Below are 72,089 nucleotides of genomic sequence, written 5' to 3'. Positions count from 1 at the left end.
CGCATTCAGTTTAATTCAATCTGAACACTACATGCAATGTAATGGCAGCCGTTTTTTAGTCGGCTTTATTAGTGTGTTTTGTTAAATAAATGGTTCGCCGGACCGACTGCACATACGTGGCCGCACCTGGCATGCACCTTACGTTATGTATGTATGTAAGTGTGTGTGTTGTACATTGTCGGATGTGACGAGTCTAGTAAAGACCAGACTTTACATACGTACACAGTATCGAATGGTATATTGAGGGCAATAGTCAGTTTACGTATCAATCCATACAACTAGTCTTTACATACGCACTCAGTATTACATGGTATATTGAGGGCAGTAGTCAGTTTACGTATCAATCCATACTACTATACATACATTCTCAGTATTTCATAGTATATTGAGGGCAGTAGTCAGTTTACGTATCAATCCATACTAATAGACTTTACATACGGACTCGGTATGGCATGGTATATTGAGGGCAGTAGTCAGTTTACGTTTCAATCCATACTACTAGACTTTACATACATTCTCAGTATCACATGGTATGTTGAGGGCAGTAGTCAGTTTACGTATCAATCCATACAACTAGTCTTTACATACGCACTCAGTATGGCATGGTATATTGAGGACAGTAGTCAGGTTACGTATCAATCCATACTAATAGACTTTACATACGTACTCAGTATCGTATGGTATATTGAGGGCAGTAGTCAGTTTACGTATCAATCCATACTAATAGACTTTACATACGTACTCAGTATTACATAGTATATTGAGGGCAGTAGTCAGTTTACGTATCAATTCATACTACTAGACGTTACATACGTACTCATTATCGAATGGTATATTGAGGGCAGTAGTCAGTTTACGTATCAATCCATACTACTAGACCCTACATACGTACTCAGTATCGAATGGTATATTGAGGGCAGTAGTCAGTTTACGTATCAATCCATACTACTAGACTTTACATACGTACTCAGTATCGAATGGTATATTGAGGGCAGTAGTCAGCTTACTTATCAGTCCATACTACTAGACTTTACATCCGTAATCAGTATCACATGGTATATTGAGGGCAGTAGTCAGTTTACGTATCAATCCATACTACTAGACTTTACATACGTACTCAGTATCGAATGGTATATTGAGGGCAGTAGTCAGTTTACATATCAATCCATACTACTAGACTTTACATACGCAATCAGTATCGCATGGTATATTGAGGGCAGTAGTCAGTTTACGTATCAATCCATACTACTAGTCTTTACATACGTACTCAGTATCGCATGGTATATTGAGGACAGTAGTCAGCTTACGTATCAATCCATACTACTAGACTTTACATACGTACTCAGTATCGCATAGTGTTTTGAGGGCAGTAGTCAGATTACGTATCAATCCATACTACTAAATTTTACATACATTCTCACTATTACATGGTATATTGAGGACAGTAGTCAGTTTACATATCAATCCATACTACTAGACTTTACATACGTACTCAGTATCGCATAGTGTTTTGAGGGCAGTAGTCAGTTTACGTATCAATCCATACTAATAGACTTTACATACGTACTCAGTATCGCATGGTATATTGAGAGCAGTAGTCAGTTTACGTATCAATCCATACTAATAGACTTTACATACGTACTCAGTATTACATGGTATATTGAGGGCAGTAGTCAGTTTACGTATCAATCCATACTAATAGTCTTTACATACGCACTCAGTATGGCATGGTATATTGAGGGCAGTAGTCAGTTTACGTATCAATCCATACTACTAGACTTTACATACGTACTCAGTATCGAATGGTATATTGAGGGCAGTAGTCAGTTTACGTATCAATCCATACTACAAGACTTTACATACGTACTCAGTATCGCATAGTGTTTTGAGGGCAGTAGTCAGTTTACGTATCAATCCATACTAATAGACTTTACATACGTACTCAGTATCGCATGGTATATTGAGAGCAGTAGTCAGTTTACGTATCAATCCATACTAATAGACTTTACATACGTACTCAGTATTACATGGTATATTGAGGGCAGTAGTCAGTTTACGTATCAATCCATACTAATAGTCTTTACATACGCACTCAGTATGGCATGGTATATTGAGGGCAGTAGTCAGTTTACGTATCAATCCATACTACTAGACTTTACATACGTACTCAGTATCGAATGGTATATTGAGGGCAGTAGTCAGTTTACGTATCAATCCATACTACAAGACTTTACATACGTACTCAGTATCACATGGTGTTTTGAGGGCAGTAGTTAGTTCACGTATCAATTCATACTACTAGACTTTACATACGTACTCAGTATCGCATGGTATATTGAGGGCAGTAGTCAGTTTACGTATCAATCCATACTAATAGACTTTACATACGTACTCACTATTACATGGTATATTGATGGCAGTAGTCAGTTTACGTATCAATCCATACTACTAGACTTTACATACGTACTCAGTATTACATGGTATATTGAGGGCAGTAGTCAGTTTACGTATCAATCCATACTAATAGACTTTACATGCGTACTCAGTATCGCATGGTATATTAAGGGCAGTAGTCAGTTTACGTATCAATCCATACTACTATACTTTACATACATTCTCAGTATTTCATAGTATATTGAGGGCAGTAGTCAGTTTACGTATCAATCCATACTAATAGACTTTACATACGTACTCAGTATCGTATGGTATATTGAGGGCAGTCGTCAGTTTACGTATCAATCCATACTAATAGACTTTACATACGTACTCAGTATTACATAGTATATTGAGGGCAGTAGTCAGTTTACGTATCAATCCATACTAATAGACTTTACATACGAACTCAGTATCGCATGGTATATTGAGGGCAGTAGTCAGTTTACGTATCAATCCATACTAATAGACTTTACATACGTACTCAGTATCGCATGGTATATTGAGGGAGTAGTCAGTTTACGTATCAATCCATACTACTAGACTTTACATACGGACTCCGTATGGCATGGTATATTGAGGGCAGTAGTCAGTTTACGTATCAATCCATACTACTAGGCTTTACATACGTACTCAGTATTACATGGTATATTGAGGGCAGTAGTCAGTTTACGTATCAATCCATACTACTAGACGTTACATACGTACTCATTATCGAATGGTATAATGAGGGCAGTAGTCAGTTTACGTATCAATCCATACTACTAGACTTTACATACGTACTCAGTATCGAATGGTATATTGAGGGAGTAGTCAGTTTACGTATCAATCCATACTACTAGACTTTACATACGTACTCAGTAGTACATGGTATATTGAGGGCAGTAGTCAGTTTACGTATCAATCCATAATAATAGTCTTTACATACGCACTCAGTATGGCATGGTATATTGAGGGCAGTAGTCAGTTTACGTATCAATCCATACTACAAGACTTTACATACGTACTCAGTATCACATGGTGTTTTGAGGGCAGTAGTTAGTTCACTTATCAATTCATACTACTAGACTTTACATACGTACTCAGTATCGCATGGTATATTGAGAGCAGTAGTCAGTTTACGTATCAATCCATACTAATAGACTTTACATACGTACTCACTATTACATGGTATATTGATGGCAGTAGTCAGTTTACGTATCAATCCATACTACTAGACTTTACATACGTACTCAGTATTACATGGTATATTGAGGGCAGTAGTCAGTTTACGTATCAATCCATACTAATAGACTTTACATGCGTACTCAGTATCGCATGGTATATTAAGGGCAGTAGTCAGTTTACGTATCAATCCATACTACTATACTTTACATACATTCTCAGTATTTCATAGTATATTGAGGGCAGTAGTCAGTTTACGTATCAATCCATACTACTAGTCTTTACATGCGTACTCAGTATCGCATGGTATGTTGAGGGCAGTAGTCAGTTTACGTATCAATCCATACTACTAGTCTTTACATACGTACTCAGTATCGCATGGTATATTGAGGACAGTAGTCAGTTTACGTATCAATTCTTACTACTAGACTTTACATACATTCTCAGTATCGCATGGTATATTGAGGACAGTAGTCAGTTTACGTATCAATCCATACTAATAGACTTTACATACGTACTCAGTATCGTATGGTATATTGAGGGCAGTAGTCAGTTTACGTATCAATCCATACTAATAGACTTTACATACGTACTCAGTATTACATAGTATATTGAGGGCAGTAGTCAGTTTACGTATCAATCCATACTAATAGACTTTACATACGTACTCAGTATCGCATGGTATATTGAGGGAGTAGTCAGTTTACGTATCAATCCATACTACTAGACTTTACATACATTCTCAGTATCACATGGTATGTTGAGGGCAGTAGTCAGTTTACGTATCAATCCATACTACTAGACTTTACATTCGGACACGGTATCGCATGGTATATTGAGGGCAGAAGTCAGTTTACGTATCAATCAATACTACTAGACTTTACATACATTCTCAGTATCACATGGTATATTGAGGGCAGTAGTCAGTTTACGTATCAATCCATACTACTATACGTTACATACGTACTCATTATCGAATGGTATAATGAGGGCAGTAGTCAGTTTACGTATCAATCCATACTACTAGACATTACATACATACTCAGTATCGAATGGTATATTGAGGGCAGTAGTTAGTTCACGTATCAATTCATACTACTAGACTTTACATACGTACTCAGTATCACATGGTATATTGAGGGCAGTAGTCAGTTTACGTATCAATCCATACTAATAGACTTTACATGCGTACTCATTATCGCATGGTATATTAAGGGCAGTAGTCAGTTTACGTATCAATCCATACTACTATACTTTACATACATTCTCAGTATTTCATAGTATATTGAGGGCAGTAGTCAGTTTACGTATCAATCCATACTACTAGTCTTTACATACGTACTCAGTATCGCATGGTATATTGAGGACAGTAGTCAGTTTACGTATCAATCCATACTAATAGACTTTACATATGTACTCAGTATGGCATGGTATATTGAGGGAGTAGTCAGTTTACGTATCAATCCATACTACTAGACTTTACATACGGACTCGGTATGGCATGGTATATTGAGGGCAGTAGTCAGTTTACGTTTCAATCCATACTACTAGACTTTACATACATTCTCAGTATCACATGGTATGTTGAGGGCAGTAGTCAGTTTACGTATCAATTCATACTACGAGACTTTACATACATACCCAGTATCGAATGGTATATTGAGGGCAGTAGTCAGGTTACGTATCAGTCCATACTAATAGACTTTACATACGTACTCAGTATCGCATGGTATATTGAGGACAGTAGTCAGTTTACGTATCAATCCATACTAATAGACTTTACATACGTACTCAGTATCGCATGGTATATTGAGGGAGTAGTCAGTTTACGCATCAATCCATACTACTAGACTTTACATACGTACTCAGTATCGCATGGTATATTGAGGGAGTAGTCAGTTTACGTATCAATCCATACTAATAGACTTTACATACGTACTCAGTATCGCATGGTATATTGAGGGCAGTAGTCAGTTTACATATCAATCCATACTACTATACTTTACATACATTCTCAGTATTTCATGGTATATTGAGGGCAGTAGTCAGTTTACGTATCAATCCATACTACTAGACGTTACATACGTACTCATTATCGAATGGTATAATGAGGGCAGTAGTCAGTTTACGTATCAATCCATACTACTAGACTTTACATACGTACTCAGTATCGAATGGTATATTGAGGGCAGTAGTCAGTTTACGTATCAATCCATACTACGAGACTTTACATACGTACTCACTATTACATGGTATATTGATGGCAGTAGTCAGTTTACGTATTAATCCATGCTACTAGACTTTACATACGTACTGAGTATCGCATGGTATATTGAGGACAGTAGTCAGTTTACGTATCAATCCATACTACTAGACTTTACATACATACTCAGTATCGCATGGTATATTGAAGACAGTAGTCAGTTTACGTATCAATCCATACTAATAGACTTTACATACGTACTCAGTATTACATAGTATATTGAGGGCAGTAGTCAGTTTACGTATCAATCCCATACTAATAGACTTTACATACGTACTCAGTATCGCATGGTATATTGAGGGAGTAGTCAGTTTACGTATCAATCCATACTACTAGACTTTACATACATTCTCAGTATCACATGGTATGTTGAGGGCAGTAGTCAGTTTACGTATCAATCCATACTACTAGACTTTACATTCGGACACGGTATCGCATGGTATATTGAGGGCAGAAGTCAGTTTACGTATCAATCAATACTACTAGACTTTACATACATTCTCAGTATCACATGGTATATTGAGGGCAGTAGTCAGTTTACGTATCAATCCATACTACTATACGTTACATACGTACTCATTATCGAATGGTATAATGAGGGCAGTAGTCAGTTTACGTATCAATCCATACTACTAGACATTACATACGTACTCAGTATCGAATGGTATATTGAGGGCAGTAGTCAGTTTACGTATCAATCCATACTACAAGACTTTACATACGTACTCAGTATCACATGGTGTTTTGAGGGCAGTAGTCAGTTTACGTATCAATCCATACTAATAGACTTTACATACGTACTCAGTATCGCATGGTATATTGAGGGCAGTAGTCAGTTCACGTATCAATTCATACTACTAGACTTTACATACGTACTCAGTATCGCATGGTATATTGAGGGCAGTAGTCAGTTTACGTATCAATCCATACTAATAGACTTTACATACGTAATCACTATTACATGGTATATTGATGGCAGTAGTCAGTTTACGTATCAATCCATACTAATAGACTTTACATACATTCTCAGTATTACATGGTATATTGAGGGCAGTAGTCAGTTTACGTATCAATCCATACTAATAGACTTTACATGCGTACTCATTATCGCATGGTATATTAAGGGCAGTAGTCAGTTTACGTATCAATCCATACTACTATACTTTACATACATTCTCAGTATTTCATAGTATATTGAGGGCAGTAGTCAGTTTACGTATCAATCCATACTACTAGTCTTTACATACGTACTCAGTATCGCATGGTATATTGAGGACAGTAGTCAGTTTACGTATCAATCCATACTAATAGACTTTACATATGTACTCAGTATGGCATGGTATATTGAGGGAGTAGTCAGTTTACGTTTCAATCCATACTACTAGACTTTACATACATTCTCAGTATCACATGGTATGTTGAGGGCAGTAGTCAGTTTACGTATCAATTCATACTACGAGACTTTACATACATACCCAGTATCGAATGGTATATTGAGGGCAGTAGTCAGGTTACGTATCAATCCATACTAATTGACTTTACATACGTACTCAGTATCGCATGGTATATTGAGGACAGTAGTCAGTTTACGTATCAATCCATACTAATAGACTTTACATACGTACTCAGTATCGCATGGTATATTGAGGGAGTAGTCAGTTTACGCATCAATCCATACTACTAGACTTTACATACGTACTCAGTATCGCATGGTATATTGAGGGCAGTAGTCAGTTTACGTATCAATCCATACTACTAGACGTTACATACGTACTCATTATCGAATGGTATAATGAGGGCAGTAGTCAGTTTACGTATCAATCCATACTACTAGCCTTTACATACGTACTCAGTATCGAATGGTATATTGAGGGCAGTAGTCAGTTTACGTATCAATCCATACTACTAGACTTTACATACGTACTCAGTATCACATGGTGTTTTGAGGGCAGTAGTCAGTTCACGTATCAATTCATACTACTAGACTTTACATACGTACTCAGTATCGCATGGTACATTGAGGACAGTAGTCAGTTTACGTATCAATCCATACTAATAGACTTTACATACGTACTCACTATTACATGGTATATTGATGGCAGTAGTCAGTTTACGTATTAATCCATGCTACTAGACTTTACATACGTACTCAGTATCGCATGGTATATTGAGGACAGTAGTCAGTTTACGTATCAATCCATACTACTAGACTTTACATACATACTCAGTATCGCATGGTATATTGAAGACAGTAGTCAGTTTACGTATCAATCCATACTAATAGACTTTACATACGTACTCAGTATCGCATGGTATATTGAGGGCAGTAGTCAGTTTACGTATTAATCCATACTACTAGACTTTACATACGTACTCAGTATCGCATGGTAAATTGAGGACAGTAGTCAATTTACGTATCAATCCATACTAATAGACTTTACATACATACTCAGTATCACATGGTATATTGAGGGCAGTAGTCAGTTTACGTATTAATCCATACTAATAGACTTTACATACATACTCAGTATTCCATGGTATATTGAGGGCAGTAGTCAGTTTACGTATTTATCCATACTACTAGACTTTACATACATTCTCAGTATCACATGGTATATTGAGGGCAGTAGTCAGTTTATGTATCAATCCATACTAATAGACTTTACATACGTACTCAGTATCGTATGGTATATTGAGGGCAGTAGTCAGTTTACGTATCAATCCATACTAATAGACTTTACATACGTACTCAGTATTACATAGTATATTGAGGGCAGTAGTCAGTTTACGTATCAATCCATACTAATAGACTTTACATACGTACTCAGTATCGCATGGTATATTGAGGGAGTAGTCAGTTTACGTATCAATCCATACTACTAGACTTTACATACATTCTCAGTATCACATGGTATGTTGAGGGCAGTAGTCAGTTTACGTATCAATCCATACTACTAGACTTTACATTCGGACACGGTATCGCATGGTATATTGAGGGCAGAAGTCAGTTTACGTATCAATCAATACTACTAGACTTTACATACATTCTCAGTATCACATGGTATATTGAGGGCAGTAGTCAGTTTACGTATCAATCCATACTACTATACGTTACATACGTACTCATTATCGAATGGTATAATGAGGGCAGTAGTCAGTTTACGTATCAATCCATACTACTAGACATTACATACATACTCAGTATCGAATGGTATATTGAGGGCAGTAGTTAGTTCACGTATCAATTCATACTACTAGACTTTACATACGTACTCAGTATCACATGGTATATTGAGGGCAGTAGTCAGTTTACGTATCAATCCATACTAATAGACTTTACATGCGTACTCATTATCGCATGGTATATTAAGGGCAGTAGTCAGTTTACGTATCAATCCATACTACTATACTTTACATACATTCTCAGTATTTCATAGTATATTGAGGGCAGTAGTCAGTTTACGTATCAATCCATACTACTAGTCTTTACATACGTACTCAGTATCGCATGGTATATTGAGGACAGTAGTCAGTTTACGTATCAATCCATACTAATAGACTTTACATATGTACTCAGTATGGCATGGTATATTGAGGGAGTAGTCAGTTTACGTATCAATCCATACTACTAGACTTTACATACGGACTCGGTATGGCATGGTATATTGAGGGCAGTAGTCAGTTTACGTTTCAATCCATACTACTAGACTTTACATACATTCTCAGTATCACATGGTATGTTGAGGGCAGTAGTCAGTTTACGTATCAATTCATACTACGAGACTTTACATACATACCCAGTATCGAATGGTATATTGAGGGCAGTAGTCAGGTTACGTATCAGTCCATACTAATAGACTTTACATACGTACTCAGTATTGCATGGTATATTGAGGACAGTAGTCAGTTTACGTATCAATCCATACTAATAGACTTTACATACGTACTCAGTATCGCATGGTATATTGAGGGAGTAGTCAGTTTACGCATCAATCCATACTACTAGACTTTACATACGTACTCAGTATCGCATGGTATATTGAGGGAGTAGTCAGTTTACGTATCAATCCATACTAATAGACTTTACATACGTACTCAGTATCGCATGGTATATTGAGGGCAGTAGTCAGTTTACATATCAATCCATACTACTATACTTTACATACATTCTCAGTATTTCATGGTATATTGAGGGCAGTAGTCAGTTTACGTATCAATCCATACTACTAGACGTTACATACGTACTCATTATCGAATGGTATAATGAGGGCAGTAGTCAGTTTACGTATCAATCCATACTACTAGACTTTACATACGTACTCAGTATCGAATGGTATATTGAGGGCAGTAGTCAGTTTACGTATCAATCCATACTACGAGACTTTACATACGTACTCACTATTACATGGTATATTGATGGCAGTAGTCAGTTTACGTATTAATCCATGCTACTAGACTTTACATACGTACTGAGTATCGCATGGTATATTGAGGACAGTAGTCAGTTTACGTATCAATCCATACTACTAGACTTTACATACATACTCAGTATCGCATGGTATATTGAAGACAGTAGTCAGTTTACGTATCAATCCATACTAATAGACTTTACATACGTACTCAGTATTACATAGTATATTGAGGGCAGTAGTCAGTTTACGTATCAATCCATACTAATAGACTTTACATACGTACTCAGTATCGCATGGTATATTGAGGGAGTAGTCAGTTTACGTATCAATCCATACTACTAGACTTTACATACATTCTCAGTATCACATGGTATGTTGAGGGCAGTAGTCAGTTTACGTATCAATCCATACTACTAGACTTTACATTCGGACACGGTATCGCATGGTATATTGAGGGCAGAAGTCAGTTTACGTATCAATCAATACTACTAGACTTTACATACATTCTCAGTATCACATGGTATATTGAGGGCAGTAGTCAGTTTACGTATCAATCCATACTACTATACGTTACATACGTACTCATTATCGAATGGTATAATGAGGGCAGTAGTCAGTTTACGTATCAATCCATACTACTAGACATTACATACGTACTCAGTATCGAATGGTATATTGAGGGCAGTAGTCAGTTTACGTATCAATCCATACTACAAGACTTTACATACGTACTCAGTATCACATGGTGTTTTGAGGGCAGTAGTCAGTTTACGTATCAATCCATACTAATAGACTTTACATACGTACTCAGTATCGCATGGTATATTGAGGGCAGTAGTCAGTTCACGTATCAATTCATACTACTAGACTTTACATACGTACTCAGTATCGCATGGTATATTGAGGGCAGTAGTCAGTTTACGTATCAATCCATACTAATAGACTTTACATACGTAATCACTATTACATGGTATATTGATGGCAGTAGTCAGTTTACGTATCAATCCATACTAATAGACTTTACATACATTCTCAGTATTACATGGTATATTGAGGGCAGTAGTCAGTTTACGTATCAATCCATACTAATAGACTTTACATGCGTACTCATTATCGCATGGTATATTAAGGGCAGTAGTCAGTTTACGTATCAATCCATACTACTATACTTTACATACATTCTCAGTATTTCATAGTATATTGATGGCAGTAGTCAGTTTACGTATCAATCCATACTACTAGTCTTTACATACGTACTCAGTATCGCATGGTATATTGAGGACAGTAGTCAGTTTACGTATCAATCCATACTAATAGACTTTACATATGTACTCAGTATGGCATGGTATATTGAGGGAGTAGTCAGTTTACGTTTCAATCCATACTACTAGACTTTACATACATTCTCAGTATCACATGGTATGTTGAGGGCAGTAGTCAGTTTACGTATCAATTCATACTACGAGACTTTACATACATACCCAGTATCGAATGGTATATTGAGGGCAGTAGTCAGGTTACGTATCAATCCATACTAATAGACTTTACATACGTACTCAGTATCGCATGGTATATTGAGGACAGTAGTCAGTTTACGTATCAATCCATACTAATAGACTTTACATACGTACTCAGTATCGCATGGTATATTGAGGGAGTAGTCAGTTTACGTATCAATCCATACTACTAGACTTTACATTCGGACACGGTATCGCATGGTATATTGAGGGCAGAAGTCAGTTTACGTATCAATCCATACTACAAGACTTTACATACGTACTCAGTATCACATGGTGTTTTGAGGGCAGTAGTCAGTTTACGTATCAATCCATACTAATAGACTTTACATACGTACTCAGTATCGCATGGTATATTGAGGGCAGTAGTCAGTTCACGTATCAATTCATACTACTAGACTTTACATACGTACTCAGTATCGCATGGTATATTGAGGGCAGTAGTCAGTTTACGTATCAATCCATACTAATAGACTTTACATACGTAATCACTATTACATGGTATATTGATGGCAGTAGTCAGTTTACGTATCAATCCATACTAATAGACTTTACATACATTCTCAGTATTACATGGTATATTGAGGGCAGTAGTCAGTTTACGTATCAATCCATACTAATAGACTTTACATGCGTACTCATTATCGCATGGTATATTAAGGGCAGTAGTCAGTTTACGTATCAATCCATACTACTATACTTTACATACATTCTCAGTATTTCATAGTATATTGATGGCAGTAGTCAGTTTACGTATCAATCCATACTACTAGTCTTTACATACGTACTCAGTATCGCATGGTATATTGAGGACAGTAGTCAGTTTACGTATCAATCCATACTAATAGACTTTACATATGTACTCAGTATGGCATGGTATATTGAGGGAGTAGTCAGTTTACGTTTCAATCCATACTACTAGACTTTACATACATTCTCAGTATCACATGGTATGTTGAGGGCAGTAGTCAGTTTACGTATCAATTCATACTACGAGACTTTACATACATACCCAGTATCGAATGGTATATTGAGGGCAGTAGTCAGGTTACGTATCAATCCATACTAATAGACTTTACATACGTACTCAGTATCGCATGGTATATTGAGGACAGTAGTCAGTTTACGTATCAATCCATACTAATAGACTTTACATACGTACTCAGTATCGCATGGTATATTGAGGGAGTAGTCAGTTTACGCATCAATCCATACTACTAGACTTTACATACGTACTCAGTATCGCATGGTATATTGAGGGCAGTAGTCAGTTTACGTATCAATCCATACTACTAGACGTTACATACGTACTCATTATCGAATGGTATAATGAGGGCAGTAGTCAGTTTACGTATCAATCCATACTACTAGCCTTTACATACGTACTCAGTATCGAATGGTATATTGAGGGCAGTAGTCAGTTTACGTATCAATCCATACTACTAGACTTTACATACGTACTCAGTATCACATGGTGTTTTGAGGGCAGTAGTCAGTTCACGTATCAATTCATACTACTAGACTTTACATACGTACTCAGTATCGCATGGTACATTGAGGACAGTAGTCAGTTTACGTATCAATCCATACTAATAGACTTTACATACGTACTCACTATTACATGGTATATTGATGGCAGTAGTCAGTTTACGTATTAATCCATGCTACTAGACTTTACATACGTACTCAGTATCGCATGGTATATTGAGGACAGTAGTCAGTTTACGTATCAATCCATACTACTAGACTTTACATACATACTCAGTATCGCATGGTATATTGAAGACAGTAGTCAGTTTACGTATCAATCCATACTAATAGACTTTACATACGTACTCAGTATCGCATGGTATATTGAGGGCAGTAGTCAGTTTACGTATCAATTCATACTACTAGACGTTACATACGTACTCATTATCGAATGGTATATTGAGGGCAGTAGTCAGTTTACGTATCAATCCATACTACTAGACCCTACATACGTACTCAGTATCGAATGGTATATTGAGGGCAGTAGTCAGTTTACGTATCAATCCATACTACTAGACTTTACATACGTACTCAGTATCGAATGGTATATTGAGGGCAGTAGTCAGCTTACTTATCAGTCCATACTACTAGACTTTACATCCGTAATCAGTATCACATGGTATATTGAGGGCAGTAGTCAGTTTACGTATCAATCCATACTACTAGACTTTACATACGTACTCAGTATCGAATGGTATATTGAGGGCAGTAGTCAGTTTACATATCAATCCATACTACTAGACTTTACATACGCAATCAGTATCGCATGGTATATTGAGGGCAGTAGTCAGTTTACGTATCAATCCATACTACTAGTCTTTACATACGTACTCAGTATCGCATGGTATATTGAGGACAGTAGTCAGCTTACGTATCAATCCATACTACTAGACTTTACATACGTACTCAGTATCGCATAGTGTTTTGAGGGCAGTAGTCAGATTACGTATCAATCCATACTACTAAATTTTACATACATTCTCACTATTACATGGTATATTGAGGACAGTAGTCAGTTTACATATCAATCCATACTACTAGACTTTACATACGTACTCAGTATCGCATAGTGTTTTGAGGGCAGTAGTCAGTTTACGTATCAATCCATACTAATAGACTTTACATACGTACTCAGTATCGCATGGTATATTGAGAGCAGTAGTCAGTTTACGTATCAATCCATACTAATAGACTTTACATACGTACTCAGTATTACATGGTATATTGAGGGCAGTAGTCAGTTTACGTATCAATCCATACTAATAGTCTTTACATACGCACTCAGTATGGCATGGTATATTGAGGGCAGTAGTCAGTTTACGTATCAATCCATACTACTAGACTTTACATACGTACTCAGTATCGAATGGTATATTGAGGGCAGTAGTCAGTTTACGTATCAATCCATACTACAAGACTTTACATACGTACTCAGTATCGCATAGTGTTTTGAGGGCAGTAGTCAGTTTACGTATCAATCCATACTAATAGACTTTACATACGTACTCAGTATCGCATGGTATATTGAGAGCAGTAGTCAGTTTACGTATCAATCCATACTAATAGACTTTACATACGTACTCAGTATTACATGGTATATTGAGGGCAGTAGTCAGTTTACGTATCAATCCATACTAATAGTCTTTACATACGCACTGAGTATGGCATGGTATATTGAGGGCAGTAGTCAGTTTACGTATCAATCCATACTACTAGACTTTACATACGTACTCAGTATCGAATGGTATATTGAGGGCAGTAGTCAGTTTACGTATCAATCCATACTACAAGACTTTACATACGTACTCAGTATCACATGGTGTTTTGAGGGCAGTAGTTAGTTCACGTATCAATTCATACTACTAGACTTTACATACGTACTCAGTATCGCATGGTATATTGAGGGCAGTAGTCAGTTTACGTATCAATCCATACTAATAGACTTTACATACGTACTCACTATTACATGGTATATTGATGGCAGTAGTCAGTTTACGTATCAATCCATACTACTAGACTTTACATACGTACTCAGTATTACATGGTATATTGAGGGCAGTAGTCAGTTTACGTATCAATCCATACTAATAGACTTTACATGCGTACTCAGTATCGCATGGTATATTAAGGGCAGTAGTCAGTTTACGTATCAATCCATACTACTATACTTTACATACATTCTCAGTATTTCATAGTATATTGAGGGCAGTAGTCAGTTTACGTATCAATCCATACTAATAGACTTTACATACGTACTCAGTATCGTATGGTATATTGAGGGCAGTCGTCAGTTTACGTATCAATCCATACTAATAGACTTTACATACGTACTCAGTATTACATAGTATATTGAGGGCAGTAGTCAGTTTACGTATCAATCCATACTAATAGACTTTACATACGAACTCAGTATCGCATGGTATATTGAGGGCAGTAGTCAGTTTACGTATCAATCCATACTAATAGACTTTACATACGTACTCAGTATCGCATGGTATATTGAGGGAGTAGTCAGTTTACGTATCAATCCATACTACTAGACTTTACATACGGACTCCGTATGGCATGGTATATTGAGGGCAGTAGTCAGTTTACGTATCAATCCATACTACTAGGCTTTACATACGTACTCAGTATTACATGGTATATTGAGGGCAGTAGTCAGTTTACGTATCAATCCATACTACTAGACGTTACATACGTACTCATTATCGAATGGTATAATGAGGGCAGTAGTCAGTTTACGTATCAATCCATACTACTAGACTTTACATACGTACTCAGTATCGAATGGTATATTGAGGGAGTAGTCAGTTTACGTATCAATCCATACTACTAGACTTTACATACGTACTCAGTAGTACATGGTATATTGAGGGCAGTAGTCAGTTTACGTATCAATCCATAATAATAGTCTTTACATACGCACTCAGTATGGCATGGTATATTGAGGGCAGTAGTCAGTTTACGTATCAATCCATACTACAAGACTTTACATACGTACTCAGTATCACATGGTGTTTTGAGGGCAGTAGTTAGTTCACTTATCAATTCATACTACTAGACTTTACATACGTACTCAGTATCGCATGGTATATTGAGAGCAGTAGTCAGTTTACGTATCAATCCATACTAATAGACTTTACATACGTACTCACTATAACATGGTATATTGATGGCAGTAGTCAGTTTACGTATCAATCCATACTACTAGACTTTACATACGTACTCAGTATTACATGGTATATTGAGGGCAGTAGTCAGTTTACGTATCAATCCATACTAATAGACTTTACATGCGTACTCAGTATCGCATGGTATATTAAGGGCAGTAGTCAGTTTACGTATCAATCCATACTACTATACTTTACATACATTCTCAGTATTTCATAGTATATTGAGGGCAGTAGTCAGTTTACGTATCAATCCATACTACTAGTCTTTACATGCGTACTCAGTATCGCATGGTATGTTGAGGGCAGTAGTCAGTTTACGTATCAATCCATACTACTAGTCTTTACATACGTACTCAGTATCGCATGGTATATTGAGGACAGTAGTCAGTTTACGTATCAATTCTTACTACTAGACTTTACATACATTCTCAGTATCGCATGGTATATTGAGGACAGTAGTCAGTTTACGTATCAATCCATACTAATAGACTTTACATACGTACTCAGTATCGTATGGTATATTGAGGGCAGTAGTCAGTTTACGTATCAATCCATACTAATAGACTTTACATACGTACTCAGTATTACATAGTATATTGAGGGCAGTAGTCAGTTTACGTATCAATCCATACTAATAGACTTTACATACGTACTCAGTATCGCATGGTATATTGAGGGAGTAGTCAGTTTACGTATCAATCCATACTACTAGACTTTACATACATTCTCAGTATCACATGGTATGTTGAGGGCAGTAGTCAGTTTACGTATCAATCCATACTACTAGACTTTACATTCGGACACGGTATCGCATGGTATATTGAGGGCAGAAGTCAGTTTACGTATCAATCAATACTACTAGACTTTACATACATTCTCAGTATCACATGGTATATTGAGGGCAGTAGTCAGTTTACGTATCAATCCATACTACTATACGTTACATACGTACTCATTATCGAATGGTATAATGAGGGCAGTAGTCAGTTTACGTATCAATCCATACTACTAGACATTACATACATACTCAGTATCGAATGGTATATTGAGGGCAGTAGTTAGTTCACGTATCAATTCATACTACTAGACTTTACATACGTACTCAGTATCACATGGTATATTGAGGGCAGTAGTCAGTTTACGTATCAATCCATACTAATAGACTTTACATGCGTACTCATTATCGCATGGTATATTAAGGGCAGTAGTCAGTTTACGTATCAATCCATACTACTATACTTTACATACATTCTCAGTATTTCATAGTATATTGAGGGCAGTAGTCAGTTTACGTATCAATCCATACTACTAGTCTTTACATACGTACTCAGTATCGCATGGTATATTGAGGACAGTAGTCAGTTTACGTATCAATCCATACTAATAGACTTTACATATGTACTCAGTATGGCATGGTATATTGAGGGAGTAGTCAGTTTACGTATCAATCCATACTACTAGACTTTACATACGGACTCGGTATGGCATGGTATATTGAGGGCAGTAGTCAGTTTACGTTTCAATCCATACTACTAGACTTTACATACATTCTCAGTATCACATGGTATGTTGAGGGCAGTAGTCAGTTTACGTATCAATTCATACTACGAGACTTTACATACATACCCAGTATCGAATGGTATATTGAGGGCAGTAGTCAGGTTACGTATCAGTCCATACTAATAGACTTTACATACGTACTCAGTATCGCATGGTATATTGAGGACAGTAGTCAGTTTACGTATCAATCCATACTAATAGACTTTACATACGTACTCAGTATCGCATGGTATATTGAGGGAGTAGTCAGTTTACGCATCAATCCATACTACTAGACTTTACATACGTACTCAGTATCGCATGGTATATTGAGGGAGTAGTCAGTTTACGTATCAATCCATACTAATAGACTTTACATACGTACTCAGTATCGCATGGTATATTGAGGGCAGTAGTCAGTTTACATATCAATCCATACTACTATACTTTACATACATTCTCAGTATTTCATGGTATATTGAGGGCAGTAGTCAGTTTACGTATCAATCCATACTACTAGACGTTACATACGTACTCATTATCGAATGGTATAATGAGGGCAGTAGTCAGTTTACGTATCAATCCATACTACTAGACTTTACATACGTACTCAGTATCGAATGGTATATTGAGGGCAGTAGTCAGTTTACGTATCAATCCATACTACGAGACTTTACATACGTACTCACTATTACATGGTATATTGATGGCAGTAGTCAGTTTACGTATTAATCCATGCTACTAGACTTTACATACGTACTGAGTATCGCATGGTATATTGAGGACAGTAGTCAGTTTACGTATCAATCCATACTACTAGACTTTACATACATACTCAGTATCGCATGGTATATTGAAGACAGTAGTCAGTTTACGTATCAATCCATACTAATAGACTTTACATACGTACTCAGTATTACATAGTATATTGAGGGCAGTAGTCAGTTTACGTATCAATCCATACTAATAGACTTTACATACGTACTCAGTATCGCATGGTATATTGAGGGAGTAGTCAGTTTACGTATCAATCCATACTACTAGACTTTACATACATTCTCAGTATCACATGGTATGTTGAGGGCAGTAGTCAGTTTACGTATCAATCCATACTACTAGACTTTACATTCGGACACGGTATCGCATGGTATATTGAGGGCAGAAGTCAGTTTACGTATCAATCAATACTACTAGACTTTACATACATTCTCAGTATCACATGGTATATTGAGGGCAGTAGTCAGTTTACGTATCAATCCATACTACTATACGTTACATACGTACTCATTATCGAATGGTATAATGAGGGCAGTAGTCAGTTTACGTATCAATCCATACTACTAGACATTACATACGTACTCAGTATCGAATGGTATATTGAGGGCAGTAGTCAGTTTACGTATCAATCCATACTACAAGACTTTACATACGTACTCAGTATCACATGGTGTTTTGAGGGCAGTAGTCAGTTTACGTATCAATCCATACTAATAGACTTTACATACGTACTCAGTATCGCATGGTATATTGAGGGCAGTAGTCAGTTCACGTATCAATTCATACTACTAGACTTTACATACGTACTCAGTATCGCATGGTATATTGAGGGCAGTAGTCAGTTTACGTATCAATCCATACTAATAGACTTTACATACGTAATCACTATTACATGGTATATTGATGGCAGTAGTCAGTTTACGTATCAATCCATACTAATAGACTTTACATACATTCTCAGTATTACATGGTATATTGAGGGCAGTAGTCAGTTTACGTATCAATCCATACTAATAGACTTTACATGCGTACTCATTATCGCATGGTATATTAAGGGCAGTAGTCAGTTTACGTATCAATCCATACTACTATACTTTACATACATTCTCAGTATTTCATAGTATATTGAGGGCAGTAGTCAGTTTACGTATCAATCCATACTACTAGTCTTTACATACGTACTCAGTATCGCATGGTATATTGAGGACAGTAGTCAGTTTACGTATCAATCCATACTAATAGACTTTACATATGTACTCAGTATGGCATGGTATATTGAGGGAGTAGTCAGTTTACGTTTCAATCCATACTACTAGACTTTACATACATTCTCAGTATCACATGGTATGTTGAGGGCAGTAGTCAGTTTACGTATCAATTCATACTACGAGACTTTACATACATACCCAGTATCGAATGGTATATTGAGGGCAGTAGTCAGGTTACGTATCAATCCATACTAATAGACTTTACATACGTACTCAGTATCGCATGGTATATTGAGGACAGTAGTCAGTTTACGTATCAATCCATACTAATAGACTTTACATACGTACTCAGTATCGCATGGTATATTGAGGGAGTAGTCAGTTTACGCATCAATCCATACTACTAGACTTTACATACGTACTCAGTATCGCATGGTATATTGAGGGCAGTAGTCAGTTTACGTATCAATCCATACTACTAGACGTTACATACGTACTCATTATCGAATGGTATAATGAGGGCAGTAGTCAGTTTACGTATCAATCCATACTACTAGCCTTTACATACGTACTCAGTATCGAATGGTATATTGAGGGCAGTAGTCAGTTTACGTATCAATCCATACTACTAGACTTTACATACGTACTCAGTATCACATGGTGTTTTGAGGGCAGTAGTCAGTTCACGTATCAATTCATACTACTAGACTTTACATACGTACTCAGTATCGCATGGTACATTGAGGACAGTAGTCAGTTTACGTATCAATCCATACTAATAGACTTTACATACGTACTCACTATTACATGGTATATTGATGGCAGTAGTCAGTTTACGTATTAATCCATGCTACTAGACTTTACATACGTACTCAGTATCGCATGGTATATTGAGGACAGTAGTCAGTTTACGTATCAATCCATACTACTAGACTTTACATACATACTCAGTATCGCATGGTATATTGAAGACAGTAGTCAGTTTACGTATCAATCCATACTAATAGACTTTACATACGTACTCAGTATCGCATGGTATATTGAGGGCAGTAGTCAGTTTACGTATTAATCCATACTACTAGACTTTACATACGTACTCAGTATCGCATGGTAAATTGAGGACAGTAGTCAATTTACGTATCAATCCATACTAATAGACTTTACATACATACTCAGTATCACATGGTATATTGAGGGCAGTAGTCAGTTTACGTATTAATCCATACTAATAGACTTTACATACATACTCAGTATCACATGGTATATTGAGGGCAGTAGTCAGTTTACGTATTTATCCATACTACTAGACTTTACATACATTCTCAGTATCACATGGTATATTGAGGGCAGTAGTCAGTTTATGTATCAATCCATACTAATAGACTTTACATACGTACTCAGTATCGTATGGTATATTGAGGGCAGTAGTCAGTTTACGTATCAATCCATACTAATAGACTTTACATACGTACTCAGTATTACATAGTATATTGAGGGCAGTAGTCAGTTTACGTATCAATCCATACTAATAGACTTTACATACGTACTCAGTATCGCATGGTATATTGAGGGAGTAGTCAGTTTACGTATCAATCCATACTACTAGACTTTACATACATTCTCAGTATCACATGGTATGTTGAGGGCAGTAGTCAGTTTACGTATCAATCCATACTACTAGACTTTACATTCGGACACGGTATCGCATGGTATATTGAGGGCAGAAGTCAGTTTACGTATCAATCAATACTACTAGACTTTACATACATTCTCAGTATCACATGGTATATTGAGGGCAGTAGTCAGTTTACGTATCAATCCATACTACTATACGTTACATACGTACTCATTATCGAATGGTATAATGAGGGCAGTAGTCAGTTTACGTATCAATCCATACTACTAGACATTACATACATACTCAGTATCGAATGGTATATTGAGGGCAGTAGTTAGTTCACGTATCAATTCATACTACTAGACTTTACATACGTACTCAGTATCACATGGTATATTGAGGGCAGTAGTCAGTTTACGTATCAATCCATACTAATAGACTTTACATGCGTACTCATTATCGCATGGTATATTAAGGGCAGTAGTCAGTTTACGTATCAATCCATACTACTATACTTTACATACATTCTCAGTATTTCATAGTATATTGAGGGCAGTAGTCAGTTTACGTATCAATCCATACTACTAGTCTTTACATACGTACTCAGTATCGCATGGTATATTGAGGACAGTAGTCAGTTTACGTATCAATCCATACTAATAGACTTTACATATGTACTCAGTATGGCATGGTATATTGAGGGAGTAGTCAGTTTACGTATCAATCCATACTACTAGACTTTACATACGGACTCGGTATGGCATGGTATATTGAGGGCAGTAGTCAGTTTACGTTTCAATCCATACTACTAGACTTTACATACATTCTCAGTATCACATGGTATGTTGAGGGCAGTAGTCAGTTTACGTATCAATTCATACTACGAGACTTTACATACATACCCAGTATCGAATGGTATATTGAGGGCAGTAGTCAGGTTACGTATCAGTCCATACTAATAGACTTTACATACGTACTCAGTATTGCATGGTATATTGAGGACAGTAGTCAGTTTACGTATCAATCCATACTAATAGACTTTACATACGTACTCAGTATCGCATGGTATATTGAGGGAGTAGTCAGTTTACGCATCAATCCATACTACTAGACTTTACATACGTACTCAGTATCGCATGGTATATTGAGGGAGTAGTCAGTTTACGTATCAATCCATACTAATAGACTTTACATACGTACTCAGTATCGCATGGTATATTGAGGGCAGTAGTCAGTTTACATATCAATCCATACTACTATACTTTACATACATTCTCAGTATTTCATGGTATATTGAGGGCAGTAGTCAGTTTACGTATCAATCCATACTACTAGACGTTACATACGTACTCATTATCGAATGGTATAATGAGGGCAGTAGTCAGTTTACGTATCAATCCATACTACTAGACTTTACATACGTACTCAGTATCGAATGGTATATTGAGGGCAGTAGTCAGTTTACGTATCAATCCATACTACGAGACTTTACATACGTACTCACTATTACATGGTATATTGATGGCAGTAGTCAGTTTACGTATTAATCCATGCTACTAGACTTTACATACGTACTGAGTATCGCATGGTATATTGAGGACAGTAGTCAGTTTACGTATCAATCCATACTACTAGACTTTACATACATACTCAGTATCGCATGGTATATTGAAGACAGTAGTCAGTTTACGTATCAATCCATACTAATAGACTTTACATACGTACTCAGTATTACATAGTATATTGAGGGCAGTAGTCAGTTTACGTATCAATCCATACTAATAGACTTTACATACGTACTCAGTATCGCATGGTATATTGAGGGAGTAGTCAGTTTACGTATCAATCCATACTACTAGACTTTACATACATTCTCAGTATCACATGGTATGTTGAGGGCAGTAGTCAGTTTACGTATCAATCCATACTACTAGACTTTACATTCGGACACGGTATCGCATGGTATATTGAGGGCAGAAGTCAGTTTACGTATCAATCAATACTACTAGACTTTACATACATTCTCAGTATCACATGGTATATTGAGGGCAGTAGTCAGTTTACGTATCAATCCATACTACTATACGTTACATACGTACTCATTATCGAATGGTATAATGAGGGCAGTAGTCAGTTTACGTATCAATCCATACTACTAGACATTACATACGTACTCAGTATCGAATGGTATATTGAGGGCAGTAGTCAGTTTACGTATCAATCCATACTACAAGACTTTACATACGTACTCAGTATCACATGGTGTTTTGAGGGCAGTAGTCAGTTTACGTATCAATCCATACTAATAGACTTTACATACGTACTCAGTATCGCATGGTATATTGAGGGCAGTAGTCAGTTCACGTATCAATTCATACTACTAGACTTTACATACGTACTCAGTATCGCATGGTATATTGAGGGCAGTAGTCAGTTTACGTATCAATCCATACTAATAGACTTTACATACGTAATCACTATTACATGGTATATTGATGGCAGTAGTCAGTTTACGTATCAATCCATACTAATAGACTTTACATACATTCTCAGTATTACATGGTATATTGAGGGCAGTAGTCAGTTTACGTATCAATCCATACTAATAGACTTTACATGCGTACTCATTATCGCATGGTATATTAAGGGCAGTAGTCAGTTTACGTATCAATCCATACTACTATACTTTACATACATTCTCAGTATTTCATAGTATATTGATGGCAGTAGTCAGTTTACGTATCAATCCATACTACTAGTCTTTACATACGTACTCAGTATCGCATGGTATATTGAGGACAGTAGTCAGTTTACGTATCAATCCATACTAATAGACTTTACATATGTACTCAGTATGGCATGGTATATTGAGGGAGTAGTCAGTTTACGTTTCAATCCATACTACTAGACTTTACATACATTCTCAGTATCACATGGTATGTTGAGGGCAGTAGTCAGTTTACGTATCAATTCATACTACGAGACTTTACATACATACCCAGTATCGAATGGTATATTGAGGGCAGTAGTCAGGTTACGTATCAATCCATACTAATAGACTTTACATACGTACTCAGTATCGCATGGTATATTGAGGACAGTAGTCAGTTTACGTATCAATCCATACTAATAGACTTTACATACGTACTCAGTATCGCATGGTATATTGAGGGAGTAGTCAGTTTACGCATCAATCCATACTACTAGACTTTACATACGTACTCAGTATCGCATGGTATATTGAGGGCAGTAGTCAGTTTACGTATCAATCCATACTACTAGACGTTACATACGTACTCATTATCGAATGGTATAATGAGGGCAGTAGTCAGTTTACGTATCAATCCATACTACTAGCCTTTACATACGTACTCAGTATCGAATGGTATATTGAGGGCAGTAGTCAGTTTACGTATCAATCCATACTACTAGACTTTACATACGTACTCAGTATCACATGGTGTTTTGAGGGCAGTAGTCAGTTCACGTATCAATTCATACTACTAGACTTTACATACGTACTCAGTATCGCATGGTACATTGAGGACAGTAGTCAGTTTACGTATCAATCCATACTAATAGACTTTACATACGTACTCACTATTACATGGTATATTGATGGCAGTAGTCAGTTTACGTATTAATCCATGCTACTAGACTTTACATACGTACTCAGTATCGCATGGTATATTGAGGACAGTAGTCAGTTTACGTATCAATCCATACTACTAGACTTTACATACATACTCAGTATCGCATGGTATATTGAAGACAGTAGTCAGTTTACGTATCAATCCATACTAATAGACTTTACATACGTACTCAGTATCGCATGGTATATTGAGGGCAGTAGTCAGTTTACGTATTAATCCATACTACTAGACTTTACATACGTACTCAGTATCGCATGGTAAATTGAGGACAGTAGTCAATTTACGTATCAATCCATACTAATAGACTTTACATACATACTCAGTATCACATGGTATATTGAGGGCAGTAGTCAGTTTACGTATTAATCCATACTAATAGACTTTACATACATACTCAGTATCACATGGTATATTGAGGGCAGTAGTCAGTTTACGTATTTATCCATACTACTAGACTTTACATACATTCTCAGTATCACATGGTATATTGAGGGCAGTAGTCAGTTTATGTATCAATCCACACTACTGGACTTTACATACATTCTCAGTATTACATGGTATATTGAGGGCAGTAGTCAGTTTACGTATCAATCCATACTACTAGACTTTACATACGTACTCAGTATCGCATGGTATATTGATGGCAGTAGTCAGTTTACGTATTAATCCATACTATGTGACTTTACATACATTCTCAGTATTACATGGTATATTGAGGACAGTAGTCAGTTTACGTATCAATCCATACTAATAGACTTTACATACGTACTCAGTATCACATGGTATATTGAGGGCAGTAGTCATTTTACGTGTCAATTCATACTACTAGCGTTTACATACGTAGTCAGTATCGCTCCCATTTCCGTTGTGAATGGAAGGCGGTGCATTAAACATCTGCGAATAAACAATATACGTGTTAAAATCCATTCACTGCGGAAGGACTCTTGGTGACTAACCGTGTCAAGTATGAAAAGTTGTTAATTTGCACAGCTATGAGATATTTCCCAAAAATATGCAGAATTGTGTTGTATGTTTTCATCCTGCGGGTCTCGACTTTGTATTATAGGAAATACGTCAAAATGAGTCCGTATGGTTTTTTGCGATTATAAAGAGTGACAGTCAATGTCAATTATGAGATAATTGTACTGTTCTGTGTTTTAATTGAAATATATTAATTTGGTGATGTCAAGTTCAGTAGTGGAAATTTTACTGTTATGTGTGGAGACGTTGACCTACATATATGATACGTGATATTGGCTAATTATTGGCATTCTTTTTTCATTTATCGCTATTTAGAAGAGTAAAGTGTAGAGATCCTCTATGAAGAGATTCAGTTTTCAATGTTTTCAATCAATTTTTCAGTTGAAAAATCTCATATTTTTTTGCGGGACGAAACGGTCTTGTTTTACCCACAAAGACATAAAGAGTATATTGTTGATATAAGACTCTAAAGCTATACATCACCATGGTATCAATGTTTGTACGCAAACATGCTCTGCCATTTTTGTTTACACGATGCACATACGCTTGTGTATACAAGACAAGACTCTATAAATAACAGGACAGGCTATTGATTCGCAATATAATTTATCGTGAATTATAAAATATATATTTGTACTTATTAGTAAATAATGAAAAAAAAACATATTAATAATTTGAAAATGACACAATAAGGGGAGGATATTGGGAGGCGTGGCCGCAGCCTCACTAAGTACCAACAGCAGTTTGCTCCTAACTTTTATGCAACGGTGATCACATATAATATGATCTTTCAGTGACCGGATTTGAAATGATTCTTAGCGTATCACAGTTCTTACTGTTCGTATTTCTTTTCTGCTTCATTGGTACAGGTGAGTAGATTTTATCAACTTCAAATGTTATATTCATGATTAACATCACACGTACTCTCGCACAGTGTTTTCAATTTCGCACGAAGGTTAATAATTTGTTTTTATCCTTATTTCCTTGCTTGCAATTAGTGATATTTCTAACCATAAATACACGTTATAAGTGTTGTTCTGCTGGATGGTTGTGGTGGATTTGAAGTGGGTGTTATTGGGCGTTTGTTGTAACAGACAACAACTATCCAACCGACAGTTGTTTGTATTCGGCGTCATTTTCATTTAGTTACATTAAATTCTGTTCACGGATAATTTATTGTAAGAACAGTGTAAGCGTTGAGTGGTGTAGATGGATAAGTTTTATAAACTTCTACTCGAATATAATGTATCTAAATATCAGCCAAACTGTGTGAATTTATCTTAACCGCATTGGATTCAACAAATTGTAATTTTCGTCTGTATGTTCAATTCCTTTGAACGCCAAAGTGAAATTGAACTCAGGTAATTTCTGGATGTTAAGAGTTCGCGAAACGCTGTAAATGTAAAAATAAGTTAATTTAGTCCAAACAATAAATATAGAGAATCACTAAAATAAATGTACAAAATGGTTTATAGGGACGATTACGTCATTCAAAGGGATTATTTGTGACAAAGAACTCATTCATTTGCCAGGTTTTTAATTAGTTAATAAAGAACTTATAATCCCTAATTCATAACTTAAAAACATATTTGATGAATAATTAAATATTAATTTTACTTTAATTAAGCGACACAGATTTATCATGAATCAAGAAGGCTGGGGTCAGCGCAAATTAATCATTAGTGATAAGGCGATAAAATATCATGACTTATAGAAAACATATAAATCATATTTACTCGCTTAAAAGTGACATATTATGTTATTTGATTAGGTATTTAAGTCTTTTCAAGAAATTAGTTACACGACTTCGTCAACATTTGTTATTTGATTCATTTTTTCATAACTGTTCACACTAATGCTTTGGTGACATGAAGAATAATAAATGCCAGTCATAGGAGTAGTCATTTTATATAACAAGATATGGATGTATTTATCTCAATTATCGAGAAAAATCGTTTACCTCCTGACCTCTCCCCGCTAAATTGTGAATCATGACATGCGCCATCACGGGCCACACACCGTTTCATTACATTGATTCTTCTTAACAACGTCTCGGATTATGGTATTATATCTACTTCTCATTTATTTACATATGCCACGTTACGCTATAATGGAATGGAAACGGTAAATGTCGCCTATGTATCTATATCTTGATATATTATGATATACACATAAATCTCACATTTCTGTTGTAAACCACACATAACCACATGTAATTATATACTTTAAATTGTAGATCGCACACTTGCATAAGAAATTTATGCAAGGATAGACTTTGTTTAAATTTAAACGTTGGCCTACTACTGTATTGAAATACATATATCATTCGAGGGAGATTAAAACCTCCTCCACTGAGCTACAAACATACACACATTAGTGTCGTTTACATATCAACTCTTGTCCGTGTCGTCTGTAGGTTACTGTCAAAGATGTCCATCAGGATGGTACACTCACATGCAAAAATGTTTCAAAGTGATCTCAGACGAAGATCCACGTAATGCCTATCAAGCTAGGGCAAGGTGTGCGGAGTTAGGTGGTACGTTAGTTGTCATTGAAACAGCTGAAATGAATGTAAGTTTAATGCAATTAGATGTTCCATGCTGGGAAGATATGTGGGCCATTAGTTTGTCGTAGTGGGCCGGACAAATGAAAAGAAGCAATAATTCAATAACGAGGATGGGACAGTGATTTATACACACATGTTTTCTTCGTACGGAGTATATCAACAATATCTAATCTGCAAAAACCGTCCTCGCTAAAACATTTCTTCATTTTCAACTGTATTGAAGTAGATTTCATTCCCCGATATTGGAGGCGGAGACAACCTATTATCCTAATCTATCTTAATTCCAGGATTATGTAGCATCCATACTGGAAGAAGAAGCATCCCTGTACTGGATAGGTTTGCATGACATTGGTGAGGAGGAAAACTTCTTATGGGTTGATAACACACCACTGAAGGATTATGAATCGTAAGTGTTGTGTCCCTCTTCAAACAGAACTAGCGACTCCACTGTGCGGTGGCGTCCTTCAAAGTATGTACCAATCAATAGACAGAATCAGTTATTATTTTAACTTGCGATCCCACTATTTCTATCAGGTGCTGGGATACTAATGAACCGAGTAACAGTCAGGATTCAGAGGACTGCGTGCAAATAAGACTGAGTAGCGGCAAATGGAATGATGATTCCTGTTATGACAACGCGGATGGGATTGTATGTCAAACAGCGATGAGTAAGATATTTGAAAGTTTTTTCATCGAAACTTGAAACATATGAGCACATAATTTGTTTTTGTTTTTAGAGAAAATATTAAACAATATTCAGAACATTGCAATTTATCAACTTTTTATACAGCAAAATCGTCCCTGCATAAGGCATTGATTTGGAATGACGTACATTAAAATGCGAATTTTAAACTTTTGTATTGTAATTTTACTGTAGCATTGCCCATTGCTTGTGATGAGCCGAATGGGTGGGACTCCGTGAATGGTAAATGTTTGAAGTACTATGCAAATACAAAAACGTGGGACGCTGCTAGGTCATTCTGTGTGGACGTGAACGCGGATCTCATTGTTGTGCAAAACTCGATTACACAGGAATATGTTTACGAGAAATCACGGAATGGTGATGTTTGGATTGGATTAACCGATAAGGTACGTAGATGGGTAAAATAAATAATAGATATAATGCAGACGGTCGGACGAACTGACATACAGTTACACATATAGTAGGTTAGTTAATGTTAGCATATTTTACAGCTCGGTGCGAATGGCGAGTATAAATGGATTGATAATCGTGATCTAGGGAATTTCAATAACTGGTCTCCTGGTCAACCAGATAGCAGGTAAGAATACTCGCAATTATGTGTTTGTCACAAGAATACCGCAAGGATACGATACCATGCTACATGAATGCCTAATGTGCAGTATTCTCGTGATATCTCTAGTTGTTGTAATTCATATAGAAGTCAAAGATGATAGCGAAAAAACACTTTACACTGTTGCTTTTGTCCAGTGACCTATTTTCGTTTTGCAGGCAATATTGTCGCTGCGTCAGATGCAATCAAAGTTAAGAGTTCACCAAGGACGGATAGGACGAGAACTTTTCTTCGCCATTAATGGCTACCGTTAGTCAGTTCTCGTTCTATAAAGAATAGCAATTCTTTTTTTCATTAGGTTTGAACATGCCATGGTTTGAATAATTCCCCAGTGATTATACATTTTTATTATGTTGTTATTACATGCTGGCCAGAAACACATTTTTTTTTATTTTTAGACCTTAGGTATTGAATATTCGAACTGCCCATTTGGTCCGAAATTGTCGTCACGAAACTTGTGTTCTCCGATCATTTTGTTAAATAAATGATGTAGATTTCGTATGAATGGCAATACAACATATTATGTTGTTCAGGAATATTATTTGTGAAACGCTTTTGTTTCAATCATTTTCGGTCGTTTATTTCCTAATACTGATAATTGCTTGGGAAGAAATCGAATCTTTTCCTAGCTGAATCAAAAATATAATAAAAACTATTACTGAAAAGTTATTACTAAGCTTGTTATTTCAGAAATAGTGCCGGTAACTGTGTGGAGGTTAGATTCGACACTAACGGTGAATGGTTTACACAAGACTGTTCCGTGTCAACAAATGCATTCATCTGTCAAAAGAATGAAGGTGAGGATAACAGTTCGGTCAGAAAATATTGATTGTATTCGTGATTTGTATGTTCCAATTATTGAGTATATTCTTGGACATGGTTGCAGTGGACGCGGAAGATGAATACCATTTGGTTAACAAAAACAAGTCGTCTTGTTTTCTCGCTCCCTAGGAGATCTCGACGGCCATTTCAATTAGTTGTCGCGGACAGTATTTTCTATACGCTTTATTTCATTCACAGAAACAATTTGAACAAACACTAATACTAGAAGTACTAGTTCTAAACGGGAAGTGAAATCGTCGTGAAATTATGCACACAAATATGTCCGAATATATGTAATTTTCACTGAATTGTTGATATTGATTTCACTAATGTTGACAGGCAAATGCGCAGCTGGTTGGAAGATCCATGCAGGTTCATGCTACCAGTTTCAGACGTATTTCCCTGCAACTTGGACCGATGCCAAACATACGTGTGACGCACAGGCGGGACATCTGGTGACTATAAACAAGTAAATACGGTTACACATGTTACGTCATCAATGACGGTTCAAATGATTATTTAACCCCATTACACTGTTCGAGTCATTCAGTAAAGGGTTTTTTATTTGTCTTGTGATCCGAGTATATCAAACAATCGCCCCGGGTAGTTTTTAAGTTGAATAATATTTAAAGAAACAAATAGTCTTTTCTAGATTTTCCGCGATTGGACTCTAAGAACCACATCGATATATGAACACTAGAGAAATAGGTCTCCACATTATCGGTGTCTTTTGATGCGGGTCATGATATCTTTGCACAACAAGAAATTAATAATGAATTAAGATCCGTCATGCATTTACCACCCATGAAATAGTAGCGATAGTTTAATTTCATACTCATTCTCAACTGTACATTCAAAGAAACAAATACATTGCAACCGCGGTTGACAATTTGTTTTTCTAATAATATAGTCGTGGTGAAAATGACTTCCTGGTTAGTCAGTTTCCGGCTTTGGGTGATGCAGGGATTAAAGAAATGTGGATCGGCATTTCAGGTAGCTATTGTTTTGAAATATGATTCATAAATTATAAGTTATCGCTCGGTGGTTTAATTACCATGTGTGTTGTTAAAGCGGGGGAGTCGTCTTCTGCGCATGCGTCAGATGGCCATAGCGTGTCATTGTTTACAAACAAGCGTCTACCCATGAGCCTTTGCGTTTTTAGTGTGTGATGTTATCATCGCTTGGGACTCAATTCCAGCGCGTGTGCAGGTGCACGTGACGACCCCTCCGCTTTAAGTATATAGAAGTTTTGTGTAGTGTCGAGTGATATATCCGGGATATGAATGAGGTATTGTTGTTTATTACTATTATTGGGGATTTATACAACGTGCATTGGTGTTTACATGATTATAATATTGAGTTTTAGAAGTGTCCAGTTTTACCATAAGAAATTGAATAAATGCGAACTTTTGCGTACACTAATTTTGTTGAATATCACCATTAGCGGTCTTCGTAGTGAATCGTGTTCACGCTCTGTATAGTGTCGAACGTTTCAAATCTCGACAAACATTTGAGATTTTAGTCGCACACGACACGATTGGCTGATACGAATAGTCTCATTTGCGTAAATTAATATTCATGAGCATTGAATGTGCAGAAATCATTTCCGATAGCCAACACGATAGTTCAAAATGCAAGTATGTATTTTTCCTTCAATCGTGTACTAGGACACTAGCTTCGACACACGCGTCATATGCAATGATCCTGTTTGTAATATATATATAAAAATAAAATATAATATAAAATGGGTTGTAGATATCTATTAACGTTACAACGTGTTGATTTCACAGATGTCGTGAACGACGGTGATTTCGCCTGGGCTGATGGAACAACATCCGTTTCATTCAGAAACTGGGACATTGGTCAGCCTGTAGACACAGTGGGTCAACCGGACTGTGGTTATGTATACATCGGTATGTTGGTTCAATTTTTTTCTATTATCTTTGTGTCCATGAACCTTGGGATTTAAAAAAAGGAGGTATATGTTTGTAGGACCAGTGCCAACACTGGTGTTCTCACTGGCTCTAAAACGGCGTATTTTAAATCTGTTTACACCAAGTAATAGTTTCCCCCTTTTACGCACCAGAGTTGATTTGCTCCATGGAATTAAAATGAAGTGAAATCGTCTTATTTTCACGTGAAGCAGGGTTTAAAGAAGAGGTGTATTTTTGGGTTGAGTCCAAAAGTCATACAAGAGTGTGTCGTCCAACAATGTAAATGACAAATGAGAACAAAAGTTTGAATATCTAACTCAACACAAACGCATCGCTTGCCAAACATATCGTAAGAGTTGTTGAAGTATGACGCAAACTACGCCCTACGCCGATCAATTCCAATGGTGGGGATATTACGTTATGAACATAAACGTTATAATATGAGTCCTGTAATAAAATGTATACACCGTGTTTTGTTTTTCAGGGCATTATGATGGTCCTAAAACGTGGCGGTCAGACGGAAGATGTGGACCGAATTACCCGTTAGAGGACGGTACACCAGCGGAATGTAATCCAGACAGTGGGTTCCCATGCTGCTCTACGTACGGTTGGTGTGGATCTACTTTCGATCACTGTGAATGCCAAGACTGTGTTGATTATACTGAAGTATACCGTAAGTTGAAAACATGTTCTACTCTTATTATACATTGTACAATTGTCGATTAAAATACACAGGGTTAATAAATTACTTCGGTCGACAAATATTATATTAAATATTTTAGTAAATGACATTTAGTAATCTTTTTCCTGAGAAACGGTTCAAAATATCTAGATGTCTCAAGCAATGGCTTTCGTCTCATATATAAAAGAATATTATGACAGACGATAAAAACGCAAAAACACGCATGACAACTAAAAAAATAACTAAAAAAGTCGCTAAAAGATTCCCTAATAGAACAAGTATACGCACACTATGGAAGCACGAGGAGTGAGTTTAACAGTTTAGTTTCACCACCTACGCGCGTTAGCTATTTTTAGTTGCAATTGGCAACACATACACCAGAAATTGACATATCTGTAGTACTGTGCTCTCTAGAATTAAAATAAAGTGAAACCAGATAAAAACGACCTCCTAGTCGGAACACTGAATCAATATGAATAAATTCTGTCGATAAAAACAACTTGTATGTGCTGCGAAATGTCCTAAATATGGGGTAAAAAAGTGATATAGATACGGTCGCCGCCGCCCTTGTAGTAATATAAAGCAACAGAGAGGTGTAAGGGTCGATCGTTTCGCCCTCTAGTGTCCACGTTTTGAGTGACCCCTGATACGTGATCCAACGCTTCCGGGTGAAAAATTGGATCAACTTTTCTGTATTCATTTTCAAATATAGTAATGTTATTTGAACGTTTATGATTTGTTATTATTTGGAAACATACACAACAACTACACCATATCGACATCGATTTATAGGGAATGAAGTCTACTTCTGTTGCTCTCTTCATCTCACGTAACGTAATATATGCAGAACCTTGTTTGTGGTTTGTTGGTGGAGATTTGTCAAATTGTGTTCATTGTTTACTGTGTTTCACTACATTAAACAGTGCTGCAAGAATTACCATACATGTATATTTATAGATATGGGTGAATGGGACACACAGAACTGTTTTCTTCTCCAGCAATTCATCTGTGAGATACCGACAGGTTAGTGATCTCATTCATTTTTTTTACACGCAGAAACATTCATTTTGTATTATATTCCAAAATAATGTCGTATGAAATAAAACATTAGTGACGTGGGCAGTAAATATATACACCTCATAGAAGTCCCTAAGTTATGTGAGGATTATACACCACCTGCAGCAAAAAAGATATACACATTTTTTCTCACTTTTACTTAATTTCTAGATATACCTGTAAGGACCATTACGCCAAATATTGGTATGTATGTGTTTACTAGACCTTTGTCAAATTACCGGGAATTATGCGACGGGGATGTTTTGAATTATCCTTCTGATTTTAAATATCAGACTGATAACCATCAGACACAAAATTGAATACGTGAATGTGATTGTGAATTTGTTCGTGCCTAATGTTGACAATACATATATGTAGGAATTGGTAGTTGTGATGCCGGATGGACCCTTCATGGTGATTATTGTTATCTATTTGACACTACTATTAAGACCGTTCACGGGGCACAGGATTCGTGTGGCTCACACAACGCTATGTTAGCTAGCATAGAGGACGAAGACGAGCAGAGTTTTATTAACGGTAAATATGACGTGATGTGATGTTTGTTATACAGTTGTTGTGATTTTACGATTAGGAGTTTTATTATTGAATCATTTTCCAAATATATGACATTCAATTTAAATGTGAGTAATCGCGGTGGGTCTTTTCCCCACCCAACCAAAACTGAGCAAGGTGTTCACACTTAGGGCGTCACATTGACTGGCATTTGAAGATGCAATGTGAAGGAAAACTTTAATATTGTGGTTTGATACTCCATGTTGTACACCAAATCGAATGATAATTTATCATAAACTAAAAGCACTAATACGCATGTGCGATGACATTATTGTACGTAGCAAAACAGCCTGTGACGCATGCGTATTGGGTAATTGTAATGTTTCATCGAACGAATACATGTGCCACAAAACAGGGTTTTAACATAATGACAAATCATAGCACAAACCGTTCACATACATTATCAAGCAGTCTGTATTGCACCTTTATCGTATATTAATATATATAGCAAATCCGCCCACATATTCATGTGACGAATCGTGAATAGTAATATATCATTACAATTACCATGTATTTCTGTACATGTTTGTATTATTAGGACGAGTCTTTAATATTGGCATTAGATTTTGGATTGGTTTGCATGACATAGATGACGAAAACCAGTTTGAATGGTTCGATGGAACACCGGTGAGGGCGTGTTTGTTTTAATTTATGTTGAGGGTGGGTTGGTTTTACATTAAAGACATGTATCACATTACATCACAAATATCATTATGTTGAAATCACGTATATCCATTTTTAAACAAATAGTCAAGTAGTATTTCTCATTACGCAAATCTACCACACTTTACATATCTGTTACATAATATGGCTGTATTAGATTTTTCGTCCCAAGTCACTTCGAACCACAGGGTCATTCCGGGCCACATGGTGAATTTGTTCTACATGTTCACTTCGTTTCGTTTCATACGGTCTCTTCGTATAACAGGGTCACTTCGTACTACAAATTCAATTCGATCCAGACGGGCACATCGTACTCTAGGGTGCATTTCAATTCAAAACACTTAGTATTAAGTCACTACGTCCCAATTCGTGTTCTGATTGTATCACTAGACTGCATTGTTGTTTATACTGGCTTTCCGATGGCGAGGATATATTTAAAAATATATTATCAAATCTGTGGCACGAAATGATCTTGTGGTACGAAGTGACCACGTGGTGCACTCGACCTAGTGGTGCGAAGTGGCCTTGTGGTATGAGAACCGACCTCGCGGCACGAATTGACCGCCTTGTACGTAGTGACTTGGTACGAAGTAGTTTTGATACGAAGTAACCGTCACTGTATTCTCAATCATTGTGCCTATAATATTGTTAACATCAGCTAACATCCTTGTATACTTTGGCCCTCCATTGAATGCTTGGTAAATTTCTAAAAGTGCGTCAGAGTCTCAGTGTGTTCACTTTATCCTTTATTCTATATATATTATTTCAGTTTGTGTTTACTAACTGGGGGCCGGGTGAACCAAACAATGCTGGAGAGGAAGGAGAAGATTGCGTGCATCTCATAGACCAAGAAGATAAATTGGGAGAATGGAATGATCAAGTCTGTACCGATTTAATGGGATATATCTGTAAGAAACGAAAGTGTAAGTCCTCAAAATAACTAATATAAGCAAACAACTAATAAAACTAAGTGAAAATCGATTAAGTGAGAGAGTGAATGCGGGAACAATAGAGCACTTACAAAAAGTAACGTATATTTTATAGATAATGGCGGCATGGTTACAACTGCTCCAAACCCAACTAGTAAGTATTAAATTATGAAATCATTCATATTTTTAATTAGTCGAAACTTTACAATGAATATTGCTTCAAGAACATGTATGATTAATAACACTGCTGTCACAAAGGTAATTTCCTTCCACCTGACTGACCTTGTTCTTCGAAATAAGCGTTCTTGATTCATTCTTCTTTCGTAGCCATATATAATCCCAGCTGTGGGCGTGGATACGAATACTACCCCGCCCTCTCTACCTGTTATAAGTTCGTTACTGATGAATACCTATCCTGGGACGATGCTGAGACACAGTGTCATGTTGGTGGCGGTCATCTACTTAGTATATCGGGCTTCCAAGAGCAAACTCATATCACAGGTGAGATATTTATCGCAATTTTATTGAATATAAATTATAGGCACATTGCTGACATATAGATACGTACCGATTCACTGTAAACATACACACACCTCGCTAAGCTACATAAATGCCCCCCCCCAAAAAAACTACTCCGAATAGTATATAAATGACGCCAATTCACTAGCGGAAGGGTCGTCACCTGCGCACGCGCGGGAATCGAGTCCCAAGCGACGATAACAACATATGCTCAAAACGCAAAGGATCATGGGTAGACGCTTGTTTGCAAACACGATATGACCACCTGACGAATGCGCAGGTGACAACTGCCCCTGCTTTAATATAGTTCAATATCTTTATTAATATTCTGTACTATTGTATTATTCAGCTCGTATGTATGGCTTGAATGCCCCTGTGTTGTGGATTGGTGCCAATGATAGGACGGTAGAAGGAGGCTGGAGTTGGTCAGATGGCACTGCATTCGCATACCTGAATTGGCACGTGGGTAAGTAACACGCACAGTCAAATGAGTTCATTAACGGTTGATTACGGAACATCTGCACCAAAAAGCCTCATGTGGTGGCACATACAAGTTATAGTTGTAATGAGCAAATAGTTTGCGATGTAATGTGAATGCTATTTCATATTGTTTAAATATTGGAGCACAACAAAGCGAAGTAACAATGTTACAGGTATAGCTTGACCTGATCAGCGATAATTACGCCCTCGCCGACGGATGTACTTGGACGCAAACTAATTCGTCGCCGATGGCACAATAATTATCACGAACTACGTCAGGACAGTATAGAATTATCATCTGCCATTATCACATATTTAAATAATTGCTATAACAATTTGCTATTTAATTTGATTGTATACTTTTCCACGTTCAGGTGAACCGAATGATGCAAATGTAGGCGAAGACTGCACGGAAATAATCGTAACTAGCGGACTGTGGAACGACCATCATTGTTACGATAATAATATTGGATACATATGTAAAAATAAAGGTAAACTACTTTAATCTCATGTTGATAATTCAAAATCGAGTATCGTGTCGTGTTCATATTTAATCGATTCTCACCGCAAGTCAGAAGATGGTTATGAATACAAGCCTTGCTGATCTAAACATGTAAGCAGCAATGCACGTGCTTGACTCGCAAGATGGGTCTTTGGTACATGGTACATCTTCCCATAATTACGCAAGTACGATATGTAATACTTTATGTAATACTTTTCAATTGTCATGTGATGCTTCAATGAACTAGGGGAGATGAGTTCCAATGTTTTGTCATTTTGTTTATTTAAAACAACCATTTTTTTCAAAATATACGCATTTACTTTTTTTCACATAACAGGGGTAATTGTAGATCATTTCTATGTTTACCATGACAACGCATTGGACTCAGCCCTTAGCAGTCTACACATTGAGAATGTCTACCCAGAAGAATGTGCTAAGCGATGCTTGGAAGAAAAACAGTTTACATGCATGTCATTTAACTATGACAAAGTTAACATTGCTTGTGAGTTAAGTTCTGAGAATCAGAATACCGGTGGTGGGCTGATAACATATCTCAATCATCCAATCGACTACTATGAAGTTGGTAAGTGTAAAATTATCTTAAACTTAATTATTATTTATTGTTATTTCTTTACATTATTGAGCATGGAGTTATCAGCCAAGGATGTGGAATGAAGTGTTTTGCTTCTCAATATTATTCATTGATGTTAATCTAACACTTCCATCTTACAAATTCAAACGCATCATGTCTGTTGATCGCTTGATCCTCTTGGAAATACATCTAACTGTACTTCACTCATTCCTCGTCAGTTTCTAGACCAGATACAGGGCAATTGACGACGCTCGCTCCACATTCACGCTGTCAAGCTGGTTGGTGGAGCTACAGAAGTTACTGTTATTATCTGCAAACTGTCAGAATGCCCTGGATAGATGCACTAAAATCGTGTCGGAAGTTTGGTGGTGATCTCGTTTCTATCGCTGATGAGAGTGAAAATAACTTTGTCACAACTTTCATCCATTCTAGTAAGATAATTTAAATTTTACTTTCAAATTATCTGCCAATGTCATTACTTTGTGTTTACATTTAAATGAGCGAAGCTATTTGTTTTATAAAAAAAATAGTACATTATATGTTTGAGTGTTTTAACTGATCTGTATTTTTTTAATTTAATTTTTGCAAGCAGATTGCTTTCATTTAGCTAATTGATATATGATGGGTACATTGTGCCACGCCTACTAAAATGAGATGTATATATTTAAGAGTGTTTGTTTATTCTGTTACTATTTCTGTAATGTAAATGTGTTTTCTCAGTGTGCGAAGAATGGCATTTCGACTCAACGAGCACATCCTACGATTACCAATTTATCGAAGCGTCGCCTGGCGTCACTCGTACGGATTTCGAAGTGAAAGCCAATAACGACGTCCATATAGCCCTATCCGAAGAAGAACGAGTGATCGACCCGATGTACGAAATTGTCCTTGGTGCTTCGGGAAACACACGTTCAGTAATACGTCGAGGTTCGCTAAGCAACGAGAAAAAATCTGTCCAAACACCTGGTATAGTTTCAATGAATGAGTGGAGATCCTTTTGGATTAGTTGGAGCAATGGTGAAATTAAAGTCGGGCGTGAAGGTGAAGCCCCGTTCATTCAGTGGAAGGACCCTGATCCACTTCCTGTTAATTTTGTTGGTTATAGTACCGGTTGGGGTAGTGAAGGGGAGTTCAGACTTTGCGTGGAACATACCAATCGAGGTAGGCATACGATGACACAGATATAATATAATAACATTTGACAAACTGGGAGTACTCAATGATTTATATCGCGTCATCTCATTAGCATTGATATTGATATGACCCTGAGTTCATTACAACGTAGTATCTCAATGCAAATCAACATTGTTAGTGCGGGAAAAAGGAAATGTACAAGGGTTTTGTAAAAATGCACGATCTCACTACAAAATTAACTAAAACCCGTTTCATCGTATGTATAAATGTCCAGTATCAAATCGTAATATATGCCATGTAGTCTCCGATTTTCAAAAGTAGTTTTATTTTTGGTGATTATATTGTGAATCACTGCTCGCTAATCATATAGAAAAAAATTGTATATTTCGAGCATGATTTGTTGCATATTTAGTAACATCTTTGTTTTATGTTCTTTATTATATATCACCATACATTTACATTTGGATACATACACATACAGTTGGATTACATAAACAGAAATGCGCCAGAGCATCGTCGAATTCAAAAGCGATTAATACACCAAATACACGCTTTACGAATAAGTATGAACACTAGCGACCATTTACCTATTTGCATTAGTATTTTCAGAGATGCATGTTTGTCGTATGATTCAGTTATCATCTCATAGTTCGCCTGATTCTTCTTCATTTCACGCGAGATCTCCATCGGAAGCTGTCTGTCACTATATATCATACACAATGCTGTCTTTAAAATTGTAAATTCATTGGTGCATACAAGTAAACTAGCATATGTTACAACAACATGTTTCTATGTTTTTTTTACTATGAAGAGTCATATTCTTCACCATGAGTTATTGAGGTGTAATTGTGGTGATATCGACTTTGCCAACTTGGAAAAATGTCCCGTTGGTCTTGTGTATTTTTCGGGAGAAACTAATTCTTCAAGTATATGTTATATTTATTTAAATTCAGAAAGTGACGACAAAGTTTGGACGGGACTTACTGATCTGAGACAGCAAATGTCCTTCCAATGGTCGGATATGAGTGACGTCACCTACACCAAATGGGCAAATGGAGAACCGAACAACTATGACGGTGGCAATGAAGATTGTGGAAATATTTTCACTCATGTAAGTTCAAAATCAATTCAATATGATACGTCTTCAGTAAATTAGCCAACATTCTATAAAGAATTCAGATATTAACAATTATCAATTGAACAGTGCAATGTACTGGCATAATCGCCTATCGAAAACGCTTGTTTTTCAATTTTCTTGACTTTCAATTTTCTTATGCACTTTATTTTTTCATAAGAACGACAAAAGAGGATATTGGAACGACGGTGATTGCTCCAAATATTTTATGTCAGTGTGCAAGAAACCGAAAGAAGTATTACCGCCAACAACTGTGGGTTTAACAAACTGTGACGCCGTGAGTAAATATTTGTTGTAGTTTTAACGAATTGTGATTTCAAAACAGGCAATTTCGTATTTTGAAATACGATGCACTTTATTTCATATTTAAAACAAAAATTGTTTATATTTAATTCTTTTTATATATCTCTATATGTAATTACACACAGTTGCATACCTCAAAATTTGCATATCAATAATTTATTAGGGTTACAAGCAAAGCTTGCGGCCATGTTGTTATCGTTGTGTCTTTACTTCCTCTTAGGGGTACAAGCCAATGGGGCTTGGGCCCCTATTAGTATCGTTTCGATTTCTTTCTATTCTTTTCTGGCATTCTTTTCGTGCACTTCATTCGGAGAAGAAGGAACGGAATGAACAGAACCTTAAGAAACCTTTCATGCTGTTTATTTATTTATTTTTTTGTGTGCGTGTAATGGTTATGATAAATCAAGGGATGGATCGGATCGGGTTATTCGTGTTATCGATTTGAATCCACGCCAACAAAGACATGGTCCAATGCACAGACACAGTGCCAAGCATGGGGTGGTAATTTAGCCACGGTGAATGACAAGTGAGTGTACACATTTATAAGGTGACATTGTTCTAATTTTAAACAAAACATGCTTTTTAAATTGTATTTAACAATGTTTGAGAAATGAACATAATTGGAACTGTCAATGTAGTCGCGGTGGTACCGGTCTCATAATCAGTAGAATGAAGATCCACCCTGGGGTTAAAATCAACATTGTGTTGAGTCGTTCCATGGGTCAGTTTGTCACAGAATCATTTGAGGAGCCAAACTAAATCTGGCCGATGTTCATTCAGTAATGGTTGCCACCTTGATTAACCTGGTTTTATTGAAAACTAATGGCACCAGACTTGAAAAGGGCGTAAGAAATATAACACTGTTACACTTCGATGAGGTCATTGGTTGCACAATGCTGAAATGGTATCTTTAAATGGGCGCTTTGTAAAAATGGGCTTTAACTATGCTCTACAAATAAAGCCATAGTTATGTAAGAAAGATGATGACTAATCCCCGTCACATAGCTTCACATATGGAAGGTTGCTCCTGTGTCAAAATGCACTATATCTACTATCGACATTTGTAATTGCAACTTCTTAATAAACACAATATCATATCGGAAAACAGTTTCAAAACAAATATAACATTCGTTACTTTTCAATGTATTTATAGTTTGGAACAAGCTTTTCTAGCCAGTATATTAAGTACCCTTATTCGAAACGAACGTTATTGGATTGGACTGAACGATCTGTCATCAGTGGGTGAATATGACTGGGTTGATGGAGAAAAAGTGACGTATACGAACTGGGGAGATAACCAACCAGGTACGCAATGTTTTCAGATCAGTGTTCTTTGAAAGGCACTACATTGTCCTACGGACGGAAGTCATCACTCTAAACAAATGTTAACTATTAACTATATCTCACTCCGGGTAAAAACTTTCATACCCCAAATAATAACTCATTTGAATACCGTCCCCTGAATAAGACTTTTTGATACAGTCTCCTAAATGAGACTTCCCCTTCAAATACTGTTCTCTTAATGAAACCCCTCATTTAAATATATTTCCCTAAATAAAACCCCTCATTTAAACACAGTTCCCTAATTGAAACCCCTCATTTAAATATATTTCCCTAATTGAGACCCATCATTTGACTACATTTACCAAATTGAAACCCATCATTTAAATACAGTTCCCTAATTGGAACCATAATTTAAATACAGTTCCCTAATTGAAACCCCTCATTTAAATACATTTCCCTAATTGAAACCCATCATTTAAATACAGTTTCCTAATTGAAACCCATCATTTAAATACAGTTCCCTAATTGAAACCAATCGTTTAAATACAGTTCCCTAAATGAAATCCCTAATTTAAATACAGTTCCTTGAATAAGACCTACTTTTTGACGCAGTTTTGTAAATAATACCTTTCCTTTGAATACAGTTTCATAAATGAGATCTCTATTTTGTTTTCCTTTGCATGAGAAAGTTTTTTTTTGAAAACAGAGCTTAAAAGTAAACCTCTTCCGTGAAATTGTTTCTGAATGTGATAATTCCTCTAATACAGGTTCCAAAATAAAACACTTATTTGTAAAACATATCTTATACCTTATATCTCACTGATACCTATCTTTCTAAAAACCATGCACTCATATTTCGATCTGTAGGATTTCTCTTGTACCCAACATGACCAGCCTTGTTTCAATCACCATTACCATATGAGTATCCAATGAACACTGCATCCAAAGTTATAACATTTTTTGTGATCTAATATATCATATCATGCCTCCCACACAGATACACGTACCGGTGATTGTGTTGCCATGGCAGTAGACAATGTTCCTGGTTTGTGGTATGGTCATCAATGTAGCGAATCTAAATACTACATATGTGAAAAGTGGTTGCCTGGTTACACGCCGCCCCCACCATATACTGGCCCACCTACCAACCCATCGGATATTGGATGTTCAACTGGTTGGGTTGGATTTGAAGACAATTGTTTTTTGGTGAGTATCAAATTAGAAACTATTACTGGTAGTCTTTGGCGTCGGCTATTGAATACAAATCGGGAAAACTGCACTGTAAACACAATAGAAATGCAATTGAGATAAATAGTTCGGCCATGTTTTACTTTCTTCTTAACGAACTCGGGCCTGATACCCGTCCAAGTGTTATTTAGAAACAAGCCAAGATAACGAACGGTTTGCATCAAGCGCTAAAGATGCAGATAATGAAGCACCATGGATAACGTTCATGGCTAAAATGAAATCGATGAAGTCGCTACTCTCCAATAAAATGAACTAGTTGAATAGCGATGTTGCATATAAAGTTGATGAGATACCGAATGATGTACAGAAATTAAATGGTCGACTGCACTGTGCATAATTTGATTTTGAAAAAGCATTCGATCGTGTAAAAAATCATCTTTTTTGCACTTTAATAATATAACCCCTTTAATGTCTGTAATTCATTATCTATATATTTCGGGCTTGCTTTATTGTGTTCATTACCTCATCCATAATAATTATATGTTGATATCCATGTACGCCATGGCCTGTGAAATAAATATATCTTACATTATTATAATTAATAAATCTTGTCTATATATCATGATATTCACTAGACATTACGAATATCACATCGTATCAAAATCAGCGTGCAATATATTGGGATGCCATGTGAATACACTATTTAAGAGATTTCCTTAATAAGTTTTTCATATCATCTCCGTGTGAAGATGAAACTAAGTGGCGTTCGTTTCCTAGATAAATGTACAAATAATAGAAAAAACTTGAGCAGTGTCAAAACCCGTAATAATATTGAAATCTCGTTGGCAGTCGATTAGAGAAAAATATCTACTTAATAACGCACTGTTGAAGCTCACTCTATTTCATTTTAGCCTGTCTATAGAACTGGTTCTTATAACAGAAAGACATGGAGTGCCGCACGTGCAAGTTGTGTCACTATGGGAGCTGATTTGGCGAGTTTTCACAGCGCAGAGGAAGAGAATTACGTCATTTTGAACTCTCAAATCGAGTAAGACAAGTGTTTCATTAAAAAAAGTATTGTCGTAGCTAACATTTGGTATGTACAGTAATGATGAATATGTTTAGTTAAGTAAACTTAACTAGTTATTTATTAAGTTTTGCTTCTGTTTCTATCAGGAATACATGGGACGGCTTTTGGATTGGGCTAAACGACCGTATGGACGAAACTGGTAATAAAACACATTTTGAAACCGCGAATTTTGTTAATTTATCCAAAAAAAACGCTACACCCTATTTTTATGTGTTTTTTTTTTGTTTTGTTTTTTTAGGTTTTGAGTGGAGTGACGGGTCCCCTCTAGAGCATATCAACTGGAACGAAGGCGAACCGAATGACGTTAACAATGAAGACTGTGTTGAAATGTTCTTTTCCACTGAGCGTGGCTGGAATGATTTACACTGTGACCAAAAGAAAAGCTGGGTATGCAAAATACGAAAAGGTATATATTGATATTCCATTCGTCTCGATCATTGATGATATGTGATATTGATTTTGTGTCGATATATACCTGTCACACGTAACACATACGGTTTGAAACTTCTCTGATATTAGGTGTGTCTCCGTCAACTACATCGTCACCAGCTATAGCTACCACAGAGCCAAGTAAGTGACGAATCAACCACTTTCTAAATGAATTTTCTAAATCATCGTTATTATAAGATACTCGTTTTTTTTTACTGACTGTTGATCTCGATTTCTTTGCACAAACAAATTGTCGTATAATTTAGGTCACAAAATACATTTCATTTATAGGTGCAGGTAATTGTGATAATGAAGAATGGATCCGGCATCGCACCGCTTGTTATTTCTTTAGCAAAACTTCTTCTGTAGCCGACAAAAGCTGGGAAGATGCCCGTCAGTATTGTAGACAACAAGCTGCAGAACTGATTTCGATTCATTCGGTTTCCACGCAAACATTTGTCCATAACCAGGTAACTGGCAAACCTCGCTATTACTACTTCATACGTACTCAGATGTGACATGTTGTATTGATATTTTTCATTATAAATTCTCATTATAAATATTCATATATATATGAATATTTATTTATAATATATATATTCGTCTGCAGATTGCAGGAAAGTATAATGTTTGGATTGGACTACGCGAGTATGTAGCTTCATCAACATACAGGTAAAAATAAATGAATTATAGATGTTATCGTATAAATAGTATTCACGTGTTGTTTCAACAGAAAAAAATCATCACGTAATTAAATATTTTTTTTATTATTAGCTGGTCGGACAGTTCACCGCTGGATTATATTAATTGGGCTCATGGAGAACCAAATGACAGTGATGGACAAGAAAAATGTGTCGAGTGCCGAGAATACGGTAAATGATTACCAGTTCGATTGTTGTTGGTGTATATTTTATGAAAACACATTAAATAAAATTATTGTATCATGGCACAACATATAGCCGTATAGTTATGTCCAACACGCGATATACTTCTAGCTAAATTGACGCATTCGGTTAATTGTCACCATTTTATAAATTATATCTCATTTTTAATCATCTTAACTTTTTAATATATATATTTATAAGATTCGTCATGGAATGATATGAACTGTGGTGATAGGATGCCATTTGTTTGCAAAAAGTCGATCGGAGCTATCACTCCGCCCTCAATAGTTTCCACACCAGCCCCATCAGGTTACTGCCCAGAGGGATTTCTAGAGCATACAGAGAAATGTTATCAGTTCAATGGTGGCGATGAATCGTATGTCGTTGACTGGTATACAGCCAGGGACCGTTGCAGGAGTGCTGGTGGCGACCTTGCTACAATTCATAGCCAGGCTTTGCAAGGTAAAATACGATACTTTTGTTGTGCGATGTGTCTGGTTTGCATGATCCAGTCACCGTCTTTCCAATGATATAAAAATGTTCTTGTTCGCTTTTGGTGTTAACAAATCACCTTGGTGTAAGTTATATTGCCAGTACTTTATGCATATTTCGAGTTATACCCGGTTTGAATTGTGCATTTTATATTATTTTTCACTAACTCATACTCATGTGTTCAATTATAGCTTATCTCACAAGCAACCTTCGTGATATAGAATATTCTATGTGGATCGGCCTCAGTGATACTATACAAGAAGGTAAATACAGATGGACTGATGGATCCAGTGTGGATTACTATAACTGGAGAGCAGGTGAACCCAACGGAGAAAATCAGGTAAGCTTTTAAGTTGTGTAGATAATCTTTAAAAACTTGTATTTTTTTCAAATTGATATTGCTTGTTTGTGATGAACTAAAAATCACATTATGCATATATTACCCGTATGCATTCGGTGTAAACAAAATACAAGCACAAAGGGGGTCATTACCACCTCAGAAAACATTAATGTTGTGCCTTTTGCCAGCAATGCTAAATAGAGTAATGAAAAAAACACTATTAGCTTATATTGTTTTCAAGAGAGTGTTTGCTAAAATTGTTAACATTTTACATCATATTGATTGCCACGTTACTGGCTTGAACCACAGTTTGTAACATGACAAATGTTGTACTGTGTGCAAGGCGTTTGTTTATTCTTGGCAATTTAGTTTCGCAAAGCAGATTAGAGATGATGTTATTTCTACTAAGTAATAAATTCAAGATATATTCGTAGCATATATAATAAACAGCTTAAATTTGATTGTATGTACTTTATTCCTCGGAAGAGTGCTCTTGGAAGTAATGTACTTCCACACGTATATCTTGGTGACTCTAACTTTAAAATTGTGCATAAGCTCGTTTATCTAGGATATGTTGTTATGGATGATGAGGACATAACACGACAGCTTCGAATTTTTTTGGTTGCAGCAGTGATTTTAAATTACATTGTCCCGAACCTTTTGCGCTTACATGTATTGTTCACGGCTTTGGTTTCAACATAATCGCAAAAGTATTAATGAACTCATGATCAGTGTCACGTATAATAATACGTTTCGTTTAGTCCCGGGACTGCAGTGCTAGTGGTATGTTTACATACTGTAACATGCCTACATTCGATTCTCTTAGACGAAACATGGTTTTTTTGCACTTTATACTCGTCTTTATACGAAAATTGACAATAGGGTCGTTGCGGTGCGTTTATAATCTGACATTCATCCAAGCACGCACTCTGCACCTTTCTTTCGTCAGCTTGGCATCCTTGACATTAACAAACTCTGCAAACTTCACACTTGTTTGTTTATATTTGACGTTAAGAATAATCGCTTTGCCCATGATATCAGTCATTTTATTGATCAGCATTCCCATCGTTACCCAACAACTGCCATTTCCAGTGGAAATTGTCAGTCCCGAAAATGAATTTATCGCTTTCCCAACATAACTTCACATATTCAGCGGTCAAATATTGGAATTCCCTTACTGTCCATGTAAAAGGTTTACGCAGTAGAAATCAATTTAAAACAGCACTGAAAAAAATGCTCTTATTACAGTGAGCATCCTGTCGTCCAAATGATGCATACCACTTACTGCTATTTTGTTTTAACTTAGATATTTAATTTACTCATGTATTTTTCTTATTAAGTATTTACTCATTTATGTTACCATACCACTTTCTTTTCATACTAGTTATTTATTTTAAGTGACAGGGCCATGAACTAGACTAGTTCTGCTGAACTATTTTCATGGTCCACACCAGAATTATTCAAATTGTGTACATATTACCTTGTATATTAATTTCCCTCTTTATATATCTCAATTATTGTATACATACTTTTCTGGTAAAATAAATCAATCAATCAAAAACGTGTTATGCTATGTACCGTAAACATATATACGCCATGGCTACTTATTCTTGACTACGGTATCTATATATGATTTCTTCTATGTGTTCTTTTGTTTGTTTTTAATATCTCATTAACTCCAGCAAGAAAGATTTGATGATAATATTATTATTAATATTAGCTGTGCCACTCCGAATGTATGCATGTTTTCACCGAGCGAGGGATATAGTTCAATTACATCATTAATTCAATTGTCTTTAAGGAAAACTGCGTAGAGATGCATTTTCAGGGCTATGGTGGACTTTGGAATGACGGCAGTTGCGATAGTACTGCAGGCTACATATGTCAAGGAAAGAAAGGTAATCTCTAAATAAATCCTCGTGAAGGCATTTTTACATTTGCTGTCATTGGCATAATGATGTATGTATATGGAAGCAGGCCCATTGCCCCTCTCTCCCTCCCCGGCCAAATTGCTGATGGAACATGTTGTTTAATTCTATCTACCTGTGTACCTTGTATCACACCGACACATGAATTCATAAATAGTCGTACGTTTTTGTGCGGTAGACACAGAATCTTGTAGGTAGGATTTTACGAGTGGAAAATATAATACGAGGACTGGCTGTAGAACTTTTAAAAATTTTATCTGGTTTTTAGAGCTTATAGAAACAATTCCAATTCGGTAATTTGAGATATTTTATTTACATCTGCAACTTGTACAAACACTAGAATATACTCACATGTGATTCACAAAAATTGTTCAGGTCACACTCAGAGTAAAGCCCTGAATTTTCTGATCGACACTCAGGCTGAGATTTACCACGTTATTAAAACTTCCAATAATATTTAAGTATTTCAAACTATTTATTTAATTTTATAAATCTTAACAAAATACTTTTGAAAGATTCTTTTCCTTAGTAAATGGCGCTCTCACTCAACAATAATTAGAATGGGTGGTTGGTCAAAAGTTTGATGAGTCGGGTGCATTCTATTGGCTTAGCTTGTTGTATATACATGTAAATGAGTATATGAACCATTAATGCTGTAGGGTGTATTGGGAGGGGTGGAGGATTTCATGTTTGAAATGACTGGTTGTAATGTTCTATCTCGTTTTCAGAATGAAGCTTGATATTTGTTGCTTTCTTGGGTGTTCAATTATAGCTACAATTTTTGTGGTGGGTGTCTGTTGGTTGTTGGGTCATTGTTTAGACACCCTGCAGCTTGAAATGGTATAGTCCAAATCAAAATTTGATATTGCGGTGTCTTCTAAAAACGTGGAATCAAATTGATTTCTGTTTACGGTGCAAAGCTAGTTCATCAAGGTGTCTCTTTTCTTGCTTGAATGTGAAAGTACATGGTTTAGTGACCAATTCTTATTTTTTTTAAATATTAGAATTTCTTTTATTTGGTAAGGTTCTTCTATAAAAATAGAACAGGTATATATGTATATAAATAACCAACTGTATACCACGTGTCACAGATTACAGTAACCCTGTTCCGGTACCTACAATAAACCCCTGTAAGCCTGGCTATGTATCATATTATAAAGGATGTTACAAAGTGATACAGTCACAGTATACATATGATGTTGCCAGGAATCTCTGCTTGAACGATGACGCCGATCTTATCAGTATTGAAGATATATACGAACACTCGTATGTGGAGATGTATTCCCTCCTCTATAACCAACCATTATGGATAGGACTAAACGACCAATCAGTAAGGAGTTCTTTTGTATATTTATAACTTGAGCGTCTTTCAACGTATAGAATTATACATGTCTAGTATTGTCCATCCGTGTTTTGGGTGCATCCGTGTATCGTGTTATTAATTCTATTGGCACTTCAGTAGTTGATTTCAAAATGTATACATCACATATGGTTTGAAACTCAATACTTCTCCATGGCAATACATATACCTAAAGTAACTACGTCAACACATTCAATTTTAAGAATAAATTTCAAGAATAAAATACACATGACATTGAATGCAACGTGGATAACTTTCTGTGTTTCTTACTAACTTGGATGTTAATCATGTCTCGAATTTGTCACCAAAATAGACCGAAGGTGTATACAGATGGACTGATGGAACGCCAGTTGTATACACAAGATGGGGAGATGGTGAACCAAGCAAAGATTCTGGGGAAGGATGCGTACGAATGGAATTATCTGGATCATGGAATGACACACTGTGTTCGTCTACAGGGATCGCAATGTGTAAATATTGGACAGGTAATGCGCTCACCACGATTGGTTACACAGCAACATACATGCGAACTCAAGATAAAAATACACTTTTAGTCAATTTGGAATGTACATTACTTACTCAAATCAAAATACGATAGTTTCCTGGTATGCGAGACACCCCAAAGTGAGTTTACATGTAACCTTCTGTGTTTTGATTTCATAACATTTAGACGTTCTTTGTACATACCACAGTTGTATTACTCACAACAATATATTTATATTATTTATGTTTCCACAGGAACCCAGCCTACTACGCCCAAACCTAGCCACGGTTCTTGTCCAACAGGGAGTACGTGGATTGAATATGCAAATCACTGTTACAGTTTTGCCGGTGTGCAAGAGAGGAAGAGCTGGCCTGAAGCTTCGTACGAGTGCCAACGTATCGATGGTTACCTTGTCACCATTCACAGTGAAGCAGAAAACCAATATATACAGAGTCGTATAAACGAGAATAACAACAACATTTGGATCGGTTTAACGAGAACCCAATTAGGTATTCCCATTATCATGTCACCATTTTTGGTAAAATCAGTGTGTGCTTATCTAACGCCTTTTGGGCAAGGCAAATAACATTTATCTTCATCGGTTGCAGTTCATATCCCATTTTTTGTATTTTGAGTGAACCACCCGACTTACTTCAATTGATATGCAAGGACTATACAATTGGCGACTGTTTAAGCCCAATGCATTCTTCATTATTCATTCATGTCGAATTCGATATATGATATAACACATCCGGGGTATTATGTGGTTCTGTGATGCGTATATCAAGCGTGTCCGTGTATATTTAGTACTTGTTGCTGTGTACATATTGGTTGTTCATGATAATGACGTTCGTAAAGGCAATGGATGGATTTGTTTTGGAAAGTAACAATCATGAATATCATCTGAGAGGCATGGCATACAACTACTATATCCCGGGTATGGACGCCTGTGCCCTCGCGTAAAGAGAATATTTAACGGGCAAGCAAACATAACACAACAGAGGGAGCAGAAGACTCAGTCAGTTCAGTATACTGTCAACGCATTGATGCGTATAGACGCACCCTCTCGTGTACGGACGGTTCTGTATTCTTTTTTTTCCTAGGTGGTTTTGAATGGGTTGACAAGAGCCCTTTGGCATATGATCACTGGGGTGATGGTGAGCCAAATTTTATCAATTCAGAAGAAAACTGCGGTGAAATGAGATCAAACTCTGGAAATTGGAATGACGTAGATTGTTATCTTAGTTATGGTTTGGGATTTGTATGCAAACGACATAAAGGTATGTAATGAAAATGTGACGTCATGCTGATTGTAAAGTAAATATACACTTTCATGTGACAAAGAAGTAATCGTGTTTTCTTTTTCATAGATGCAGATGGCCCCACGCAGCCTCCACATCCGGGATACACAACAATCCCAGGTTAGTGCAGGATCAACATCAGTCAATAAACCATAGACCCACGTGTGATATTACCGTAAAGAAACTAAAAAGACGATATCCAGGATCAGTAGTTCATCAAACGAATACTGTGACGATTTCTGTCAAAACTAGGTTTTTATTTCATGAAATAAAATCATACTCGAATGTTTTTATCGAGATTGAAATAGCTGCTAAACCTGCTAAAATACGTTTAAATAGAGGGCGCAATCTATTGAAATCCAGTTTTGTGAAGCGAACCTCGGGGATTACAGTACAAGTTGATAAATTGCTGTTTAGCCCAGGGCGAAATGCCAAATACGTCACAATCTTGAGAGCCAAAGGCTCTCTTTGACGGCCTCTCACTAGTGAGTTTATGTGTTCTACCCAACAATAATGTGCGTCGTACGTCATCACTTTCTGTGATCTCCATCACGTGGTCGTAGACGTGGACTACTCGACCCTTAGTTTCCACTTCTTTTTTTATGTAACATTAGCCTTTAATCGGGTCATTTTGACCTTGCAACCGGATTTATTCCGTAAAATTTGTCAATCCTTATGTAGTTATATTTAAACATAAAAATCAAAATTGCAGCTGCTGCCATTTAATTATAACTTAATTATCAGGGCCAGGGTATCTGAAACTGAAACGTGCAACGCGATATGTTAATGACATGATTCACTTAATAGAAATTAGTATTGCAATTTTCACTGATGTTTTGTGAATATAAGTAGAAAATTGGCAATTTACGGATTTCTGGCGCGTGTCATAATCTGTCTGATTACGTCACTGTTAAATATTCTGCATGACGCGCACAATCAGGTATACGAACCCAGTGAAACCTTTCAGCGGAATTTCAAATAAAACATGTAAATCGACCTGTAGTGGTATGGTGTATATTGCAATCCCGACAAGGAGCAGATTGCATTAGGAGCAAATGTGATACTAAAATTATAAAGTCGTCTATCGGTGAATAGTAAATACGCCTCTAGTGATTATTTCAAAATGTTATATATGTTATGTTCTTTAGAACTAGTTCACGCAAATTTGCAAATCATATTCGCATTTTATTTGTTTTCTGAAGAACATACTCAAATGATTTGATCATAACATATTCTTTGCACGGTTGTATATTTTTTTACTTGTACAGTACGATAATTTCCCTAATACACAGTCTATGTTCTAACAATAAACATTATTTTGTAGGATCAGTTGAAAACCCTCAGAAACTTGAAAGTACCGGTGAGTAAAATTCCTATAATTCACCAAAAATTATGTTAAAACGTTAACTTTTAAAATTATTTTTTACACTTTTATGTTAAACATTTGTTTTCTTGTTATCACAGGCGATCTAAGCTCTGGGGCTATTATTGGAATTATATTGGTTGTCCTCTTGGTCGTTGTCGGAGTGGTTGCGATTACCTTTCTTTTCTATTCCGGTCGCTTTCCGTTGAAGTCGTCAATGCCAGGATTATCGCATTCTAAAAAGAATGAGGAGATGGCAACCGGGTTTGAAAATGTTACTTATAGCGAGACTATCCCCGATAAGACCAACGACAATGTGAAACTATCAATGGAGGATGTAACATTAGCATAATTACTAAATATACTCAAAAATACTCAAAAAGGCAATTTACAATATCTCAAATAAAATGTTCCGAGATGATTTCATCTAAACATCTGAGCTGTTTAGTCGATTGCGAACCTTGGAAATCTGAACGTAAGAAAACAAAACAATGGACAGAAATCAGAAGTAATGTTATGGGCTGATATTTAGAATCAATATCTATGTAATAACCTATGTAACAAAAGTATCGTGGTTGATTATTCAAAAATATGTTTAGCTATTTAAAATGTTACATAATTCTGTTTTATTACAAACAAATCTCCGATACCCATTTGAAAAACACATGGTCGTAGTGGATGTGTTGAATGATTCCTTGAGCAACGCACCACGCGATTTTTTTAAACATGATTTTATTTCTACCAATTAGTGTTATTATAGAACTTGTTGATGCTTGTTGGAAATGAACTGCATATTTTTTTTCTTTATTTCTAGTGAAATGGGTAGAAAGTCGTAAAAAAAATTACTATGTTCAGCATTTCACAATACAAAATTCTTCACAGTATCTTTGCAAAATCAATCCCTGATATTTGTAACGTAATGTTGCTAAATCGAGCGATTCAGTAAAGTCAAATAAATTATACAAATTGTATTTTATTTCGCTTTATTTACTGTGCCAGTTATGAGTGTTGTTCGAAAGTTGTCCGCTTTACATTTAATTACCGTTTTTACAAACTACAGTCAGACTACTGTACCATATGATGACTGCTGCAAGGTATATTATCTATATGTATGAAATGCCTAATACAGGGGATATTACGGAAGAGCTGTAGACAAACGTAAGGATTTTTTCACGACGAAAAAAACAAGAAGCCACGGAAATTATGGATATATATCATGCAAGATTAAAAAAATAAAAATACAAAAGAAAGAAATCAAAATTCATACAGTCAATGTCACTGACTATTGTACTAGACACTGCTATACGTTTTGAGCCGACAAAAACGCAAGCATCAGGAGTCAGAATGTTTAATCCAAAACCTAATAAAATATGAATAATTGTAGCGAACACTCCAGTAGACAGTAATATTAATATGATAGACCAAAATACATATGGTTGATATGTTTGACATTTAAGTCAAACAAATCATGCAAGCTGCTACTTGATAATAATGAAGATCAAAATATCGTAGGAAAAAAGTAGAATGATATACACCATTGGTGTCACAATGTTACGTTCCATGTGAATACTTGTAACCGCGAGATGATCATCAATATATATTACTGCCTGAATATGGGCGTTTGTGCCCGACGTTAGGAGGGCAAATGATCTCATTGCGCGAGGGCACTGACGCCCATATTCGGGCTGTAATATTGTTATTGCATGCCTTTAATAACATAAAGAATACAGGGTTTATATATTAATGTTTAAAGGTAATTCTTATTGGTAAAAAGTACATTTTTCATAAGCAGTAACAGTTTTGCATGCAATCGCGTTAATCGATAAGTTTGGCACTGCGGATGGATATGTTTACGCATCCTGTTAACCGGCTTCCTTGACAACCTGCAGACGATATTGGCTGCAGCAGACGAAATGGATATTATGCAGTGGTTGCGGTCGATAGGACCGGGCCAACTTGATGAAATTCTTGGACCAGCACCAGAAAATGAAGTACCAGACGGAGTGAACGGTTTTATAAAAGCACGCCAGAAGCAAAGTACCGGTCACTGGTAGCATAAAACATAGTGGTTGTCGCATCTCACTCATGACTTACCCGAGTTCAAATCCTACCTTAGGCTGAACATCAAAGGGTCGGCCCCTACCCTGGGTGAGTGTGCCACAGACTCAATGAGAAAACTAATTCCACTGACCGAGATTCATTCACTAACTAATGCGACTTTGGGGGAACCTTGGTTAAGGTCCGCAGGTGCTTGTGTTCGACCGAGCCTGGTTGACGCCAGGAAAGCGCATTACAATTGCCATTTGGTAGGGAGGTGGTCACACAGCCCTGTCATGTAGTTCCAAGCGGGAAATGACTTCTGTGGCAAAATACACTATGTGTCAGCACTAGCACTTGCAATTTGCACTTACAAAAAAAAGTCAGGAGAGACAACAGTGACATTCAATGTCCGGAACTGTCGCCTGGCACAAAAACATTAAAAACAAAAAGAAAAAAAAAGTACCGTTAAAATCACCGAACGTGATGTCCGTCGCTGTACCAAGTGGCTAACTCAGAATATTGCGGCGCCTCGAAGACATGCCACCGGTCGAGTTGAATGAGCTTCTGGGCAAATTTTTCATCAGCATAAAGAAGAAGGACGGAGACGAATATAAGCCAGCTTCCCTCGCCAACATGAAGTGTGGTTTTGAGCGCTATCTTCGCGATAAAAAGTACTCCACAAGTCAAAATGATCGAGTTTAAATTTTCTCCAAGCAAACAACATTTCTTTGATCATTGGACTTCTCTGTTGCTATTGGTGACGGTCCGTACATGGCTCACTGGACCGCAAATATTCTCGGATGTTCCTATTCTAAAGTGTGTGTTTAAACGGCGCGCGGATGAAGGCATGTAATAAAAAAACGACTACATTGCTCGGTCGGTCGGTTCGACCGTAGTCGCCGAACTGTGTACGTAGCTAGCGCTGATTTCGTATGGTATTCATAGATTTGTCGACGTCGTATACCGAGAATTAGTGCTTAGTAATTTTATTACTTGCTGTGTATCGTGTGTACATGCGGGTTTCATTAAATTATTTATTTACCCAGAAATGTTAGCCTAAGTGGCCCCAATGCAATGTGCTGTTTTTGTTGGTGTGCGAGTGTGGCATGTGTAAATTCTAGAAGATACAAGTAACCTGTAGAATGCTGTGTGGGTAATATTTTTATATTGATTTTTGCTGCATTTGCAGCAAATAGTTACCAAACAATGAGAAATCTATTGGATTTAATATACCTCTCAGGTGGCTTCACATGCATAGTTCAAGACTGCCTAACCGGTGCTTATACCAGGATTTAGTTACAGCTTCATGTTCCCAGTAATCGCAAGAAATTGACATGACAATAGAAATTCATGAAAGACTGGCACTCCCATGCAATTAACAGCGAGTTAAATTCTTGGGATTGAAACATATATTTTGAAGTCACTGATGTAGGCAATAAATAACTTAAAGTTGACATAAAGACGAGGTAGTTTATGATTTAATCAGTGCTCAACTAGAGGCTGAAATTATAATTAATTTGTTTATTTCAATTTCTCCTGAAGTCAAATAGAATACACTGGTGAAACACGATAGTACCCATGGGCGAAAGGATGTTTTGGGGTGTAGTTTACATTGTGTATGGAGTGGTAGGGTCGGGTGTAATTTGTTCATTTCCAACTCTTATGAAGTCACGTAGAATTTCACTTAATTTATTTTTGCTGACATGTTTTCAAGCATTACATGTGAATCCAATTTTCACTGTGCTGTGTCTCAATAGAGTGTGAGGGAAATGGCATTTTCACTGGAATTTATTTCAGGGGGGAAATGTTTTCAGTGATAATGAAGTATTATGACAGAACCCCATACCCTCCCCGTGGCTTTCATTGCGTATGGAAGTTATTTTCACGAGTGATGCGGTGTATCCTGCTGCCGTACTTTCACGAGCGAAGCCACTGGGAGGGTATGGGGTTCTGTTATTATTACATATGTCCCATATTTGATTATTTCATATTAAAGAAAGAACGTGCAACAAATCGGGATAGAAATTTAGGTCGGGGAACCCAATTGCCCATTAATATGCTCCAAGACAGTGCTGCGACCTAGCAACGCGTACGCGCGTGTCAGTGTAGAACGCGTGTCACTGTACGTGTGAAAATAAAATAAAACTTGAGTCATTGTCCGAATAAATACTGCTCAAATTGACTAAGTGTTCAAAACGTCATAAAAAAGACGCCGCCGACGATGCGCGTCGCACAATCTTTTTGCTAGCTGTCAAACAACTTGTCAAGTCAAAACATCTACGCGCCAAAGTAAAAAGGCTGATTTTACTGCGGGTCCAGGCTGCGGGTGGATGTTCAGAGAGCCCTTCAAGATTGATAAAACTCAGTTTCCAGGTGGTCAACATACATTAAGTTCTCCCAATCCTAGTATTCTATGTGATGTACATCTAACATGCCAAAAATGAACGATTGGTGAACGATTTGAACCTGACAAAAATAGCAGACGGAAATGTGTTTACAAAATAAAAATAGTGATTACTTGATTTAGATACCAGGAAGGGGAGGGGGTAAAAGAAAAGTTATATAACATTTTATTATTCAATAATTTATTAAAATACATAAGTTTGTCCAATTCCCTGTGATACAACACCTCAGACATAGCTCATTGTACTCGGTTTGAGTGTGGGTACAAAGTTACTATTTGAATTGTTTATATCTTTTTTCATTAATGAGAAATTTGACCCCAAAGTTAGAGTAAATGTTCAGCAGAATGGCTTTTTAACTCTTCTGTGATTTCTTTTTGGCTTGGCTGATTTTGTTCAAACTTGATAGGCAGATCGTACCATCACTAATTGGAAAAACAATCCTGACCCACCGCTACCATCATGATGGCAACAGCCAAAATCTGTTTTTTGAATACTTTCGCCCCAAATTTATTACCTCCTACCAGTCTTGTAATAGCAGTACCCAAATGATCATGCCTTTTATTTTGGCTACGTTGCGCACTGGTAAGAGATCACCGGCGCCGACATTGTTACACTGTCAACGTAATCCCAATTGAACTTTGATCAAAATCTAAATGCTGCCTCCAATCTAGAAAATACTATCGCAAAACGGTTGGAAATAATACATTTAACGGCTCAATACGTCCTAGCAATAAAATAAAGTGACTTCTAAAGACTGAATGTTATTTTGCGAACCTCGTATAAGGTGCCTGGTTTTAGTTATAAACCGACGTTTGCTTCACGTTCATGTCCTACCATGGTAACAGCCGAAAACATATTGCTTGTTTTTTACCGGCTTGTTTTCATTGGCAACCGAAGTATTTTTATTTTGTAAATAAATGTTCGTCTGCTATTTTTATCCAGTTTAGCAACATTTTTTGCATATTAGGTGTACATCACTTGGAATACTACGATTGACAGAACTTGGTGTATGTTGACTGAGTTTTATCATAGTACGAAGTACCAGGAGGTTTCTGCTGGCGACGTTGCGGCGTTACCCAGTTCCAAATAAAGATTACCAACGCCAAATGAGCAACATTTTAACCGGTAATCAAGATTCATTCAATCCACGGCTAGCAAGCAACATCAGAAGCGAAGTTGTAGCATGCAGTACTAGTAAGTCATCCCGTCAGTGGAGTACCACAGTAGCACGGCATGCTTGCCTTCAGCATTGTATTCAAATGAATCACGTGGTGTGTCGTTCTCGTTCAAACCCGGAATTCGATCAATAGGGGAGTTTCAGTATAAAAAAACACATTGCAAATCATGCAAGTTCAACATTTTCAAATCAATATACTAAAACAGGAATGCTCAGAGTGCAAAAGTATGATAGTTATTACTTTCCAGTATACACATCTCTGTTAATACTATCCCTCACATATTCTACTCCCAATTACTCCTGCGTATAATGGACTAGCCTCTTTTCATGTTGACATTCAGACTAAAATCATGTGACAGGCTGTTAAAATTGGCTGTTGCATACTCTTTCGCCGGTCTGGGAAATGTGTTTAATTAGCTCTCATTCAAGCAACAATGCAGATTTCCCAGTGGGAGCGAAACTATTCGACTCTGCCATTAAAAAATAGGGGTGTTTTCAGCAAAAAAACGAATAACCCTAGAATGCACACAAAATACTGAATTTCGGAACAAATCGTGCATTACTTACAGCAGCAGAATACCACAGAAATAGCAGACGAAACATGAAAACACTATATATTGTATTTCGGCCTGAACCCTCTATATTGGAATTCAAGGAATTAACCCCTTATGTGCATCCATTTCCCACCTTGGTATCACCCACCCCTGAAAACAAACTCTTAATACCACGCTGAAGCGTTTGGTAATAAAAGAATATAAATACATACGAACAATTAGAAGTGTGATAAAACAGCTACTTGTGAATAAAAAAAACTTCGAATCTTACAATGAAGCCGTTAACAAAATGTTATAATAATACAAATATTGACCACGGCCTCGTCCGATATACAGATTTGAGAGCATTATTGACAAACCTGTATATCTACCTTTGTCCGAATCAATATTTCTATTTTTGGCCCTTTGGGGTTAATATTTGATCTGTCCCCAAGACTTCATCCAACATATATTGGTGAACGTGATATGTTTAACACGCAAACTTAACACCTCCAGTAATTTGGATGAATACAAAGAAAAGGATCAGTACATTTTTTTCCGAATAACGCAATAGCCCAATCCCAGATTGTGGGGCCGCGGTTTAAATTTCGTGAATTACACTACGTTACGGAGAATCACTTGAGCCGTTTGAGATAATAAATTACGTATCACTCAGTGTAAATGATACTTGACACTTATGCAATCAGCCTGTCACACTCGGCGATGTGTAATATTTTAATTAATTATGTAGCCGAGTTATCAGTAATCTTTACCGGACACGTTAATAACATGAACGCAGCAATTTGCGGTTTATAATCCATATATAATTTTCCAAATAATGTGTCCGTAAGAAAACATGTGTTTTGATTCTTTATTCCACATGCGTGCTAAATTCGGTGATTCACTTATCATTTCAGTTTAAATAGTAACTCCAACAGAATACACACATTACTGTTACCACTTCAAAATCACCTAATGTCGTTTATAATTAATTAATTAAGTTTTTTTACTTAAAATTACAAATTGTTTATATTAGACACTATATTTTTTTAGAAAAAGGGACATTTTAACAATTTTGGGTGAAATATTTAAAGTCTTTATAAACTGCATAATTAAGCAAAAACAAATTTTGATTGTGTTTTTATTGCAACGTTTTGGGAGTAAAATTAGGCACGATACGAACCAATCCAGTCGGGAGACGCTGACTCTAACGGCGAATGTCCGAAATTGAGCACGTGTGACAGTTCCCATCCCAATGAATTCTAGATATATTGTAATTATTGTACACGGTACATATATTGTTGAGTCATGTAAAATGTCAATTTGTCTTCGGTATTCAAGCAAATAATTAACAATTTCAAATCTGTACCAAAATAAAAGTCATTGTATGCATTCTACCATTTTTTTTATTCACATTTTTGTCAGTTATTTATGACTATTCTAATTTACTTGCCGTTACCGACACACGATTTAAAAAACAGCAAGTAAAACCAAAATATATTCATATTTATAATAAAAATGAATAAAATAAAATATAAATATAAAATTTGAAAAAGTGGAGCTCACACTTACAGTTGGTTTTATTACGATTGATAGAATGCATACAACATTTTCTGGGTGTTTTCAGATTCCTAATTATTTTCTTAATTATGTACTATGAATTCCGCGGACGTGACTATCTTTAATGCTAACCGACTAAACTCTTGCTAAGCTCTTGCAATTTGTGTAGCAATAAATGCGGAATTGTATCCATTTTAATATTTTTTTTGAACCAAAGAAAACACAAAGAAGAGTGTTTACATTATTTAGTAGCTTAAGAGCTTTTAATTTATTGGGGTTGAGTTTAACGCTTTATGGACTTACACCAGGGACTGTATAACACAAATACAAGGTTACCAGTCACTGTTTCAAAATAGATATATATGTGCGATGGTCTTTTCTGCAAGTAATTTGCTTTTTTCACTATAGCTATATTATTAAATATTAAATTCAATATGAAGGATGTCATGGTCATTGACAACTCCCACATGAACATGTTTTCTATATTAAATATATGTAATCATAATGATTTATATTTCAATATTTTTGACATTATTCTTATTATTTTCATATATCCTAAAACATTACTTTTCTTGACGTTATTATTAGAAGGGTTATTTACCTAATGTGTCGGTTTTTTAAAATCGAGAACTGCGATGTATTTTATACGCATTGAATACGTCACAGAGGACCAATAGCTACACGGAGGCTCCGATACGGCCGTCTTGTAAACCCAGGCGCTGAATGGAACACTGATTGAGCTATCATATTTTTCGTTCGCGGGTTCCAGTAAAGAATATACATTCACGAGTCAATGTAGGAATTAATCGATAAAGTACTAAACCTAAACGAGAATGAACCAACATGTAGACGTGTTAAACAATAACAGCCAAGCAACGTACGTGACTGTATCAGATATGGTAGTATCACGCAGATATAACAAAAACGTTGTTACGTAAAGCATAATTTATATAACCGCTACAGACCAGACACATTGTCAACTATCGTAGCATTTATTGACATGATATATTAACGCATACAGGTTTATAACACACATTGTAGACTGTTCATTTTATAATAATAAAACACTGATACTAAAACAGCAAACTACATTCCAGCTTTTGAATTCGTACAATACTGTAATAAAACTATTTAGGCTATTATTATTTTATTGTACAGTCCTTTAATATAAATAAGAGCTCTCCCGAGTTTACGGTACCACACAAATACCTTATGAGTGTGTGAAGCTCACAGAGTAATATATAACATCTGATAATAATGTAAAATAATGACGTCTCACTAAAAATACATTTAGACAATGATATACTGCAACACCAATTATATTATATATTTTCACAGAAATTATTATATTTTAATATTAACTAATTTCTAGGCTCAACAAAGTTGTTTTTTAAGGCAGAGACTGTTGTACTCTCGCCGAATACATGTATACCTAATAAAGCAAAAAATTATACACTAGAATGGGAAAACATTGTCATTATCACCAATACAGACAAATTCTTGCTCGTTATAAAGTTATTCAAAGAAAAAAAAATGAGCAACCATAAAAAAAACACTGCTCTTATTCTAGTATATCTTCGTACATGATATAATTATATAAGACAGCGAATACAATATGGCTGGCATGCAGGGTGATAACGTCAGTGAAACTGTTCTCATTACATTAGTGTATATGTAAATGATACGCTATGTGCATGTTCTTATTTGACATCGACTGATATTTATACACATGGTATTTGGTTTACGAGACTCGGTGAGCTAGAAATGTTGCATGTACAGTACATTAAAAATACATTGTTTGCCTGTTAGCGTGTGTTAATCAGACGGAAGATGAAAATAACTAATTGAACTATACTATACTATACTATACATTTGACTGACAGTTCAGGTTCTATATTTTCTTCTCGGCAGCACATAGCGTTGACAGGCGGGTCAATGTACTGATCTCAATTCTGCTATCTAAAATGGCAAAGATGTATTTATTATGACAGTAGACCATATAATAAATTAATGAATAATCCAAAACAAGGCCAGAGTCATAATGAAATCATTATGGACACGTATGCGTCTGTCGTATATTGATGATATGGTATCTATGGTGAGTGTGAAATAAATGTTTTAATTTAATTACAATTACAATTTATTATCGACAATGTCAGTAACAATCACGTAAACACCATGTTTCAAATTAAATGTCATCTTGGTGATTTATATATACTGTGTGATGGGAAAAACATACTTAACATTAGTTTGGCTATACGATTAATGATATTACTGCCTAAAAAAACAAAAACATTATTATTTATGTGAAATACGAGATAATTTTTAATTCTACACGATAAAATACACAGTGTTTCAATAATCGGTCTCGTCAGGTCAATCATCGTTCTAGACTGAAGACAGATTTTCTTATGCGATTTGAGAATAGTAACAAATGATCAGACTTCGATAATATGTTTCATTTGTAATGCTTGTCAAACGTATTATAGACACAATCCAAAAACAAAACGACCACTTTTTCAATTATCGCCAGAATTTGAAAGTTTCCAAATTGTTAAAACAAACTTTAGCTATAAGTTTACATGTGCATTGACTGAATACAGTTTAGTGGTAGTTGTTGTAGCGACTGTCGTCTTTCTCTGAACTGGTTCACGACAGCCAAATGCTTGGAGGAATGCTTCACGCTCGGTTGAGCTGATCAGATTATACAGTATAGGGTTCACTACCAGACTTATGATCAGTAACCAACGCGATAAATCGTATATGCAAATGATAGCCATTACGTCAGCAGAGGAGTTACCAGTGACGTTGTATGTTAGGTGGTCGATGAACTTGATGACAGTCGGAGTCATGCACAGGAAAAAGACAGTGGTAATGGACACGCATGTTATCAGTATCTGTTTCTCGTCCGACCTTCGAATAGCACGAACGTCTGACTCCAACTGCCGAATAAACATTCGGAAACTTTGCGCCGTCATCACGTACATAACAGGTAGTACCACCAAGGAGACAGAGAAGATGACGATATACAACGCGTACGCAACGTTCTGTGCTTGTTTCCGCGTGTTACCGGAGACAAAGCATTCCATCACCCGTGGAATGCTGAGAAGGGCTCCCAACAACCACGTGCACATAACTAAAGAGATTACTCGTTTTTTAGTAAGAGTGTTGCGAAATCTCAGTGGGTAGCAAATACCGATATGTCTCTCTACACTTAGAACTATGACTGTTAACAGTGCCGTGAAAAGTAAGAGATTTTGAAAGATTGTCGTGTAGCATATAAAACCAACATTTTCAAGAATATAAACGCCTCCGGTGATCACAAACACATAGTACACCAATACCGAGATGAGAAGTAACAGGTCGGCGACAGCCAGATTCACAAGATATATGTTTGCAGTAGTCTTCATGGAAGGGATTCGACGTAAAACATAAATGAACAAAATGTTAAGTATAATACCGATCACGGCTATACCTGTAGCTACTTTGAAGTAGACATTGCTGGGTGCCAAACAAACCAGACCATCCCTGTGAATGTCGGTGAAATTTTGCATCTCGTTCACCGCAAGCGTAGAACGGTTTACGTCGACTAAAGTCATATTAAACGTCCTCGTTCTGACCTATACTCGCGTATCTGAGCCCAATGATGATATATGTATTCTCTTTCCCTGCGGAATATTATAAGCAGATTCGCTATAGTTACATCCGGGTCATTAGAATCACAGCACCATTCAACATTTAATTTTCTTTGACTGCTAAATCCTCCCTAAAAATCCGCTCATTTACAATAATTTATTATTCATTTATGTCATATGTGGTACTATATTATACGTAATTACAGTCATTAATGAGATACTGAGTGACGGGGTAATTGAACGCACAGTGACATAGCTAAGGCATTTAACAATTAATGTAATTATTATATTTATAGTGGTTGTCATACATAAAGCATTACGTGGTAATAAGTCTATTTGAAGATATGTATATATCCTCGGTGATCGATATCAACATTAATTTCAGTATGCTATATGCAGTCATAACACATGAGTGAATGTAGTATATGAGAAGTATGTTTCGTAAAATTGCTGATAGTGTTTGTTTGTTTCGAAAAACGTGGTTTCTCTTACCCCAAAGTGTTTTAATTTATATTTTCATCATTAAGTAACATCAATCATTGATCAAACATCCTTCAAAGCAACAGTTATTGACAGAGTAAGTACAAGTAATTAATAATTGAAACATTCTTTAAATGCACGCTATATATTAATATTCAAGCAAGATTCAACTAGATAAGCATTTGGTCTTTGGACTATTGTGTGTATCTGATTTTGCCAGATTTGCAGGTATTTTAAAAAAACGCAATATTTTTCAGTGCTTATGAACGCTTGCGATGTACAACGATCTTTGTTTCATATAAACACACATAGAGCAGTAATTCGCTCCACCATTAAGGCATCATTTTTGTTTTAGAAAATTCAGATCATCATAAAATTGTACATACTAGTCCCAAGAACACAATAATTTTTTTTCAAAGTGTATCGTTAATGATTTACTACACATTTCATTCGAACTTACCGCAGCATAACATACACAAAACGGTCACGCACTCACGACAGATATGTTGTGTGTTTCTATTTGAATATTAGATGATTTACCAGTATATATCCATTATACAATACCATTTAGCATCCCGGGCATAGACCTAAAATAATTTCACATAGTATTTATAAAAGTGGCTTGACGTCACAGGAATGTTACGTATGTAAGCAAATAAGTATTCAGTTTACAATCAATATATATGTTCACTAAATTTAGCAGAGAAAACACCTGCGGATATTTAGACAATTTCAAATATAGTATTCGCTTTATATTTCATAAATGACCACCAGCCCATTATTTTTTACATTGAGTTTTACATCAATGCATTCATGTACTACTTTTGCTCGTGGGCAGATCTGTTTCGCCAACGCATAAATCATATGTGTTTGTTTGAGTATTGAGACACATCGTAAACATATACGCTATTTCTCATTAAATGTAATGACATTAAAGACGTGTGAGCTGTTAGCAGCAAAAGTGAACAACTGCATTGTTAAAAGTGTGTGATATGACTGAAGTATTTCATCAAACTTAATGTTCCATCTCGAAGTGATATTTGTCTTTTGTACGGAGTAACGTTCACGAATCTCAGCAATCCGTGTTATAACATATTTCTATTTCCTAATCGACCGTGTGAATGTGAAATTACATTACTCGCTCCGCCATGTAAGCCTTGATTTGATAATTTATTTAATAAGTTGTTTTCCGCATATTCATATTTACCTGGTCTACATGTCATGACTTTTGTAGTTTATTGTGCAAGACAATGAAGACCATTACTGCGGTACGTAAGACTGCCATGTAAATGACATGATAGGCGAGTCACGTGATGGGCCTTGGTCGCAAGGTCTCGATGTCTATAAGAACATACTTATTCTGTCTATCCATGTGAAAGTACATTTACTGTCACTGCAAAATTATTACTCACACCAAAACACAAGTTTTTTAGTTGTAATGTGGCGAGTTATGATGTCGCAGTTTTGTTATTGTTGTGATGTTCGTCTACTTGATTTTGAAGGATAATTTGAAAAAATACTCTTTTTGAATAATTCTCTCAGAGATTCTTTCTCAATTAGATGAACGTCACACTCTCGTCACTAGTTCCATTCACGTAATGATCTAAAGAGGCGCATAGCAAAATAGTCAATGTTGAAATGTTGCTTATATTGTATACTAAACAATATGGCGGTGAAAGTAAAGGAGACATCGACCTTTATTGTGTTTTGTTTTTGTTTTGTTTTTTGCTGATGTCACATTTTGCTCTGTTTGGCGTCAACAAAATGACGTTGCTAACGCAGTCTGTCTGCAGAAAATATCTGCATACAATATTTAATAAACATAGTATTGATTGCGTCATATATGAGGAACTGGTGTACTTTTGTCGATTTGTATTTGCGATACTATTTGGCCTCGTACTTCTGTGTTACGCGAGCCTAAAAATAATAACTTTCAGAAGGACACCAAATTGTATCAGAAATTATTAAAATACTATAACAAAGATAAAAGACCGACACAGAGGAGCTATGACCCACACTAGGTATAAATGTGCACGAGTGTTTCTAGTTTTATTTCCATTGCTCACAAATATTGACATACTAAAGATATCTCAGATGGTCATTACATTGCATAATTAACATATGAATATTTATGACATCTCTATAAAAATATGATAATGACCGACTGTGGGTGGGCAATATCTAAATAATTTTCAATCGGTCAAATAATACCTCTCGAGATGAATTACGTGCAGTGAAGTAAAAAACAATATGTATTTGTGTGAAGGGCAATTCCGAGCAACTTTATGAACATTTCTCCAGAACGTTATCAGTTATCCTGTTAAACAGACAGATAAAGGAACACAAACCGGTAAAAACATAACAATTATAACAAGCTTTTGGCTTTTGTGAGTAAGATTTTTTTGTTTTGTTTTGTTTTGTTTTGTTTTTGAAATTCTTGACTTTGGTAATATAACCTGAAATGATGTGAACATTTGTCGTGATAAATGTCTAAGTAAAATCGCGACAGCTCCATATTTTAAACCGAATTATACAACTTATTAACGATGACATTTTGATTTGCTACTCGGTACACGTCGTCTTAAAAAAAACGGTTATTAGACTTCACCGATTAATCAGAATGACATAACATCAATTTATATAATCTTTTTAATAATACAATATTACGAATCAGTCTCACACATATCCTCTCTCTATGACAGGCGCTACACTTAGTGTCAGAAATTAATTAATTTCAGCGTATAATCCTTTCGTAATTACATTTATGTCTACATTTTCCAAGTGAAATATTTTATATCGCCTAATACAGTAACAAAACTGACATTTATAATGAGATTGTTCACATTTTGTCATAACATTTTTGATTATCTATATCGTGTTGTTTTTTAAAGATTATCTAACCTTTTGTTATCGATGACATTCTCAAACAACGTGGTGTCAAATGGACCAGCAAAACAACCTCCCTCTACGTGCATCTGTGAGTTACATAAGTGACTTTATGAACTATTCAGACAAATGTTTCATGTACTTTGTTTAAAATTGTCGATTTAATAATTTGCAAATAAGGGTGTATGTATTTTCAACATGACGTTAGTATTATCAAACTCACTCTCCTTCGCCCTTGTAAGGGTACGTAATGACTGTAAGAATCGTTCCGATCTATGTATCTATCTATTGTCATGGTCTAAAAATAACAAATATTTGTCACATGTTGTTAGTACTATATTCCCCCATCCGTGCTTAAACGGATAAGCTAAAATATAAATCTCTAGAACCTCGTTTATAATTGTCGATTCAATAATTTGCTATTTGGGGTATAAGTATAGAAAACACCGCGAAACATAGGGGTTTCGTGAGTGCACTTTATTTACGATGTTGGTACTCAAGAGTAAAGCTGTAAGCACCATTACGGGTTACAAGGTATTAATGTTATAGTTGCTTTGTAAATGTAACTTAAATTGTCAATATGCGGACACTCATACTGTTATTAATTATATATCAATCAAGTAATTCAAATTCAAGTTTTGTTGAACTGACCAGTTATAGCAGCAGTTGTCTTCACTTCACAGGAACCTGAACCTCATTGATATTTATTCTCAAATGGTAGGTAATAGTGTCCGATTTAGATATTGTCACAGTGAATGTGTCCACTTGTCTGTTACATCCACCAACCATGCTCCAGAGCATCTTCCGATCATCTTAACTTCGATTTTTGACGATAACCATAGTCAGCTGATGCACACGTGATAATAAAATAAATACTATAAGGGGGCCGCCATCTTGAATGACGTCTAAAACTAAAAAAGAGACAAGTTTTGAAACGCGTTTTTAACAGATTCCTACAAATCAGGATAAAAATACCAATCTTTCAGGAAAATACGGTCCGCTGGGGTTATATTAAGCCAACCGATAACAAAATTCGACCAAATTCGTCGTTTTGTGCGGAAAGATCCCTTGCATAGGAACACCTAATTACGCGAAGAACCTAGAACACTAAGCCGGGGTATTTGAAACCGAAATTGTCATCTAAGCGTCAGACCGTCGCTGATTGGCTGCTGAGCTGGAATGCCAATTTTTAGTTTTAAATACCCCAGGAATTTTGCGACAAAACCTCAATTGTTAGTGAACACCACTGAACACATCGCCAAACATACTGTGTTTATTGACCCTGATTAGGTATGATACTGTAACAATTTTGATTGGTCAACTAGTTCGCCCCACATATTATATTGAAGTTAATCGGAAGTTGCCATTTTGAACCCTTTCTGAAAATCTATGCATTCATAATCGGTCCCGTGCTTTTTCCCGCCAAAACTTGATCACAGATCTATTTGGCTTTGTAATATCCCATATTCTGTAAGATTTCATTTGTTCGGCGATTTAATATTTTTGCTGTTTTTATTCAAAAACCATATTTTTGATTACTGTATAATATTTATGCGCGATTGATCAATTTATTCCCGTTGGATCTGTTTGGACATGTTAATTGTACACGAATTGAAATGATACATGTACAGACTAATTCAACAGGACATAATTGCCTTTAAACTTTCTGTTAAGCCATACTTTACTGCATTCAGCTACCCCAGTTCTATAGCAGTGAGAGAGACTATGCCGATGACTATGGTGGGTTCAATATTGTCGAAGGAAGTTAGCGAACACGACAAGTTACAACAACCATCACCCTTCAATAGATATGAAACATCATTAGCCGTAATATGTTGCAGAGTGTTTTTATTATCAACAATATGTTTACCTTGTTTATTGCGTCTGTACTATCGAGTGTGCAACAATAAATGAAAACACACAAATAATATTAATAATTTGTTTTCATTACAAGGTCATTGATTGTGATTTGATATCGTGTGAGATCCTCTTTGGCATGGCTCGGAGATTACCATGACTAGTACCGTACGAAAGAGTTGCTGTCTTTTGTTTCACACGCGATCGAGTTGATAAAAAACTTTGTCCTCCTCACAAGCACATATTATAATGCTACACTTTTTAAGGAAATTGTGGCTTGCGTCATGTGTGAGCAATGGTAGCAAGGCATATATACTGATCAGCCTTCTGCTATTTTGTGGTTGTGTATATAAGTCACATTGATGATGTATACATCACAACTTGATTTGCTCGCCCCATTTACTCTGCTGTGCTCTATGAGAAAGTTATTGAACTTTAAAGGTCACTAATGCGGTTTAAGGTAGCGAGACTATTATTTGTGTTGAAAATTACGATTTTCACATTTATTCTTCAATTGATGAAATGCACTATAAACTTTCATGTGATAAAGTCAACATAACATAGAATGTCATGTAAGTTGGTTAAAATGATTTTCTGAAGAGAAGCAAGGCAGCCTCAGTAGTGTTTTCCAAAATCAACAACAAAGGTTTAATCTGTGCGCCTATAAGTTTCAAAGATTAACTCAAGACAAAGCAATGTTAGGATGTGCTATCAGTAGCTATCTGACACACAATGAGTGTTTCCAAACATTTGAGTGGTTTGTCTCCGCCCCAGGTGTTTGTTTCACAGATTAGTCATTTGCATATGAATGTGTCAGACACAAGGTCAAACAGCTACTGAAAAAAATCATTGATTTTGGTGTTTTCATCCGCCGATTTTATCGAACTATAGCTATCCCATTCCTTTATTTTTGGTTTCAAATAGCCTTACACATTTGAATGCCCCTACACATGTTAAAACAGACCTTGATGGGAAAACAAATTGATTGTGCTGATAAACAAGCTTGAAAATCTTTGCTGTTACTTCATGTACGTTTTCTAGAATCGAATAACAGAATGGCCGCATACATTGCAATAGTAAGCTAGCGGCGTAGAATTGTTAAACTATTGAAAAAATTGTATGTGACGTGTCTTTTTTGTTTTATTTTTCCATTTTTTTTTTTCACTTTTATAGTTTTTTTGAAGAAAACTAAAACCACCGGAGGGTTCTTTTTTTTACTGAGACCGATGTTGACTAAACACAGGTCACAATTTTGTTCGTCCTACTAGGAATCAAAAATTGATAAATAATATATACTAGCGCAATAATAACATTAATAATAATAATAACAATTGTTGTTTATGTTCTCATTCAGAGTGTTTATAAACTTACTAAAACTTTAGGTAAACTTTGTTACAGCTTATATCAGTCGGAATACATCGTGTGTTTACTGGGTTTCCGTTGTTCGGTAACGGAATGCCTTGAAAACTCAACATCACAAGTGTTGTATGTTCGTTGATTTAGCTTGCCGCCTGCGTATTTACAGGTTATCAGGTATTATGTGCGACATCGAATCATGCATTCTGAAAACTTAACTGAAATATTGATGTCCTATATCCGTAATGCCAGAATAACGCACATGTTAAAACCCGGTTTCGTCGTTTATTGTTATGTTAAAGGCCGGTAGTCACCGCGCTGCTCATGTGCGACATTTGAGTTGATAAACATTGATTTTCCCACAATCCAATTCGCCATTCTAATGGGAATCACAGGTATGCGGTTTGGCCTGGGCGCACTAATTACCGCTGGTGATTCCTTCGATACCTTCTAATCACCTAAAAATACTTAATCAAAGCTAGGTAACGTCTTAGTTTGTACTCGTTAATCTGCGCAACAGTCAAAGTCGCCATCTTTGTTTAT

The 72,089-nt window shown here is 36.2% G+C and overlaps 2 protein-coding genes across 2 annotated transcripts; one reads left to right on the top strand and one right to left on the bottom strand.

Moving 5' to 3' along the window:
- Positions 1-27,079: 27,079 nt before the first annotated feature.
- LOC102809517 (C-type mannose receptor 2-like) lies at positions 27,080-54,588 on the top strand. The gene is made up of 43 exons (XM_085495098.1): positions 27,080-27,140; positions 28,688-28,842; positions 29,125-29,243; positions 29,372-29,505; positions 29,715-29,926; positions 30,032-30,117; positions 30,841-30,947; positions 31,312-31,441; positions 31,883-31,965; positions 32,763-32,885; positions 33,391-33,579; positions 34,546-34,611; positions 35,023-35,181; positions 35,756-35,844; positions 36,650-36,803; positions 37,137-37,310; positions 37,678-37,794; positions 38,183-38,299; positions 38,648-38,899; positions 39,121-39,333; positions 39,623-40,063; positions 40,990-41,147; positions 41,332-41,448; positions 41,882-42,000; positions 42,628-42,779; positions 43,756-43,964; positions 44,858-44,994; positions 45,123-45,175; positions 45,275-45,442; positions 45,556-45,606; positions 45,757-45,935; positions 46,076-46,137; positions 46,240-46,337; positions 46,551-46,811; positions 47,033-47,181; positions 48,983-49,079; positions 50,201-50,439; positions 50,783-50,954; positions 51,208-51,462; positions 52,057-52,233; positions 52,324-52,374; positions 53,579-53,614; positions 53,719-54,588. Exons 1-43 carry the CDS (start codon positions 27,080-27,082, stop codon positions 53,967-53,969), a joined length of 6,372 nt encoding a protein of 2,123 aa, XP_085351224.1. The 3' UTR covers positions 53,970-54,588.
- Positions 54,589-63,902: 9,314 nt separating this feature from the next.
- Positions 63,903-64,931, bottom strand: LOC102809635 (neuromedin-U receptor 2-like). The gene has a single exon (XM_006816156.1). The coding sequence runs from the start codon at positions 64,929-64,931 to the stop codon at positions 63,903-63,905; it is 1,029 nt and encodes a 342-aa protein (XP_006816219.1).
- Between the last annotated feature and the right edge of the window lie 7,158 nt (positions 64,932-72,089).

Source organism: Saccoglossus kowalevskii, chromosome 21 (assembly GCF_978046115.1).
Source record: "Saccoglossus kowalevskii chromosome 21, keSacKowa6.1, whole genome shotgun sequence".
NCBI classification, from domain to species: Eukaryota; Metazoa; Hemichordata; class Enteropneusta; family Harrimaniidae; genus Saccoglossus; species Saccoglossus kowalevskii.
This window is presented reverse-complemented; position numbering and strand designations above follow the sequence as displayed.

Excerpts from the sequence above, each read along its gene's own strand:
- LOC102809635 (XM_006816156.1), bottom strand. The coding sequence starts at position 64,931 with ATGACTTTAGTCGACGTAAACCGTTCTACGCTTGCGGTGAACGAGATG.
- LOC102809517 (XM_085495098.1), top strand. The coding sequence starts at position 27,080 with ATGATTCTTAGCGTATCACAGTTCTTACTGTTCGTATTTCTTTTCTGC. Across the intron at positions 27,141-28,687 it reads TTTCTGCTTCATTGGTACAG|GTTACTGTCAAAGATGTCCA; the intron begins GTGAGTAGATTT and ends TGTCGTCTGTAG. Across the intron at positions 40,064-40,989 it reads CGTGGAACATACCAATCGAG|AAAGTGACGACAAAGTTTGG; the intron begins GTAGGCATACGA and ends ATTTAAATTCAG.